General features: G+C 41.4%; 1 protein-coding gene and 1 pseudogene across 3 annotated transcripts; one reads left to right on the top strand and one right to left on the bottom strand.

Annotated features, from left to right (window-relative positions):
• Positions 1–31,722: 31,722 nt before the first annotated feature.
• LOC148864670 (condensin-2 complex subunit H2-like) lies at positions 31,723–40,625 on the top strand (annotated as a pseudogene). Its single transcript, XR_016108931.1, has 11 exons — positions 31,723–32,286; positions 32,392–32,491; positions 34,235–34,341; positions 34,415–34,557; positions 34,646–35,097; positions 35,225–35,378; positions 36,274–36,429; positions 36,489–36,614; positions 39,095–39,196; positions 39,289–39,447; positions 39,952–40,625. The product of XR_016108931.1 is annotated as a condensin-2 complex subunit H2-like (transcript).
• Positions 40,626–54,627: 14,002 nt separating this feature from the next.
• On the bottom strand, positions 54,628–69,402 carry LOC148864669 (protein TOPLESS-RELATED PROTEIN 2-like). 2 transcript variants are annotated; one of them, XM_088980215.1, is made up of 25 exons: positions 68,253–69,402; positions 67,921–68,100; positions 67,714–67,827; positions 67,462–67,620; positions 66,850–67,027; positions 66,637–66,763; positions 66,422–66,531; positions 66,103–66,241; positions 65,860–65,969; positions 65,504–65,573; positions 65,318–65,391; positions 65,139–65,234; positions 64,961–65,056; positions 64,589–64,716; positions 62,463–62,697; positions 62,193–62,360; positions 61,978–62,085; positions 61,750–61,896; positions 60,587–60,697; positions 60,317–60,499; positions 59,998–60,126; positions 59,477–59,572; positions 59,052–59,237; positions 55,504–55,673; positions 54,628–55,105 (listed from the first exon to the last, which is right to left on the bottom strand). In XM_088980215.1, exons 1-25 carry the CDS (start codon positions 68,330–68,332, stop codon positions 54,895–54,897), a joined length of 3,405 nt encoding a protein of 1,134 aa, XP_088836341.1. In that variant the 5' UTR covers positions 68,333–69,402; the 3' UTR covers positions 54,628–54,894. The 2 variants fall into 2 exon arrangements, with proteins under 2 accessions (XP_088836341.1, XP_088836342.1); XM_088980216.1 differs by having other exon boundaries at positions 54,628–55,102.
• Positions 69,403–72,089: the final 2,687 nt, after the last annotated feature.

Genomic DNA, 72,089 nt, shown 5'->3' with positions numbered 1-72,089 from the left:
TGAATCGCCAAATATCTTTGCTTTCAAATAAGATTGATTATTGAAAAACGAACTTCATACTTAAAGAGCCAATTCCCCTGTATCATTTCAAATGATGTAGTATCATAAAGGAGGGAATTATTGAGAAATAAAATTGTATTTAATCTCTTAAATTAAATAACAAATCTATACATAAAAAATCAAATAATATATTAACCTAAATTTAGAACATAAAAAATGGATGTCGAATTTGTTAGAATATGATGGAGCGCAATCCGGTCGGTCTTAGCTGTCAACAATTTTGCCTCTAACTAGAGCGACGGGGAGCCTGAAACGGAGAAGATGAGGGAACTCTAGGGGGAATCCGGTGAAATAACTCCAAAGCTCAAGTTAGTATTCTCTCAAAGGCAAGGTAAAGACCAGATGGCACAAAGTTCACATACCTTGTTGTTGGGGGTAGGGGGCCTTTTACAACCACTTCGCGCACTCACTCCGAGGCCTCTGTCAGGCCAGGTATGATTATCTCTATTTCTGCTTGTTCGGGTGTCATCCTTTCTGCTGGGACAGAACCGCCATTGCTCCTTGTCGGAGCCATCTCTGTAACTGGAGATGGCGGTGTCAGGTGGCCGTTTGAAGTGCGGCTGTCAAGCGTCAGATCCCAAGTCAGTCAGGTGCGCTGCCCCTGGGTACGAACTTCCTTGGTGTCGGGCGTGGTACAGTTTGGCGTCCTAGAGGCAAAGTCTTGGAGTGGTGAGTGAGGTGGTCTTGAGTTCGGAGGTATGTCTTGTACTGCCATAGTGCAGGCCAGCTTGGTGAGGTGTGTCCCGAACAGATGTAAGGCAGGCCAGTTCGGTGAGGTGTGTCCCGAACTGCTGTAAGGCAGGCCAGCTCGGTGAGGTGTGTCCCAAACTGCTATAAGTCAGGCCAGTTCGGCGAGGTGTGTCCCGAACTGCTGTAAGGCAGGCCAGTTCGGTGAGGTGTGTCCCAAACTGCTATAAGCCAGGCCAGTTCGACGAGGTGTGTCCCGAACTGCTATAAGGCAGGCCAGTTCGGGTTACTATCCCTTGAGTGGCTTGGGGCCTAAGGGAGAGTTCGGGCTCCTAGTAGGGAGTTCGAATTGCTGGTAGGGGAGTTCGGTCCGATGCTGGTTCCTACCCTTAGTGCTCGCGCCTTAGGCGTGCTTTTGTGCCGATCTGCCGTCTTTGCCATGTGTCGCGTAACCGGGCCAAATCTTCCTTCATCAATTGCCCCCCACTCCTCGCGCCAAGGGTCTTGCCCTGGCACGGGGAGTTCGTGAGGTGGTAGGTGGATTTGCCCCGTTCTTCGAATCTTGATAACACGAGGTGCTTTGTCAGGGTTCTTCAGTTTTCTGGAGTGTCCAAAAAGGCGGGAGACATGCCTACCTGCTTACAAATGTTGACAGAAGTGGCATCGCGCGTTTATTTTTAAATTTCAAAAAATCGCACCGTTGGGAACATGACAGTGGGTCTTTTGATTTTGAAAAAAGTGTGCCACTGCCGTTTTTGAGGAGACGTGCGCTGGCAGTTGCTAGTTGCAGAAAGACGTGCGCTGGCAATTGTCAGTTACAGAAAGACGTGCACCGATGTTTCATCAATTTCAGAAAGACGTGCATCAATCACGTCTCGGTCTCAGGGGACATGCGGTCAGCGCGAACGCGGGCCGTCGGATTGGCTCTGATCTACACTGTTGGTTCTCGGTTACTGTGGCTATAAATAGTAGGGAACCCCAGTCGATTTGTCACTTCTGTGATTTGCTTCTTGAGCTCGCATCCAACTTTTCAGCTCGCGTCTAGGCCTTTTAGTTCGCGTCTAGGCTTGTTATTTCACCTTCAAGGTTTTTGGCTTGTTCCAGTTTCCGGAGCCTTCAAATCTTTCTTCCGGTGAGTACTTTCCCAAATCCACCTTTTCTCCTCGATGTTTAGCTTTGATAGCTCAGACGATTCTTCAAGTAGGACTGATGTAGGTTCTACGTATCGAGTCGTATCCCCCGATTGCCTTAGTGATCCTGAGGTGGAACTTGAGGATGACCTCGAACCCGTAGGCCGAGCCACTTCGGGCAGTTTGACGTCTACCTCTCGTCGAGGTCGGATGCTAAATAGGTTTGGTTCTTCGACCATGATGCCCGAGGGGATCCAATCTCTACTTATCTCTTACAATCTGCCTGGGGGTACACCTATTTCATTCCTTCGGTAGCTTTCCTTGGGAACACGGTCCTGATGAGGTCGTGATTTTTCGGGAGCAGCTCGCTGCGGGGCTGTGATTTCCTTTCCACCCCCTTCTCGTCGAGGTCATAAACCACTTCGGCATTACCGTTAGCCAGCTTCATCCGAACTCTATTCGGAACTTGGTGGGGACAGTCTCCCTTTTTTGCGAACAGAACTTCCCTTTAGACTTGGAGATATTCTCCTCCATTTTAATGATCAAGAAACAAGCGGGTTCTCTTCTCGGGGGTAGGCGGGCGTATTACCTGTCTCCCCACCTGGGTTTTAAGCTTCTGCACGAACTTCTCAATAAGGTCCCGACGTGGAAGTGGGACTACTTCGGGGTGCGAAGTGCATAGGGGTGGCCTTTTCAGACTGGGTGGGGGGAGGCCTCTCCTGACTCTGGTGTCACTCTCGATAAAGAGACAGTGAAAGGCCTCCGGCAATGGGCATGGCAAGGGTTAAAATGCAATCAGTACCTAACGGATGCCAAGCTTATTGCGACCGGCCTGAGTTCGGGTAGGTTCCTTGCTCAGAGGTTTCTTGTTCGCTTTGTTCCTTCGTTTTTCAGATGCTGAACTCTTTTTTGCAGGTGTGATGGACTCAGAGAGGACTCGTGGGGGCATCTGTTCCAAGGCATGAAGAGGAGGAAGCGGGTCGCCAAGCGAACTCGTACCGAACTACCCCAAGATGAGGAGCCTCAAGTTCCAAGCCACACGTCGGAGGATTTGCCCAGGGAGCCCGAGGTGGCTCCTCCTCCGATGCAGGAAGCGGCAGGGGCCCCTTACGCCGAGACCACTCACATGGATGCTCCCGCCTACTCTAGTGCTCCTGCTTACTCTGGGTCCGCTCATACACGAGCTGGGCCCTCAGGCTCGGGAGCTCAAGGGGAGTTCAGGAGCATGTTGTCGCCGAACTAAGCTCTTCAGAAGAGTAGGGAGGCCACTTTCCCCGAGGAGATTGCGGCATGGACCGATCTTCCCTTGAACCAAGTCGCCTGTCGTGCCGTAACTCATGTTATGGTGGTGAGTCAGATTTCGTCTACCCTCTTTGTTTTCTATCCTTCTTGCTGTTGTTGCTCACTTGTTTCTTTTGGTAGGTGAACTCTTCCATTCACGCCTTAGCGGCCCAGGTGGAGAGGAGCTCGAGACAGGCGCGAGCTGCCAAAGAGGCTTTTCGTGCCGCTGAGGCGAATACCCGAGCTGCTGAGGCGGTTGCTTATGCTGCCAAAGAGGTTGCTCGCGTTGCTATGGCCAGGCAGGCGATGTCTCAGCAGGATGCTGAGGCCATGGGGGTAGTCGTGAAGCATATGGCGGACCTGAGGCTAGACCTGTAGCATCAGGTGAAATATCTTTCGAAGGACATCAGGGAGAAAATGTAGATCTTTTCTCAAGGTATTGAAGATGCCAAGAAGAAGGCCGTTGAGGACTACATCGCATCGCCGCGTTTTGACGACCTGATGGTGGATTCTTACAGAAGGGGATTCAAACTGAGCCGGTGGATGATCTGGAACATGTACCCCGACCTCAATATTAGTGCCATATCCACTTCGCGTATAACTCAAGAGATGACCAGCGCTGTTGATGGCGAGCCGGATTCCGAGGGTGAGGCAGGGCCTTCGGGAGTCGTTGAAGTGCCTTTTGATGGGGAAGAAGTAGCGTCGGGCTTGTAAATTTTTTTTTTATATACTCTTCCTTTTCTTGTAATGAAATAGACAATCTTTTCGGTCAAGTGTTGTTCTTTTTTCTGAACTGATAATTTGCTGAATTGATAATATGCCCGATCTATTTCTTGCCCGGGTTATTGCACTCGCACGACCTGTTTCAGTGTTTAATACTTAGTCGTTGCTTCGCTTGTCTTTTGACTGATATTTTGTCAAACTGATAATATGCCCGATCTGTTTCTTGCCCGCTTATGCCGATGTTCCTCTTGTTAGCTCGGCATCCTGGCCCTTAGGCTCTTGTAGAGATTTCGTCCACTTCACTTGGCGGTCTATAGGTAGTATCACCTTAAGTTAACGATGTTTCACACTCAGGGTACTTGTTTGCCTTCTAAGGATTCGAGCTCGTATGCCCCCCAGAGCGCTCTCTTTACTCTATAAGGCCCTTCCCAATTTGGTCCAAGTTGGCCCACGCCGAGTTCGGGCACCATAATCTTACGGAGAACCAGGTCACCGACTCAGAAGCTTTGCTGCTTTACTCTGGCGTTGTAGTACCGAGCTACCTACTGCTAGTAGGCCGCTGTCCGGATGTGCGCGAGGTCTCTTACCTCGTCCAGTAGGTCAAGGTTGGTACGTAACTCGTCTTTGTTCGTTTGATCGTCAAATGTTTCTAGTCGCAGTGTAGGTACTTCGATTTCCGCTAGGATTACTGCTTCAGTGCCGTAGGTGAGGTTGAAGGGGGTCTCTCCCGTGGCGGTTTTTTCTATAGTTCGGTGAGCCCATAAAACACTTGGTAGCTCTTCCGCCCATAACCCCTTAGCTCGGTCTAGACGTGCTTTCAGTCCATGCAGGATGGTTCTGTTCATTACTTCTGTCTGATCGTTTGCCAGCGGGTGCGCGACCGATGTGAAGCTCTGTCGAATCCCCATACTCTGGCACCATTCTTGGAACTTGATATCCTCGAACTGCTTGCTGTTTTCGGAGATCAGTACCCGAGGTAACCCGAAGCGGCATACTATGTTCTTCTAAAAGAAATTCTGTATGTTTCGGGCCGTAACTGTTGCCAGAGGTTCGGCTTCTATCCACTTTGTGAAATAATCTACTGCCACCACTAGGAACTTTCTCCCACCTGTTGCTGGCGGGAATGGCCCCAGGAGGTCGATGCCCCATTGTGCAAAGGGTCATGGGCTGGCGAGGTATTTGAGGTTGGGAGCAGGCTGATGGTGAATGTTGGCATGCTTCTGACACTTGTCGTATTTTCTAACGAGTTCGACGGCTTCTACCTACATCATTGGCTAGTAATATCCTTGTCGAAGTGCTTTTTGGGCGAGGGCTCTGCCCCCCAGGTGTCCGCCGCAGAGACCTTCATGAGTGTCACGGAGTACAAGCTCGGCTTCGGCAGGTCGCAGGCAGCGCAAGTAGGGGAGCGTGTAGAACCATCGGTACAACTGTTCGTCTATTATCACGTATTTGGCTGCCTGGCGCTGCACCCTCTTGGCTGCATTGCAGTCCGCAGGGAGGGTTCCATCTAGCAAGAAGCTTGTGAGTGGGTCAATCCAGCTCGGCTCTGCTTCGAGGATGGGAGCAACCTCCTCTGCCCCACTGAGAATGCTAGGCCGAGGTAAGTCCTCTATGTACACAGTTCTCATGGTGTTGTGACTCGTGCTGGCTAACCGGGACAGAGCGTCGGCCTCAGTGTTCTCTGACCTTGAGATTTGCGATGAAATGTGACTGGAAGTTGAGCAGGGCCTCTTTTACTTTCGCTAAGTATGCAATCATGGAGAGCTCGCGCGCTTCGTACTCGCCCATAACCTGGTTAACCACGAGCTAGGAATCGCTGCAGACGACTATGTGCTTTGCTCTTACCTTTTGTGTTAGGTTCAGCTTGGCTATCAGTGCTTTGTACTCTACCTCATTCTTGGATGCTGCGAACTCAAAGCGTAGTGCGTATTCCAATTTTGTGCCACCTGGGCCGCATAAGACTATTCCAGCCCCGCTGCCCTGCTGGTTCGAGGAACCATCTACGTGAAGGATCCAAGGCTCCTCATCCCAGTTCGCGCTTGGCCTGACCAGGAGAGATGTTACATTGGCTGCCACTTCACGGGGTTCAGACTCTATTGGCTTGGGAGCTTTGGGTTCACCCGAACTGGGGATCTCGGGCTCAACCTGCTCAGGGGATTCGAGGATGAATGTGCACTTGCCGATAAAATCCGCCAAGGCCTGGGCCTTAATGGCAGTCTGTGGTTTGTACTAGAGGTCGTACTCATTGAGCTCAATGGCCCACTTCGTCAGCCGACCGGAAACCTCGGGCTTGAGCAAGACTTGTCTCAGTGGTTTGCCAGTCAAGACGATGACGGTGTGAGCCTGGAAATACGGGTGGAGTTTTCGAGCTGAAATTACCAGTGTGTATGCTATTTTTTCTATCTGCGGGTATCTCGTCTCTGCTCCCTGCAAAAGTTTACTAACATAATAGACGGGCCACTGGACCCGATCTACTTCCTTTATTAGTACCGAACTGACCACCTCGTCACTCGCCGAGAGGTATAGTTCTAAGACCTCGCCCTCCTCGGGTCTGGCTAAGGTTGGCACAGTGGCGAGGTAGGTTTTTAGCTCGACGAATGCGAGCTGACAATCTCGGGTTCATTCGAACCCTTTGCCTTTGATTGCCTTAAAGAAAGGTAGGCAGCGGTCTACCGATTTGGACATGAAGCGGCTCAGAGCGGTTATGCAGCCGTTTAGCCTCTAAACCTCTTTTACTTTTCGGGGTGGTCTCATATAGGATGACATTTATCTTGTCCGGGTTGGCCTCAATACCGCACCGGTTGAGAATGTACCCTAGGAACTTACCCGAGGTGACACCGAAGACACACTTGTTTGGGTTCAGTCTCATTCTATATTGACGCAGAATTTGGAAGACAGAATTTAAGTCTTTTATTAATTCTTGTGAGAACTACGTTTTGACGACCATATCATCTACATAACATTCTATTTCCATGCAAATTAAGGGCCGAAAAAGCTTATTTACAAGTCTTTGGAAGGTCGCCCCAGCATTCTTTAGTCTGAAGGGCATGACCTTGTAACAGTACAGGCCGAACTTGGTTATGAAGCTGGTTTTTTCCTCGTCGGACTGGTCCATCTTGATTTGGTTGTAGCCCGAGTAGGCGTCCAGGAAGCTTAGCAGCTCATGTCCCGAGGTCGCGTCCACTAAGCGGTCAATTCAGGGTAGGGGAAGCAGTCTTTTAGGCAAGCTCGATTCAGGTTTGTGTAGCCGACGCACATGCGCCACTTGCCGTTCACTTTTTTCACCAGCACTGGGTTGGCTACCCAGCTCGGGTAATGAACTTCCCTTATGAAGTCCACTACGAGGAGCTTTTCGGCTTCTTCGTCAACCGCCCTCCAGCGCTTCGGGGCTAAGTTGCGTTTCTTTTGTCTAATGGGTCTGACTACAGGGTCAGTGTTGAGTTTGTGAGTTATAAGGCCAGAGTCAATACTGGGCATATCCGCCGCAAACCACGAAAAAATATCTAAATTTTGAAGTAAGAAACTCACCAGTTCAGTTCGTAGAGGCTCCTTGATGGAAGCACCGATCTGTAGCGTTCGCGCCGGATCTGTAGCCGAGGTCAGGACCGCGACTATTTCCTCAGTGGGCGAAGCTCGTTCCTCGCCCTGCTCTGCAGGCCTTTCCAATTCGAGGTTGTCCACTGCCTTGGTTTTTCCCTTTAGGGCGGCAACATAGCATTTGCGGGACTCAAGCTAGTCGCCCCGCGCTACCCCACACCGAAGTCTGTGGGGAACTTCATTGCCAGATAGTAGGTGGAGACCACTGCCCGCAGAATATGCATAATCGGCTGCCCTATTATGGCATTGTATGGGGAGAGGGTCGCAACCACCAAGAAATCGTGGCTGAGTCTTACCGTGCAAGGCCATGTGTCGACTTCCACAAGTACTGTTATCTTCCCCAGGGGCCTAACTTCTTCTCCGCTGAAGCCCACCAGAGGGGTGTGCGCGGGTTTCAACTCGCTCCTCTACACCTGTAGTTGGTCGAACACTGATTTGAAGAGGATGTTCGCCGAACTGCCTGAGTCCACAAGTACGCGCTGGACTTCGAAGTCGTTGATCCTTAGTTTTATGACGAGCGCGTCATCGTGGGGATAGTGAACACCTCACGCGTCGTCTTCTATGAAAAAGATTGGTTCTTCCGTCTTCGGCTTCTTTGGAGGGTTCTGCTCCTCTCGGGCCGCCTCACAAACTGACGTCCATGCTGCTGCTGAAGTGCAACCTGCTACCACCGAACCGCCCACTATCACTTGGATGGTTCCCCGAACTGGTCTCTCTTCTGGGGGAGGTCGCTGCAAGGCTTCGGCCGATCTGCTGCTGGACTCGGGGGCATCCTTTCCCTGTTCCCCTTGCCGACCTGCTTTATTATTATTGTCATTATGTACAAAATTTCTCAAGTATCATCAAGGACGCCCCCTACATAAAGTGGCCACCTCGCCTAAAGAGTAATCCAAACGAGAGAAATAAAAATCTATAGCTTGACTTTGCCTCTCGGGCCTGGCTTCTTCTGTCGCCTGGGCTGGAAGGCTTGCCTTCTCTTTTTCTTTTCTCAACCCCGTCTTCGGTTCTTTGGGTAATTTCTTCCTCTGTTCTCATGAACTTGTCTGCGAGCTTGAGGAAATCAGCCATGGTTGCCGGCTGGCTGGCCACCATGTGCCATTTGAATTCTTTGTGTGTTACCCCTCTTTTGGCCGCTGCGAGCTGTACTGCAGGGTCTAATCGCGGTATCTACAAGCATGCTTCGTTAAACCGCTTGATGTAGCTCTGGATGGATTCTCCTTCCCTCTGGATTACCCCGAAGATACTTTCCTCGGTTCGGGGGCACCGCTTGCTGGTAACAAAGTGTGCAGTGAAGATCTGCACGAACTGGGCCCAACTTCTTATTGACTTGGAAGCTAGGTTTCAGTACCAGGTGCGGGCCACCCCCCTGAATGTGGTGGTAAAGGCCACGCACATGCACGTCTCGCTGGCCCTAGCGAGGTGCATTTGTGATTGGAATGCGTCGACATGGTCGTTGGGGTCAAAGGATTCATCATACTTGTCCAGAGACGGAAGTTTGAAGTCTCTGGGCATGGGGACTGCCAGAAGTTCTGATGAAAGGGGGAAAGGAAATGAGAGAATTGGGACAGTTTTTACCTCATCCGAGCTCTTCTCTTCCTTTCCTCTGAGCTCGGGTAGGACACGGGTAGCAGTTCGGTGACTTCGCCGGTGCCTTCTTTGAGCTGGCCTGGGGCTGGCACTACTGGCCTCCGTGTTGCCGAGCTCGATGGACCCGGAACTTTGGTCTACTGCTATGGCACTGAACTGGTTCTCCGTGAGTGGGAACTCTAGCTTGGAGCGCCGAGGTGACTTCGTGGGCGAGGTTCCTGACCCGCCTGCGAGCTGCGAGGCGGGGGTAATTTTTCTCTGCTTTCGGCTTGGGGATGAGGCCTGGCTATTAGGGGGGTTTTGGGGTTGGGAAACTTCTCCTCGGCGAGGTCGTCCGCCTTGAGGGGAGGCCTTAACCGGCTTCGAAATAGGGTACCGGGGGGGAAGCAATGACTGGTTTAGGGGTAGCTGAGGGAACTGCTGCTGATAATGGTGTTGGGAGAGGTGGTGTAGTACCTGGTGTTGCTGGAGTTGGTGCTGCTGGAATTGTTGCATTTGGGCTTGCATTGCCCGCATGCATTGCATTAGGTCATCCAGCTGGTTCTGGCGGGTCGCCAGTGGGACAGTAGTTGGTTCAGCGAAGTTTATTTCAATAGGGAGTGGAAGAGGGGTGTTCAACGAAGGAGGGTTCAGGGGCGCCACTGCTTGTGGCACATTCAAACTGGGGATCTCATCCACTGAAAGAGGGATGGTGAACTGCCCAATGCACACCACGGGAACTTGGAGTTGCTCTCCGGTGGTGGTCATTTCTGTTCCAGGTCCGACATTGTTGGAGGAGGCCATGGGTGTTGGAGTTTTTGAAAGAAGGGTAGGTAAGAGAGGTAAGAGAGATTTAGAGGGGGGCTTTTAGAAACGTTCCCACAGACGGCGCCAATCGATGGAGCGCAATCTGGCCGGTCTGAGCTGTCAACAATTTCGCCTTTGACTGGAGCGACGGGGAGCCTGAAACGGAGAAGATGAGGGAACTCCGGGGGGAACCGAGTGAGATAACTCCGAAGCTCAAGTTAGTATTCTCTCAAAGGCAAAGTAAATACCATATGGCACAAAGTTCACATACCTTGTTGTTGGGGGTAGGGGGGCCTTTTATAACCACTTCGCGCACTCACTCCGAGGCCTCTGTCAGGTCGGGTATGATTATCTCTGTTTCTGCCTGTTCGGGTGTCATCCTTTCTGCTGGGACAGAACCGCCACTGCTCCTTGTCGGAGCTGTCTCTGTAACTAGAGATGGCGGTGTCAGGTGGCGGTGGCAGGTGGCCATTTGAAGTGCGGCCGTCAAGTGTTAGATCCCAAGTCAGTCAAGTGCGCTACCCCTGGGTACGAACTTCCTTGGTGTCGGGCGTGGTACGGTTTGGCATCCTAGAGGCGAAGTCTTGGAGTGGTGAGTGAGGTGGTCTTGAGTTCGGAGGTATGTCCTGTACTGCCATAGTGCAGGCCAGCTCGGTGAGGTGTGTCCCGAACGGATGTAAGGCAGGCCAGTTCGGTGAGGTGTGTCCCGAACTGCTGTAAGGTAGGCCAGTTCGGTGAGGTGTGCCCCGAACTGCTATAAGTCAGGCCAGTTCGGCGATGTGTGTTCCGAACTGCTGTAAGGCAAGCCAGTTCGGTGAGGTGTGTCCCGAACTGCTATAAGTCAGGCCAGTTCGGCGAGGTGTGTCCCGAACTGCTATAAGTCAAGCCAGTTCGGGTTACTATCCCTTGAGTGGCTTGGGACCTAAGGGAGAGTTCAGGCTCCTAGTAGGGAGTTTGAACTACTGGTAGGGGAGTTCGGTCCGCTACTAGTTCCTACCCTTAGTGCTCACGCCTTAGGCGTGCTTTTGTGTTGATTTGTCGTATTTGCCACGTGTCATGTAACTATGAGTTCAGACCAAATCTTCCTTCATCAGAATACATAAAACAAGAAAAATATCACAATACTAGCCCTGTACCTAGTATGTGGGGTCATTCTCTATTAGATATAATTATCAAATAAAATAGAAAAAAAAATGACATATACGGTGAATTTCCCCATAACGGTGATATTCACTATTAATAATTTATATTAATAACTAACAATTAATATTCAATAAAATTAGTAAAATTTCATACATATGGGTGAATTTTCCTATATTTTTTTCTTGAAGCCATTTTTCCCTTCCTTGGTACGGGGCTGCTTGAATAAGAATCATTTGCTAGCTGTACATTTCTATTTATCTTCAATTTAAAAAGCTTGAAATAGTTCAGCTGCCAATCTGTCATTAGGTCATAGGTCCCTATAATTCAGAGTGTGTGCAGAGAATGTTGCGACTTTACATCACCCCCAAAACTTAATGTAGATGTAAGGGAGATATCGCCAAGGATCGGTTTGGAAGGAATACAAATACAAATATGTACAGTATAAAATAATATAAAATATAAGATTTTGTGCTCTATATATTCGTATTTGCACTCCTTTCAAATGGAGCCCAATGTGCAACTGGATTGTATTTGCACAAAATTTGTGATTGCAATCAATGTAACAGCAGTGGCCAAAGATTAATATATAAAAACTGCTTTTTATTTGAAAATTTAAATAGGATTCGGTCCTGTGCTCACACGTTAGCACGATCTATTGCAGCCTTAAATATCTCCTTGTGAAAAAAAAAATACAAATATGGAGATATTCGGTATAGGTCTCAACATGGTATTGTGAGCACTGAAATTGATCTCTTTTATTTATTTATTTATTATTATTTTTTTTGTAGTTGAAAACTCAATATTCATATTCATAGGGACATTTTAATGTAGTACTTCGGATCAGGTAAGCACAACGTTGTAAGCACGTTTATGAGCACTTGAATTTTTTTTTTTGACAGCTGTCCCTTAAAATACTTTCATCCCACCCTTGAAAAAGATTAAAACATACTTTTAGCAATTGTCAAAATACTTATCAAGTGTTCATTTAACATGTTTACTTATGTTGTGTCTACTCGATCAAGTGTTTCAATAGTTAGTTTTATTTGAATTTCAAATATAAATATAATTATTAGACAAATAGTAAAACTCAAATAAAATAATATTACTATAAAAAACAAAAAAAAGAGTAAAAACCAAAATGATACATATGTGTGATTGCCCCATAACGAGGTCACATACTAGATAAAATACAGTAAGTCTCTTAAATCAAATAAAATCTATCAAAACAACAAATGAAAAACCTAACCTAAATTTTTAATATAAAGGATTTTAAAAATATTGAAAGTTTAAAATAGTTGCCTCGTACTGAGTACATCAGTCATGCCTAATATATATATATATATTAAAAGGAAGGTCTTCAGGCTACAACCCCCCACCATTTAGACACGTGGCATTTTCTGAGAAGTTGTTAAATCCCATAACCCACTACCACCATTCAGACAACTGGCATTCTCATTTTCTGGAAAGATAGACACATGACAATTTCTGAGAAATTCCTATTAAAGCCCACAACCCACTATCATGCTACATCCCCCCACCATTCAGACATGTGGCATTCTCATTTCTCTAGAAAGCTACGTGACATTTTCTAAGAAGTTGTTGCTAAAGCTCACATCTCATTACCACCAGTCTACGAGTCTTGCCCATTTGACATGACTCACAGGCTAATGAACTAGAATTTTGACTAGAATAAGGTAAACCAAACTGAGAAATAAATTGTTGAATAATACGAAGTGTTGCATGACCAAGACATTGATGCCAACCTGGAAGAGAAGTTCATTCACCCACAAGAGCAGATGGTGCAACTGTTGAAGCCTGTGCAATGGTAGCTGTGGATGGAAAGCAATTAAACCCTCCTCTACTGACTCTTTGAAGCAGGATGTTCCTCGTATAATCCTTTACAAAGCAACAATCTCGGTTAAACTCAAAAAATATATCATTATCCTTTATAAATATTGGTAATTTATGTCTAATAATGGTAATTTCTTTTAATTTATATTTAATAATTTTTATAATTATTTTACAATTGTTATTATTACATTATTTGACAATTTCAGGTATAATAGTTATCAAACTAAAAAAAAAAATCAAATAGCAATATTTTTAACTTACAATATGTAACAATCTTCAAAACACAAAATCTATAAATGTAAACCAAAGCAATTCAAGGTCCAAAGTATCAACACATATCGGCCTGTATCAGCCAATACGTATCGTGTTGGTGGCTTTTCAATATGCCCCTACAGGGGTTGTATCAGGTCAGCCATTGGTTCAGAGGGTAGCCAAGTCTTAAAGTGGCCCCTTTGAACCGATTTCAAAAAAAAAAGTAAAAGATAAAAAAAACACTGACACAGGGCATATCGACCCTGTCAATATTTATAACCTTGAAGCAATTCATTAAGCTAAATGCAAATAGCATTTTTGACTAATATTATGTAACAATCTTCAAAGCACAAAGCCCAAAAATTTAAACCAAAGAAATTCAATAAACAAAAAGACAAACATTATTTTTGCTAATTTTTGTTAACATTATTTATTAAATATTTAATTATTAACAACACTTATCAATAATAGTAAGTAATTATAATATTTTATTAAATAATCAGTAATGATAATTTTAACAATATTATTTAGTTATTTTTAATATAATTGTAATTATTAAATTTATGAATAGGATTTATTAACTATATCCATTAAATTAATAATTACCAAAATTAAATTAAATTAACTGTATTTATCAGTAATAGTCAGTAATTATAATATTTTGTTAAATAATCAATAACAATACTTTTAATAACATTTTTAATTATTTTTATTATAACAATAATTACTAAATGTATTAATAATATTTATTAATAACAATATACTTAAAGTAAAAATAAAGTAAATATATATTTATTAACAATAAGTATTAATTATTATCACTAATTATGTATTTATTAAATTACTGTAATAATCAATAATTATTAAAACTGAGTTACTAAATTTATTAACAGTATTTATTAATAACAATATTTATAATAATAGTAATTATTAATTATAGTCACTAATTATATATTTATTAAATTATTGTAACAATCAGTAATTATTAAAACCAGGTTAAATAAATAGATAATTGTATTATAATCGACAAAAGGGGAGGCCACCCCCTTCGTGTATATTAGGGTTGTACATGGGTCGGGTTGGGTCGGTTTACTGGGGTTTTCCCAACCGACCCGACCTGGTCGGGTTACCTGAGGTGGAAACCGAAACTGACCCACTGATAGGCAAAATCGACCTAGTCGGTCTGGGTCGGGTTGGGTCGGTTTCGGTTTTGCTCCTATAGTCAAACCTTATTTCTGAAACTTGTCTCACCTTTGGTCAAGTGTCAACCTTACTAACCCCTATTACACTCAAAAAGCTTTTGTATTCAATAAGACAAAAGACAAAACGGTTTTATAGAAGACAAAAGTTATCAATATTCAATATTCAATAAGACAAAAGTTAGAAGACAAAAGACAAAAGTTATCAATATTCAATAAGACAATAAAATAGAAAGTCAAACTGTTTTATAGAAAGAAGGCTGAAACATTTATATTTTAAGAAACTTTCTAAATTCTAATCTAGGTAAAAGAGGACACCTAATTCTAATTGTAATTGCCTAATGGGTTGCCTATTTAGTGTAAAAGACTATAGAAACTAGGATAGATATAATTTAATTAAGTAGGAACTAGAAGATAGGACTGTTCTAGTTCTAGTAGAAGACTAGTTAAGTAGGAAACTAGGAACTATCGAACGAGTAGAAGACTTGTTAAGTAGGAAGACTAGTTCGGTTCGGTTTCGATTTTTACACAAGAAAACCGAAACTGACCCGATATTTTGGTTTATAAATTTGCCCAACCCGAAACCGACCAGTGCTGATGAAAACCCGATCGACTCGGGTTGGGTCAGTCCGGGTTGGTCAGTATGGTCGGGTTGGGCCTTCTTATGAATAGCCCTAGTGTTATATATATATATATATATATATATATATATATATATATATATAAAAGAAGGGTGAAACATTTATATTTAAAGAAACTTTCCAAATTCTAATCTAGGTAAAAGAGGACACCTAATTCTAATTGTAATTGCCTAATGGGTTGCCTATTTGGTGTAAAAGACTATAGAAACTAGAATAGATATAATTTAGTTAAGTAGGAACTAGAAGATAGGATTGTTCTAGTTCTACTAGAAGACTAGTTAAGTAGGAAACTAGGAACTACCGAACTAGTAGAAGACTAGTTAAGTAGGAAGACTAGTTCGGTTCAGTTTCGGGTTGGTTTCAGTTTTTACACAAGAAAACCAAAACCGACCCGATATTTCGGTTTATAAATTTGCCCAACCCGAAACTGACCGGTGCTGATGAAAACTCGACCGACTCGGGTTGGGTCGGTCTAGGTTGGTCGGTTTGGTCAGGTTGGGCCTTCTTTTGAACAGCTCTAGTATATATATATATATATATATATATATATATATATCTTACATGTAAACTTAAAATTAATATTTTATATATTAGTATAGCTGGTTTGAATGTTTGTATTATTAGAAAGAATATATTAATTTTTTTTTATATTCAGTGCTATGCACCATTAATAACTTCCCCTGACCCCCTTTTCCCCAAAATGCTGGTTGAGGGATTTGGTTCCATGTTAACGCTGGAATAAACCAGTTAACACACCAGCGAGCCAGCTTTTGATTGGTAAAAAAATATATTAATTCAAGTTTCATAAAATTTATCTTCCACATTTTTTTCATGATCAAAATCATTTTCAGTTCATTTTATTAATAGTATATAATCTCAATTAGATTTGAGTTAAAGTAAATCGGATAAATAAGATTCAATTCAAATCTAAATATAAATGAATCAAATTTACATCTACCTAATAGCAGTATTTATGGTTAGATACCTGACCTCATTTATCTCTCAATCCGCCTCAAAGTCTCTCCTCAATCGCTCAAGGACTTATAATTGAAGCCTTGGGGCTTACAATTTGTGTTGATGATTCTATTATCTCGGGGTTTCTATGGGATATTCACCCTGTTCATGAGGAGCTAGCATTGTTTGTGAATTTACCCGTGTTGGTCTAAGCATATCTGAACAGTACGTTCCATGCACTAACTATTCAGTCCTGCCGTGCCCCATTTACTGGGCTGACATTATCTTGCACCAAGCGGTACTTAACAGCTATCTCATCCCATTTGTAGGGAGATGGATTTTATGTGCTACAAGTTGGGTTAGGGTTATGTTATATATAGGGGTGCAATGAATTGAATCATGATTCGATCCAATCCTAATTCCCCTTATTTTATTGGATTCTGATATTTTCATTTTGGATTTTTTTATTTGATTCAAATCACCTCTATCCAATTTGAAAGTATCCAATCTGATTTTTTTTGTAATTTTTTATATAAAATATATATATGATAAAAATACTTAAAAAATACTTTTATTTTATTTTATTTAAACTGATATATTTTCTCTTTCTTTTAATAATTTATTAATTTTTTCATAGTTTATTGGATCAGATTTGAATATACCTTAATTTAAAATTTATCCGATTTGTTTGCATCCCTAGTGTTATGTCAATGGAACCACTAGCCACGGATGATCATTCCTAGCCTAGCCCTAGAGCCCAGCTTGGCCCAAGCTAGATGATGATATTTGTTATATCTATAATATGTTTTAACCTAAAATTATTATAATATATATTATATTAAATATGACATATATAAACATATGGCAATTTTTGTGTTAATGGAAGGGTATGATATTGGAAGAACTTTGACCAATTAGAACATTCCATGAACTTTGTTGAATACCTGCTGCTTGATTACTACTTTTATGATAGATTGATAGTTAGACAACGAGGTGATTAGTTATCGGTTTTTAGGTATCATGTCTTTTGGGTTATATATAAAAGTATAAAATATTTTAAATACTCAAGATTCATAGGCTGGGGCTGATTCACTTCTGTGTAGCCCCAGGTTTGAGGCCTAGTTCGGACAGACATAGAGCTAGGTTAAGTCCCTTATAGGCTCCTATACAATGTGTTTAGAGCCTAAGCTTCTGTTTGATTTGTGGGATGATTTGGGTGGGATGGAAAATGATGGAATGGGATGGGATGAGAAAGTGTGAAGTTTTTGATTTTCTATCGTTTGGTTTATGGGAAAATTATTGAGAAAAAACATATTGAAGCATGTCACATAAATCAGAGTTTAAAATATAACTATTTAGCTCCTAAAATCAATTGTCCCTCTAAAAAGTTTCAAACTCTCATTGAATCCATCATTTTTCACATAGCAACGAACCATTGCTATCTAGGGGCGAGAAAGAAAAATTGAAAAACAAAGCAAAACTGAACCAGTCCGTTTGATTTCAATTCAGTATTTTTTTTTTTAAATGAAGGTACCAGTTCAGTTTCTATATATTTTATGTATATTTATATATTATATATGTTTTATATTTTCTATATATTATAAATTAATAAATATGCATTATATATATTTCTAGTTTTTATTATATATTTATGTTTTTTTATAATATTGTAAATTTAAAAAAATGAAAAACCAACAGTTAACCAATCAGCTTCAATTTGGTTTTGGTTACTGGTTTTTCAAAAACCGGTTATATTGGCTGGGTTTCAAAATTAGGCCACCAAACTATGAGCACCCCTAATGCAATCCATGAAATGGCATTTGTGAGAAGGCACTTTAACCCACTTTGTCCTACACTACAATGATTCATGATTTTTTTTTTCTTCCTATAGTGATTTCAAGTGCCCATAGGTTGAGTTTGCTGTTGAGTCACAATCTAATCCGTTCCCAAGATACAAGAGAGCCTTGGGCGAGAATCGGCAACCAACAAAGTTGAAGAATCTTTGGAGAAACCTTCTGATTCATGCTCCTTAAATAGTTTATGAAGAGGTATGAAGAAAATGTAGGTGCTGGTTCAGAGAAGGCACCTTTGAATTATGCCTCTTGATCACACCCGATCGAATCGTGACTATTGATCTCATCAATAGTGATCAACGGTCAGCATCGCACCAAAACCAAAGCCACCCTTCACAAGTCACGCAAAGTGCAAGCAAAGTCCGTTTCTAAAGTGCCTCATTAAGCCACACACACACGCGCACACGCGTTGCATGGTACCAAACCCCCATACTCTCCTCTACTATTTTTAAGAAGTGTAAATCAACTCCTATTAAAATACTAAAAATATAGCTTCTAATTTTCCAATGTAGGACAAGTTCAAAACTAGGTTTTGTAAGAGAAAAGTTAATTTTTCAATCAAATGTACAGGTGCAATTTCTCATGTAATTGACCAATCAAACCCATTGGATTTAATCTCTTATAAGATTAAAATCCAACAGTTTTCGACATGAAATTTGATCGAACTTATGATGGGTGATTGCAGTTTTACAAATTTAAAGGTGGGCTTGAACGCTACTGACTTGCCAATGTTGGGATTTGTTAATTGATTTATGAGCTTTGAAACAACATTGTATCTATTACGTTTGAAGGGCATCCGTTTGTTTTATAGTTGGATAAGTTCTAAAAATAATTAATTATCAGAATGAGTTGAATGCATTTGGAAATAATTTCTGAAAATCACCATTCCAATAGAATGAATGATAATGGTGTTTGGAAACATTTGATGAAAATCATTGTATTAGAACAACAGTAATATCCATGTAGTCGATGGGGGAGAGAACACAAAATAAGAGATGGAGAGATAGAAAGAAGAGAAGAGCTTTTTTTTTTTGTAAAAATAAAAGAAACAGGTTATACCTATTAATCGAAGTAAAATGGTAGAAGGAAACCAAACGTTGGAGAGAAAGAGCATTGGTCAGCTGATATTACATACCACGAAAGAGGGCAGCCATTGTCGGAAACCATGGCAGCCAGACCCACGGTGATTGCACCATATATCTATTTAGGTTTTGGAGCTCAAAAAAAAAAAAAACAATTGAAAACGTTACAAGAAGACAACCGTCTACCTGAAAAAGTCACGGAAAGCTTGGAGGTTGCTATGACAAACAACAAACTCTTTTAATAGGCAAGCCCGATACCCTTTCCATTGGGGTTGCAGTGTTCTTATGCTATCCCGTATTTCAGTTTTTGAGAAAGTGAATCCCCCTATTTTCTTGTCCATTTTTGTGTGTTTCACAAAACAAACATGTAAAATAGGGATTAAAGTATTAGTACCGGATATCATATTGAATAATATGAATTCAGATAATGATATATCTTGAAAACATATGGATATAAATGAAAAACATGAAAGCACTTGGATATGGTTAGGAAAATGAATATTAATTCCATAAGTATATTACTAATAATAGGTTCAATGTCAATATAGCTACAAATAATGTATAAATACATAATTTGATTCATGTTCCCTTCGTATGTTTGATTCATGTTCCCTTGATATGTTTCTGTGTAACACCCTTAAACTGGACACTTAATGAGACTCGTGTTAGTTTAGAATGTTCACAGCCAGTGGGTCAGTCTGAGGAGACCTATCCTGACAATGTTGACACTATGGTGCCACCAAGTCAGTTGGGGTGGCTTGTCTCAGCTACCAAGGTGAGACCCTAGGCACATATAGTGCAGGATTAATTGGATCTTTGAACTAGACCAGATTTCTAATATTGCCCTGGACCTTGGAGATTGATGGGCAAAACTGTAAAGCTACACCCGACCCCTAGACTCGATTATGATGCTACATTAGGTGTCAGATTGGGTTGTCTTTGATATACCAATCAGTGAGATCCTTAGCGGGGGTCAACACCTGGGTATGTTGGGACAGTCTGAGAATTCATTTGAGTGGGTGATCATAGTGACAGGATCAGCCCCTTTGTTGGACAAAGGTAATGATCGGGGATGCACTCTCACTGATGGAAACCAAGACTGCCGGCAATCGATTTCAACCGTTGAGATTTGTTTTGCAAAATATATTTTATATGAGATATAAAAGTATATATATTATGGTTTCGAAATGATTTGCAATAGGTTTTGATTCCCGAGATCCGTAAAAGCAGAGAGTGCAACACTGTTCCTTGCAGCCGAGGAAGATGTCCTCTCTTGTCAGGCAGTGTATTATCATTATGAGCTGAGAGGTTAAGTGTAAGACCATTGAGAATAATACCTAATGGGATAATCTTGCATCTACCCACAGTCCCTGGGTGTTACAAGGTGGCTTGGCCCAGGGACCACTTAGGGTAAGTGTTGGGCCCATAGAGCCCATAAAATGGGTTTCAGGGGTGCACTGTCCATAACAGTGTTCGGCCAGGCCTTGTAACAAAGGCTGGGCTGAACCCATGTGGCTGATGTGTAGATCAATGTTTGGGTCCCACGCCATACAAGGAATCCCAACTGGGCAACAGTTTGGAAGGCTAAGTGAGTACATAACCTTAAATGGGCCTTAAGCCCATTTCGAACAGGGTTGTTTGATCAGTCAATTAAAAGGGGCGAATTCTGAGATGGATCAGCTGATAGGATTGGGCCTAGACTCTATCCACTTAGAGAGTTCAAGATATAAATAAAATTTAGATCTGAAAGCCTCCTAATTAGATTAGGAGATGGCTTATCTGATCTGTAGATAAGATAAGGGTTATCCCTTATCACTTAAAGGGATTTCTAATCCAAATATGATTTGAATCACCAATTCTTAATGGGATTAGGAGCTGATCCCTTTAAGGTTATAAAAGGAGGAGGGGGCGGCAGCTTTTAGAGATAAAACCCAAAAACTCTTATCTTCAGAGCTGAAATCACAAGAAGTGAGAGTTCTGCACCCTGCGAATACTCCCTTGCCGCCTCCTTTCTGCAACCGCCACCTCCAGTAGTTCGACCTCTTACTCTCTACAGGAGTAATCAAGATTTGATCTTGATACCAGTCTTTTGGGAAAAAGATTGATTGGAACTGTATTCACAAGCCATCATGTTGATTCTTGCGAAGGGCCAATTTCTTTTGGAAGAACATTTCTGATTCTGCTCCATCCTACACTACACCATCTTTAGTGGGAGCAAGTTTTGGATCATTCCTTGGGCGTGAACACCTCCATTGGGAGATACTGTTTCTCTGTATCAGGTACATCCTCCCTCTTACTCCTTTTGGTTCAAATCTGGTTTGGTTAATGGTTCAAGATTGATCATTGAAAAATATGTTTTTTTAAAATAGAGAATTCAATTCCCTGCAAAGATGGGAGAAATTTTTGAAATTCGCCCAGTCCATTTCACAAGATTTGGGTCCATGTGATAGATATCCTATCCCCTACATTGGTATCAGAGCCATGGTTCAAATCTTGAACCAATTTGTTTCATATTTGAACCTGCGCAAATGGGCAGAAAGCATTCTACCCGATTTGCACAGATATGGGTTTTGGGAAACTTGTTCTCAAAATTAATGGGCAAATAATCTGAAATTAATTTTATATAAATCCGATTATTATTTAGAACTATTCTTTATAATTTTCTTGATTTATGGGCCGTTCGTACAAGAGGAGATCGATTTCTTGGTTTGCACAGTGAACCTGCAAGATTTGTAGTTTCTTGATTTATTTATTACATTTGGTCTGTAAATAATTTTTTTTTTATTTTTAGACTCAATGTATTAAGCATTCGATCTGCTGTAATTATAATAAAAATTAGGTTTTCTATTTCTATTTATTTTGGATCGAAGATGGCAGCGCATGGAAGGAGATTTCGCAGATGGGACATTCGCTACTTGCGATTTGTAGTTTGTGAAACTGCAATTTGTGATCTAACATCTGTTTTGCGGGATGGATTGTGCGAACAACCCTATTTGACTAATTCTTGGTTTTGTTTTATCAGTTCTTTAATTTCAGATTATTTTCTTGAATTAAAGATTTAATTAAAGATCAAACCCTAGACCCATTCGAACCAAGATTAGTTCAAACTTTTTGGACCAAATCTAGGGTTTAATCAAGGCTGAAAGTCAGCCCTAATTTTCTCACTAATGGGCATGATGATTGATATTTAATTAAATGGTTAATTCAACCCAACCTGTAAAGGCTCAGTTTTAAATAGTTAAAACTACCAAAAGCCCACTTCAAAGGATAAAGCTATATGGGCCGAATTGGGTAACCTTAATTCAGCCCATATACCTAGATAATATTAATGGTTAATATTATGGATTTAAAACGGGCTTCCAATGGGCCTTACAGATGATTAATTGATTGGATCAATTTATCCATGCATGAGATGTATGGATGTGTGATGTGCAACGTACATAGGCCATAAGTGCTTGGCCCATGCTCAATCGGCAGTGGCTCTTGCGCACACCATGGCTGAATGCACATCATTGCCATGGTGTCCCTTTTGGTCATTGGATGACCTCCCTCAGTGGTGGGCCCCACACCTCATTAAGAGGTTATGTGCAAAACCCTAGCCGATTAAGTGCTTGGCCCATGCTCAATCGGCAATGGCTCTTGCGCACACCATGGCTGAATTCACATCATTGACATGGTGTCCCTTTTGGTCATTGGATGACCTCCCTCGGTGGTGGGCCCCACACCTCATTAAGAGGTTACGTGCGAAACCCTAGCCGATTAAGGCCCACCGAAATCTGACTATGAAATTCGGTGGGAGCCACTTTGGTTTAACCTAAATCAAACTAGGGCGTAATAAATGTTCCCTCCAGCTGATATGAGTGCATGTGATAGGGAGATTCATATGATGGACTCTCTAAAGGCCTTCCATCATTAGCATAAGGATGGGTCCTTCAGTAATGAGGAAACACACCAAAAAATGGGCTATCCATTTGCTGTTGGGCTTGTCTGAGTGTTTCATAAGATGATAGGGGCGTCATAGACCGATGTGGGAGGGGCTTCACCAGAAAATGGGAACCCTCTCACGGTACCTTGGCGTTCACGAATATGATGAGTAAACACTCACTAGATAGAAAGGTTTACCTGAAAATGGCTCTGAACCTTGTCTGATAGAGGCCAAAGGGAAAACTCATATGATGAGTGGATATGATCCTTCATAGAAAGGTGGTGGGGTTATGCAGCTGAAACAGTTGGCTCCATGCACCCTATGTGATTTCCCACATTTCCAAAGACAACCCGTAGTCTCCGTCATTGAGAAATGAGGGAAATCTCATAGATGAATAAATGGAAATGGACCGTAGATTAAAATCCATATCTATGTAATGAACATGAATCAAATTAGGTTGTGGACTGATGTTTGCTCTTTTATCAGAAAATGGCAAATGGATCGTTTGCAAAGCTTCTTGATGACAACAAGCTAAAGGGCCCAAACTATGCCGATTGGTACAAGAACCTTATGTTGGTCCTAACTTCTGAAAAACTAGACAAAGTGGCAAAGAATCCTGTCCCAGAGCGTCCGAGCGATAGGGCTTCTAAGGCTCAAAGGAGAGACTATCAGGAATGGGAGGAGAAAAACTCCCTTGCCTGGTGTTACATCATTGCCTCCTTGGACAACCCAATACAGAGGCAGTTCGATTAGATCAAACTAGCCAAGGACATACTGAATAGTCTCAAGACGGTGTATGAAGAGTAGAATCGTTCTACTTGACAAAAGGTCTTGAAACAGTTCATGACCACACAAATGACCAAGGGCCGATAAATTCATGACCATTGTTTTTGGATGATGGGATACATCAACGAACTGGAGGCTCTTGGATCCGGGCTGGACCTTGCGACCTAGATAGATGCTATCCTTAATTCTTTGCCTCATTCATTTAATCCGTTCATTATAAACTATAATATGAACAAGTTGAATGTCAGCTTGCAAGAGCTCAGCAATATGTTGCAAAGAGTTGAAGAACTGATTAGAAAGGATGAGCCTGTAGTTATGCTTGTTGAAGCTAGCAAGACAGGCAAGAGAAAGAGGAAGGCAAAGAAGCCTTAGAAGAAAGCCACTAAGGGTAAGAAGCAGAAGAAAGACAAAGCATCGGATGCCTGTCACTTCTGCAAGAAGACCGGCCATTGGAAAAAGAACTGTCCTGCCTACCTACAGTCCAAGAAAGGTAATTTTGAAACTTACGTTATAGAAACCAATCTGTTGGTAGCTTCTGCATCCTAGTGTATTGACTCCGGGGCTTCAACTCATGCGTGTAACTCACTGCAGGGGTTCAAGGTAAGCAGAAGGCTGAGTGAAGGAGAAGTCACACTCTACTTGGGGACTACTATAACTATTGCAGCTGTAGCCATAGGAACCGTGGAATTACTGTTTAGAGAATGAACAATTGTACTGAAAGATTGTCTTTATGTACAAAATTTAAGGAGAAAATTGATTTCTGTCTCAAAACTGTGCACAGATGGTTATTCTGTCTTCTTTAGTAATACGATTACTATTAAAAGAAATAATAGATTCATTGCATACGGGGAACTGGAGAATGGTCTCTATGTTCTACATTCTTCTCTAGAAACTAACATAACCGAAACTACGTCGACTGAAATCCCCAAGAAGAAAGCCTGTGATAAGTTAATCCCATATGTCTGTGGCATTATCGACTTGGCCACATCAGTGTTGACCGAATCACAAGGTTGGTAAAGGATGGTCCTTTGGATTTTCTAAATGTAGAAGATCTTCCCACCTGTGAGCCTTGCCTACAAGGCAAGATGACGAAACGACCATTTAACGGTAAGCCTGAAAGATGTATAGGAACATTTGACGTAATACATACTGATGTATGTGGTCCCCTGAGTGTTAGGACACGGAATCAATACGTGTATTTCATCACATTCACAGATGATTTTTCACGATATGATTACGTGTACCTAATGAGACACAAGTCTGAATTCTTTGAAAAGTTCAAAGAGTTTAGACAAGAGGTCGAGAAACAGTTAGGGAGAGAAATTAAAGCCCTTCGATCAGATCGAGGTGGCGAGTATCTCTCTAACGAATTTAGGGACTACTTAAAGGACAATGGGATAGTATCACAATTAGCTTCTCCTGCTACACCACAACTTAACGGTGTTTCAGAGAGGAGGAATAGGACCTTATTGAATATGGTTTGGTCGCTTCTCATACACTCAGAGTTACCCACATCCTTTTGGGGTTACGCATTAGAGACTGCGATTTACGTGTTGAATCGGGTTTCAACCAAATCGGTTCCGAATACTCCATATGAACTTTGGACCGGAAAGAAACCAAGTGTCAGACACTTGAAGATTTGGGGTTGTCCAGCACACGTTAAAAGAATGAGTGCAGACAAGTTGGAATCCAAGACCAGTCGTTGCCTATTTGTAGGCTACCCAAAAGGCTTTGTAGGTTACCTATTCTATGACCCAAGTGAGCAGAAAGTGTTCTGCAGTCGAAATGCACAATTTTTGGAAACTGATTTCATCCTAGACACCCATGGTCAGGAAGTTGTTCTTGATGATGAGAGTTCAGGAGTAGTGGGAGATGTCCTGCAAGTTCCAGGTAGTGACCAACCTAGAAGATTCACTCGGGTATCCAGGCCACCAGTCTGTTATGGTTATGTTGGATATAGATTCCCAGAAGTGGGTGGAGGCCATGAGAGCAGAGATGGACTCAATGGAGACCAATGGAGTCTGGACTTTAGTAGATCCACCCTTCGGGGTAAAAGCAATCAGTTGCGGATGGATTTACAAGAGGACGAAGGGCCCCGATGGAAGGGTTGAGACCTTCAAAGCTCGTTTGGTGGCGAAAGGGTACACTCAAAAAGAGGGCATCGATTATGAGGAAACCTTTTCTCCTATGGCCATGCTTAAATCCATTAGGATCCTGCTAGCTATAGTAGCATACCATGATTATGAGATTTGGTAAATGGATGTCAAAACTGCATTCCTGAATGGAGATCCTACTGAAGATATCTATATGCAGTAGCCGCAAGGCTTCATTGTTGTAGGTCAGGAAAACATGGTATGTAAACTTAATAGATCCATTTATGGACTAAAGCAAACTTCTATAAGTTGAAACATTTGTTTTGACTCTGCTGTCAAATCGTTTGACTTCGAGCAGAATCCAGATGAACCCTGTGTCTACAGAAAGTAAAGTGGAGATTAGGCTACCTTCTTGGTTCTGTATGTAGATGGCATTCTACTCATTGGGAATGATGTAGGAATGTTAACTATGGTGAAAGTATGGCTTTCATAGCAATTCTCCATAAAAGATCTTGGAGAAGCCTCCTATATACTAGGTCTTCGACTCTATAGAGATAGATCGAAGCGGATAATAGGATTATCCCAATCTGCCTACATTGACAAAATAGTCAAAAGATACAACATGGAAAACTCTAAGAAAGGAAATGTTCCTTTCAGGCACAGAGTCACTCTCTCCAAGAAGATGTCTCCTAAGACTTCTGAGGAGATTGATGGCATGAAAAATGTTCCCTATGCCTCTGTCGTAGGAAGCATCATATATGTCATGCTATGCACTCATCCTGACATTGCTCAGACAATGAATGTAGTAAGCAGATTCCAGGCCAACCCAGGGCAGGAGTACTGGACTGCTGTGAAAAACATACTTAAGTACCTTCGAAGGATAAAAGAGTTTTGTCTAGTATTCGATGGTAGCTCACTACAGATCCAAGGGTATACAGATGCCGATTTTTAGTCGGATCCAAATGATAGAAAGTCTACATCTGGATATGTTTTCACAATAGGATCGTGTGTTGTTTGCTAAAAAAGCAGCAAACAGGGGTCCACTTCAAACTCCATGACCGGGCTGAGTACATTGCCGCAAGTGAGTCTGCCAAAGACGTGTGGATGAAAAAGTTCATTCATGAGTTAGGAGTAGTTTCGTCCAGTACATCACCCATCCCATTGTTGTGTAGCAACAATGGAGCCATTGCTCAGGCTAAGGAGCCACGAACCCACTCGAAGTTGAAGCACATCGAGAGGAAGTACCACGTACTCTGGGAGATTGTAGGTAGAGGGGACGTCCTGATTCAAAAGGTAGCGTCAGCGAAAAATGTAGTAGACCCATTGACGAAGCCACTATCACAGAAAGTGTTTGAGAAACACGTGGAAAGCATGGGACTCCGGTTTGTACCTGATTGGACCTAAGTGCAAGTGGGAGCTGTTAGACAGTTTTGTATGCCCTTAGCTTCAATCAAGATGATGTACTTTATGAGTTTATTGTAAATGAATAAAAGTGCATATTTGATTCATGTTCCCTTGGTATGTTTTTGTGTAATACCCTTAAACTGGACACTTAATGAGACTCGTGTTAGTTTAGAATGTTCACAGCCAGTGGGTCTGTCTGGGGAGACCTATCGTGACAAGGTTGACACTGTGGTGCCACTAAGTCAGTTGGGGTGGCCTGTCTCAGCTGCCAGGGTGAGACCCTAGGCACATATAGTGCAGGATTAATTGGATCTTTGAACTAGACCAGATTTCCAATATTGCCCTAGACCTTGGAGATTGATGGGCAAAACTGTAAAGTTACACCCGACCCCTAGACTCGATTATGATATTGCACTAGATGTCGGATTGGGTTGTCTTTGACATACCAATCAGTGAGATCCTTAGCGGGGGTCAACACCTAGGTATGTTGGGACAGTCTGAGAATTCATCTGAGTGGGTGATCATAGTGACAGGATCAGCCTCTTTATTGGACAAAGGTAATGATCGGGGATGCACTCTCACTGATGGAAACCAAGACCGTTGGCAGCCGATTTCCATCGTTGAGATTTGTTTTGCAAAATATATTTTATATGAGATATAAAAGTATATATGTTATGGTTTCGAAATGATTTGCAAAAGGTTTTGATTCCCGAGATCCGTATAAGCAGAGAGTGCAACACTGTTCCTTGCAGCCGAGGAAGAGGTCCTCTCTTGTCAGGCAGTGTGTGATCATTATGGGCTGAGAGGTTAAGTGCAAGACCATTGAGGATAATACCTGATGGACTAATCTTGCATCTGCTCACAGTCCTTGAGTGTTACAAGGTGGCTTGGCCCAGGGATCACTTAGGGTAAGTGTTGAGCCCATAGAGCCCATAAAATGGGTTTCGGGGGTGCACTATCCATAACAGCCTTGTAACAAAGGCTGGGTTGAACCCATGTGGTTGATGTGTAGATCAATGTTTGGGTCCCACGCCATACAAGGAAGCCCAACTGAGCAGCAGTTTGGAAGGCTAAGTGAGTACATAACCTTAAATGGGCCTTAAGCCCATTTCGAACAGGGTTGTTTGATCAGTCAATTAAAAGGGGCGAATTCTGAGATGGATCAGCTGATAGGATTGGGCCTAGACTCTATCCACTTAGAGAGTTCAAGATATAAATAAGATTTAGATCTGAAAGCCTCCTAATTAGATTAGGAGATGGCTTATCTGATCTGTAGATAAGATAAGGGTTATCCCTTATCACTTAAAGGGATTTCTAATCCAAATATGATTTGAATCACCAATTCTTAATGGGATTAGGAGCTGATCCCTTTAAGGTTATAAAAGGAGGAAGGGGCAGCAGCCTTTAGAGATAAAACCCAAAAACTCTTGTCTTCAGAGCTAAAATCACAAGAAGAGAGAATTCTGCACCCTACGAATACTCCTTTTCCGCCTCCTTCCTGCAGCCGCCACCTCCAGTAGTTTGACCTCCTACTCTCTATAGGAGTAATCAATATTTAATCTTGATACCAGTCTTTTGGGGAAAAGATTGATTAGAGTTGTATTCACAAGTCATCATGTTGATTTTGCGAAGGGTCAAGTTCTTTTGGAAGAACATTGTTGATTCTGCCTAATCCTACATTGTGCCATCTTCAGTGGGAGCAGATTTTGGATCATTTCTTGGACGTGAACACCTCCATTGGGAGATACTGTTTATCTGTATTAGGTACATCCTCCCTCTTACTCCTTTTGGTTCAGATCTGGTTTGGTTAATGGTTCAAGATTGATCATTGAAAAATATGTTTTTCTAAAATAGGGAATTCAATTCCCTGCAAAGATGGGAGAAATTTTTGAAATTTGCTCAGTCCATTCCACAAGATTTGGGTGTCTATGTGATGGATATCCTATCCCCTACAAAACATTGACAAAAAAATTAATTGTTTCAAATCCTTGCCTCTTTTATTCAAAAAAGTTGGGGTCACCAGAATGCCCACTCAAACGTGACCCCAACTTTCTTGAATGGATTTGGGACTGTTAATTTTTTGTCAATGTTTAGATGATTGATAAAAAAAATTATGTTAGACAGTGTATGCCCTTAGCTCCAATTAGATTGATGTACTTATTGCCATTTATTGTAAATGAATAAAGTGTATAATTGATTCATGTTATTATGATGTGTTTCTATGTAATACATTTAAACTGGACACTAATGAGACTCGTGTTAGTTTAGAATCTTCACAAATGTTGGATAGATCTAGGGAGATTTATCTTACCAATGTTGATATTGATATAACGCTAAGTTGGTTGAGGTGGCTTGTCTCAGTTGTTAGGGTGAGACCTGTGAGGTACATGCAATGTAGATTTTCTTGAAACCTTGAACCAGACCAAATTCCAGTGTTGCCCTGGACCTTGGAGACAGATGGGAAAAACTAGAACATTACACTTGACCCCTATACTTGATTATGGTATTGCACTAAGTGTCGGATTGGACTGTCTTTAATATGTCAATCAGTGAGATCCTTAGTGGGGATCAAAACTTGGGTATGTTGGGACAATCCAAGAATTCACCTGAATGGGGGATCATAGTGACAAGATCAACTCCTTTATCGGACAAAGTGAATGATCGAGAAAATACACTCTCTCTTATGGAACCTAAACTGTCAACAGTGGATTTCAAATGTATTTGAAATTTGGTTTTGCAAAATATATTTATATAGAGATATACTTATTTATTATGTTTTTGTAAATTGTTTGCAAAATGTTTTAATTCCCGGGATCCATGTGAGGAGAGAGTGCAATATTGTACCTTGCAACCGAGGGAGAGGTCCTCTCTTGTCGGGCAGTGTTTGATCATTAAGGGTCGAGATGTTAAGTGAAAGACCATTGAGGGTTATACTTGATGGTCTAATCTTGCATCTACCCATTGTCCTTGTGCATTCATAAGATGGTTGGACCCAATGACCATTTAGTGTAAATGTTGGGCCCATTAAGAGCCCATGGTGATGGACTCAGGGGTTCACTGTGTCCTACAGTGAATTCAGCCAAGCCTTGTAACTAAGGCTGGGTCGAACCCATGTGGCTGATGTGTAGATCAATGATAGGGTCCCATGCCATACAAAGAGAGCCAAGCTAACCAGCATTGAAAGAAAATGAGCCTAAAAGCTTAATGGGCCTAAAGCCCATTTCGAACTGGGTTAATTGGATTAATTAAATAGAGGCGAATCTGAGTATGGATCAACAAATAAGGATAAGAGGATAACTCTTATCCACTTAAAGATTTCAGATCCAAATAGAGATTTGTATAAGAGAACTTCTAATTTGATTAGTAGAGGTTGATCTTGATTTGTAGATAAGATAAGGGATTATCCTTATCACTTAAAGAGTTTATATCCAAATAAACATTTGGATCAAGAAACTCCTAATCAGATTAAGAGATTATCTCTTTAAGGGCTATACATAAAGAACAAGGCGGACCTAAAAAGACAACATAGTTTGATTGTTTCTACCTCCAGTTATTTCTCACCGCTCTTGTCGCCCCACCCTGTTTGATCTCCATCTCTTGGAAATTATCAAGATTTGAACTTGATATTATCTCTTGTTGGAAAAGACAATTATGAAGCTGTACTCACTACCCCATTCGATTCTTGCTAAAAAAAATGAGGTTCTTGGTGAAGAACTACTTGTTGATCATGCATCATCCTAAACTGTGTCATCTTCAATGGAGGGAGGATTTCGTACTCTCTTTGGGAGGAGTTTTTTGCGTGGATTCTGTATCAAGTATACTTCTCCCTAATTTTGGTTTTAGATTTGGTCCGATTTTGTTACAAGAACGATCCTTGAAAATGCAGTTTTCTAAATTGGGAATACAATTCACGAATGGGAGTAAGAAAATTTTGAAATTTCGCCTAGCCACCCTGCATAGTTCGACCATCCATATGATGGAACTCCCATCCCTTCAAATTAAATAATACTTAAAGGGCATTTGTGCCTTTTTCAAATGCCATTTAACGGTTAGTTAACAACTAGTAGGTACTGGATTGTCACGTTTTAAAATTTTGGATACTGAATTGTTACATTTTAAAGTTTGGGAACCAAAGTGACACTAGACCCAAAGTATAGGGTATTAATCAGGAATTTTTCTTAAATTATATATACTATATATATAATATTTAATATATAATAAACATAAATATTTATTTTTTATTTATTATGATTGGATATATTGGGTCAGACCCAATTGTCTCAAGAATCGATCCATTCAAATCCGGGTCCAAAAATTACAGACCCTATCGGGTCCAGGTCCTCAACAATTCATGTTGGGTCGGTTATAATTCAGCTGGTTCAAACCAAGACCGGTCCCGTTGAATTATGTACCCATTCTAATACCTCTTTTCTTTTTTTCCCTTTGTGAATAAATTCTGCTTATCCTTTAGCATCCACTTACACATTCAAATATCTCTCACACATGTATTCTTAAATTCATGGCAAGATATACAATGTGCGGTTCGATTCCCATGCCATGGTGTATACAGAGTTTTTTGCTTGCACGGAAAGTAGGGTCGGATCGGATCAGGATAAACCAAACCCGATTTACCCGAAAAATTTACGTGCAAAGATCAGAAATGGAATTAGCGCATTGCGTGCAATCTCAAGGTCAGTGCAGTGGTTGGACTGACTGTTGGACTTGGACTGTCGGAAAAGCGCGAAAACGGTCACCAAACTTTAGTGAACTCTCCCTCCCTCCTTCCCTCACTGTGTATCATCTTTTATCTCCCTCTTTCATTGGCTATATCCACTGTTTTTAACTGTTTACCAAAATCATGATCGGTCTTCGGAATGAGGACCAAAGCTCAAAGGACGAGTCTTTTCCTCTTCCCTGAACCATTTCTCTGCACTATTTTAGGGCTTCTTTGAACTTGCATTCTTTTATTTAGTTTTTTGACTTTTACTCCACATTCGAGATCTAGTGTTTCAAATGGCGGCGAGATAGCACGGAATGGAGCTTTTTTTATGGTTTATTGAAGATGAACGGCGACAGAGAACAGGTCAGTGAAGGCAGCAGTGGCAAATTCCATATTTTGCAGCCACTTCGGGACCTTGAATCCAATTGGGCTGTTGACCTCGCCAAGAACCTCGACGAGTATCTCTTGAAGATTTGCGCCGGTGAGATCGATGGAGAAGACGATGTCCATCTCTCTGTGAATTTCGCTGAAGGTTCGTTCCAGCACTAATTTCTCCTTCATATTCAATTTTTTAATCATTTTTGGTTATATGTTCTGACTTCTATGGAAGGTTTGTTTATTTTTATGCAATGTGCAGCTGCTCTTCTGCTTCAAGGCTCCATTCAAGTGTACAGCCGGAAGGTGGAATATCTTTATTCTTTGGTTTTGCACTCCCTTGAGTTCGTTTCTCAGAAGAGGTTTGAGTTTAAACTACTATTCTCCCCACGCTGTTCCTTTTGGTAACTAGTATGATTTCTAATTATTTTGTCAGCTCAATTTATACTAGGCAGAGGCCTCCGATTAAAATTAATACACTCGAACAATCTGAATTATAGACTTGATGTCCATGATTTGAAGTGATTGTTAATTTTCCTGAATAAATAGCCTAGCAGCCCATTCAGCTCATCTGAGTCTTTAACTAGTTGCATGGCCAAATGTGAAATGTGCGAGTTTTGGTAAACACAAGTTGGTTGAGTTTGCATAGCGTGGAAGCTGGAAACTTTTGCATTGGGAATGTTCATAAATCTGAACAATCAATAGAACTTGGTGGTGGAACAACTAATAGGCAGATAAATCTAAGAACGCATGATAAAAATAGAAAAAGTTTGAGACAAATAACTCAAGTGAAACTGAAACATTAGCTGGCTAGACTGTATGATAGTTGATGTGGCACGATCCGGGCACTCCTAGCTGGCTGCTGGCTGGCTCTTAGCTGGCAACGGATGGCACCTGAGAGGAAGAAGATGAAGGATTCCCGGGGGATTTGCCCGGCGGGAATACTCCGAAGCTTAAGTTAGAACGCTGGGGGAGAAAGCAAAGAGTGTAAAGAGGCTAAGAGTGTAGGTCGCGTTGGATCACTAAGTTCTGAAGATTAGCTCGAGAGCCAGTAAATTTCAGATAGGATCTCAGATGTTCGAGAGAGAGCTTCCCTTTAACTAGGGAGCTCTTATATAGGCGTCCTTGTCAAATCGGGCATAACCGCCACTGGGCTTCTATCGCAGCTGTTACTTGCCAGGGCTACACAGGTGACTGTTGCAGGGTACTACCCAATTGGATGGGTGACACGTCTCGGGAGGATAGGCACGCCACCATCTGTCGAGAGACGTGGGTACAGTTTGCCGAATGGACAGGGACTGCGCCGTCAGTCAAGAGACATGGGGCAGTCTAACGGGTAGGGTCTTGTCAGATAGAAGCTTCCTTGAGAGCATCGCGTTGCTTAGTCGCGGGCTACCCTGTCACGTAGCGAGCTACTTCGTAGTGAGTTCCCAAGGGTACTTTGAGGTGACCCTCATCGGGATTGCCTTTGGGGCAGTCTTTCTGCCTAAGTGTTGGAGCAAGCTGGTTACCCTAGCTCGCGAGTTGGGATAGCGTTGGAGTATTCCCTTTCGGTAGCTCGAGGGACCTTGAGCTCACGCTGTAGCGAGCTGTCCTGCAGACTCGTTACTTAGTCGCAGTTAGGCTGCGGTGCTGAGTCAGGTCCACGTGTCATTGTCTCAAGGGGTTGGGTCAAATCATCCTCCATCAATAGTGTTGCTGAATATAGATTTCAGTAACATTATATTTGAAGAAGAAATAGTTGCATTAGATAAAAAGAAATAACAAACTAAGAAATAAGGGAAAATGACTATAGAGACGAGAGAAAAGGTACATTGGGTCAAGCTCCCTAGTGCAGCTGGAAGTCTCTAAACGGAGGAAAACTCAAGGAAAGTAGCCAATGGCATTGATATTGCTACAGAAGTCAAGGAGTGAAGCAATAAACACTAACCTCTATGTTTTGCAATGCATAAAGGTAGTGACATTAAACTTTTACTCACGTAGAAGGTAGTAAGGGCTTGGGTTGTGGCTCTAGAACAAGACCAACAAGCAAGAGAGAGGAAACGAATAAGATGCCGAAGCAAAACTCAATAATATTGTATTCAAATCAGGTCTCTTTGGAACAGGCAGGAAGATCAGCCAGAGAAGACTGGGGATCATGCTGAAGGAGGTGATTGCCATGAAGTTGTTGATGAGGAGAATGAACTGTTTCTGGGTCTAGATGATGTGCCTGGTAAGTTCATTTGTAGCAATCATTTCCCTTGCAGGGTTAAAGGTTCTTACCTGACATTTATTAATGTTGGCAGTGGAAGCTAAAAACTGTCTTGATGATGGGCTCTGTAAAGACCAAATTCTGGATCACTATGTGAAGCCCCCTGCAAATTTGATTGTGCTAGAAGGGGATTGTTTAGATACAACTGGTGATGCTGGGGAATTAGAATCATATCTGGTACAACTGTGGGTAATTTGTATGAGCTTAATTGTGCATTCTTTTCTTTCTTATTCAGCTCATTGCCTGGTTTGTATCATGGTTGCAGTTAGCCACCAACGATTTATATCAGGGTTTTCTTCTATTAGATCCCTGTGATGCTGTTGCAGTAAACGACTTTTTAAAGGGGGATAAGGCTTGTACAGGGCACAATGTTGCCCAAAGGAGCAGCTCTTTGAGGTCTAAGACACATAAAAGTTTCCAATCCCCAACAAGATTTTCTGGTGGAACTGCTCTGAAAACTTCTGTTGGACAAAGCCACGACGTTAATGCCAATCAATCTCCTATTGTTAGTTGCAACTTTGCTGATAATGATAATAATATTTGGTCAGATCCTCATGCCTGTAGTGTTCCTGAGAATAACCACCATGGAGATGAAATGGATGGAGGATATTCAAGACCTAGGAATGATTCAGATGACTCAGATGATGATGATCCATGGAAGCCTTTGAATCCCCATGAGCCTGGGAACTTGAAAGTAAAAGCTTTTAGAAAATGTAAGTGTAAAACTTTGATATTTTGCTTACGTATTATTTCCTGTTATTTATTTTATGTACCAACTACTGGTTCTGCATCTTGATTTTCATTTGCTTTGTTCCATTCAGTAATTGTTTTGAAAAAGCCTGAGAAAATTTCATCGACAAAGATGCCTATTAGCTGCACAATTTCCTTTAGCAAGACTCTGTGGCACTATAAGTCCAGAATTTTCAGAAATGTGGGAGGAAAAGCTCCATGCCTGTGAAAATCTACTGGACTCTCAATCTCCTCCACCTTATGAAAAGGTCTATTCGAAAGGATTTTATTACTTTATTATGGTAAAATAAGGAATTTATTGACTGAAAAAACAAGAAAAAGTATACAGAACATATATGATGCAGATGTAAAGAGATAGAGAAAAGAACTGCAGTATTTAAAGAAGTCACCCTGTTAGTCCAGCCGAGAGACCTATAGAATAAGCATATATGTAAAAACGCCTTCCAATTAAACCACTGAAGAAGACCAGAAAGGCAGAAACCCCTTCTATTCATTGTGTCCAGAGCAGCATGCAAATGAACTACTAAAATTTATACTCAAGCCAAAACCACCACCCAACAACCCATCATAGGAGAAAAGACCTCATGTCTCACCCATAGACGAACTATAGGCAACAAGACTCCCTTTTCATTTCCCCCTGCCATCTTTACCACTAACTTGTATATATTTTGGCAATTCCTTTCTTAGTCTTTCCTTTATCTCTTATTCTCTTTCTATGAAAGTGCTACAAGCTACACAACATCATGTTTTAGTTCAGAAGCTGCCTGGTCTCCTTGGATACATTTGAAGCAGGGACAGTGCCAGAATTCCTCACTTTGGGGGACCACTCCATTAGGATAGGTCTCACCACCATCACCCCCAATGTAATTTTAGAGGTTCACCCTGGCTCTGCCCCTGATTCTCAGCAAGGCTCTCACTTGCACTATCACTTTATCCCCATCCAACAGAGTTATTTCGCTTTATTCCAATTTTTAAAGAGAATTTTTCTCCCTCCAGAAAAAAAGGTAGCCCCAATGATTAGCCCCTTGGGTTGTTCATTTTGCCACTTTTCAGCAATTGCATGTCTGAGGAAGTTGCCTCATTGAAAGGATTTTATTGCTTATATACAACTTAAAGCTGTTATTTTATGTTGTTTGGTTGCAGCTACGACAATCACTTGTTCCTGGAGGACACGGAAGTTGCAATATGTTTAGTAATGCTGAGAATGAAGATGAGGATATTGACCATGCAAACTTCCCTGGTTTTGGGCAAACTGATGGTAACATGCCCGATAGTAATTTCATGGACACAGAACCTCCAGTCCCTGTGAAGATTAGTTGTTTTTTCACATAGCAGTGAAATTGTACTTAAATTTTTAGCTGTTTACTTATTATCTGATCTTTTTGCAGCATGGTGATGATGCTTGTTTTTATGGCAAGGATACTTTTCAGCAGGAGAATTCAAACTCTCATGCAAATTTGGAAGATCTTTGCCGTTTACACCTGGTAAACATAGGCCTTTTTTTTTTCTTTTATAAGTAATCAGATTTTATTAGAGAATGGAGAGAAAAAGTTACAACTGTTTACGGAGAGGCACAAGCTTCAACCTCTCCCAACAGACTAAAAAGAAAACAAATTACAATTTGGCCCAATACAATTATTCCCTATTTGCCCCTTGCTTGGCTAAGCTGTCAGCCATAGCATTAGCTGATCTCCCCACTCATTGTATCCTAGAGGACCGGAGAATAAGAGAGCTACATTACCACTTTCATTCCTTATTACAATGGTAATTTCCCTTTTATTTACTGAAAAGAAACATGTTGACAACTACATAAACTGCTATCTTTTTGGTTTTGGTAGGCAAATCTTTTTTAGCTAATTTGCTTTTCTTTATTATAAAATGTCTATTTTATACTAGATGCAGTTCTTGTTATTTAATATTTATATATTAGTGATACTCCTATGATGCACTTAGGGGGTTTTCACGGTCTGGTTCAGTGCGGTTTGGAGAAGATCTCAGACCAAACCAGTAAATTACAGTTGGAGAAATTCTCAGGCTGAACCAAACCGTTTTGGCATGGAAGCAGGAAGCCAAACCAGACCAAACCATTTTATTATGGTGTAGTGTGAATTCTAATATGGTTTGGGGATTTTGGATCATTCTATGATTCTATTGGGCTTAACCCAATTAGAAAGCCCAAATAGCATCCCTAAAAATTAGAACTTAAAGCTTTTATGTTATTATTTTATTATAAAATAAAAGAAATTATTATATTTTTATAATTTTATACATTCTATTTAGATATATTATATTATATTATATATATAATATTTATAAAATTAATATTGTATATATACATTTATATTATATTATATATAATTTCAGTTTATAGTTTACTGTTTGGTTTGGTTTATAAAATCCAATAAACCAAACTGAAACCATAAACTGCAATTTAGCAAAATATCGAACCGAACCAAACCATTTTTAGGTGCAAACTGAGCCAAACCACAAATTCGGTTTGGTTTGGTTCAGTTTTGTGGTTTGGACCATACAATGCATTGTCATTTCCTGATATACTACTGCTCATAAAATGCCCTAGTGTTAGTGGTTTAGTTGCACTGGTAGACAAGGTGGAAGGGTTTAGTCTGGTACTGTGATAAATTGGAAGATCATAACATGGTCCATATCATCTCAGGGCTGCTTGACATGAACTTGGCTGAACCATTGGACCAAACTCCAGTCCAGTAAGAAATTTTAGGCCCAACTGATGTAGGACTGATGTGATCCAAGGCTACACTGGTAGCAGATTTAAGGGAAACTGAAAAGATAAATGGTGATGGTTACAGATGGTAAGGGGTTAGGTTCAAGTTGGGGTTGAGGGGCTAGATGTAGGTCTAGACTCTAAACAAGGGAAATGAGGGTTTGTCTAGGGTTATTATATGGATAGATGAAGTGGTCAGAAAGATAGCTTAGTGCTGAGATTCCTGTGATATGCAGATTTTTTTTTTTATAAATGAGTAAAATTTTATTAAACCAGCAAATAAGAGTTACATGCAACCCATGGAAAGGCACGGGACACTTTATTTTGGGCTGTGATATGCAGAAATTTCTAGAGAAAAAAAAAAAACAGTAAAAATCAATATCTCAAGATTGGAATGAAATTTCTTCAAATGTTTTAGAGGGAGGTTTCTGTAAGTGAAACAAAGAAGGGGATTGGATTTGAAAGGGTTCTGAGAAGATATGGCACAAAAGGACAAGAGTTATAAAAATTAAAAACTTTTGAGAATTAGGGTTTTTAGTGAGATTTCTTTAAAAGGTTTCAGTGGGATGAAAAAGATTTTTAAATATGGGGGATGGCTGAATCAGATCTGGTTTTAACCAAGTTTTGGTATGCAAGATTTAGAGAGACAAGTTTCTCACTCTAGAAAGGTATGCGGATGTTGAGAACTTAATTTAATGGAAAGGAGACTTACCTGGGGCCAAACTTAGTCCTTTAATTGATGTGAATGATGATTCCCAATTACCTTTTCCCAAGTCTTTGATGCCTAGGAATCACTTCTAGGGCCTTGAGAATCAGTGAATCCCTCACCACAAGTCACACAAGCAGAAATAAGCTCTAGAATTTATTATCCACATTTGCAACTTTATATACATATATAGACTGTCTAGAGTCAGCCAAACTATTTTCTAAACTAGGAAAACTCAAAATTACACTTCTACCACTCATAAACTGACTGAAAGAAAACTTAATGAGTCACAAGCTCCTTAACCAACAACTAAAAATTTAGACATGACTAAATTATGACTAGACAAACACTACTATTGGGCCGCACCCCACAGTAGAATAGTTAAAACGATGAAACTACTGGACAGGTTGTATCCAGATCTTGTCTTCTTCCTTAACTCATTTTGCTACTATTATTCAGTGTTCATGTATCTTTTGGATGTCCACATGGTATATAACCATTTTTCTTCTTCTGTACAGGATGCTCTCCTTTCTAGTATAGCTGAAACTGAGAAGCAGACTGAATTGGCTTCTAGGGTTTCCACATGGAAACAGCGAATTGAGCACACATTGGAGGGGCAAGTAATTTCTAATTTTTTTTGTTGCTTTATTTGTCATTTTATTTGAGTTTCTCAAGTTTCTACTAGCCTTAACTGGTTGAACTTCTTTAACAGGATTCCCACCCTCCATTTGATATCCATGAATATGGTGGTCAAGTTTTGGATAAACTTTCCATCAAAGCAGATAGTGGAGGTTGTATGTCCTTTGCAGACATTGTTGCAGGCCAAGAAAAGCATGATGTTGCTAGGACTTTCTCAGCACTCCTACAACTGGTGATTCCCTTGTTATTCGTTAATGTTTGGAAGTAGGTACTCTGAATATTTTGATTCCCAGTTGGTTGCAATAGAGGCATCAGTTAGGGTATAAGGGAGTTTTGTGGCCTGGTGTTTGCATCTATTCTTGGACTTTGTGATCTTTATATTCTGTATTTAGTTGCCACATATTTAGAAGTTACTCTTGAGTTAACTCTAGGGTTTTGGTAACTATTGTGCCGAAGCCTTGTGGTGCATGTATGGAGGGAGGTTGGGACCAAACAATTCAACATTCTCAACTAGGACATCTCTAGCCAATTCAGTTAGAAGGTGTTGGTCAGGTTGTTGGGTGGCTAGTGGCCACTTGGTGTTGAAAACCTAGATTTGAACTGGATGGATTTGTACCTCCATGATCCCTCTTACATTTAAAAACCTGATGTGGACACCTTAAATTTCCTTAAAAGATTTACATTTCATTCTATAAATGTTCCATTTATCTATTCCAGCCATAATTTTTCTTTTCAGGTGAACAATGGAAATGTTGGTCTTGATAGAGGTAACCTAAGGAGTGAATCTGTATGTTATTCATCTGTAAATCCCTTTTATGTGCGGCTCCTTAGCCATGACAAGAGACAAGAGGCGCAGCTCCGCTCATCAAAAAAGAGAGCAAAATCTCCTTTGAGGAAAAGATGCACCAAAGTGAAGGTAACAAGCTAGTTGAAGAACCCTCAAAAATTAGTTCATTGGGTTTTGCCTCAGCTGTAAAATCTTCACAACCAAATAGGAAGTTGTCTGTAAGCTTGGAGTGTGATGGAATTAGCTGCACTCTTGAGGCAAGAGAAGACGTAGGCCTTGGTTGATAGAACCGGTTGGCTTACAATCTGTAACTTCAGTAGCAGGTAAAGCTGTTTCTTTCTGGGGTCCTGAAATTTCAACCACTTGCATTGAGTGGATCAGAATCATCAGATCAGTGAACTGGTGGCCCACCCTGTATGTTACTAATTACTGTAGATTGGCAGCTTGTATATGTATTTATATTGATTATTAATTTATTATGATGATCTAGATATAGGTAGAAATGCAGATTGTATTGTAGGCTTGGCAACATGTATCGTATCAATGCTCATTTGTTGTAATAATATCAATGTATTTTAAACTTCACCTCCAAGATTTTACTTGGGAAGCAATATTCACTATCACTTGGGCATGGTGCATCATTGTTGTAACCTATTTTCAGTACTGATTTATGATATTAATATTTCAATGACTATAGTACTTAAAAAGTCGTCCCAACAACTTAAAAATAATTCAATTATTAAGTGCTTTTAACAAACGCAGCCTAACGTGAGATAAAATTCCAGTGTAGAGATTAGTGATGGTTAGGGCATTACTATATCTGGCTGAAGAGTGCAGATCTTTGTTTCTATCCCTCTTTCCATCAAGGTTTAAAAAGTGAATTGGATAGACAATTTTAGGTTATGTATCATAATACATTTTGCAAATACATGAATACAGTTGAACAATTAGGATAGACATAGATACATTAAGTAATTCACAAAAAAAAAAAATCTAGAAATGCATAAAACTAAATTTGAGGTTGAAATTACTGTGACCAAGGATCAAACAGATGAAATTCACATGCTTTAGTGCTTTATATGAAGTAATAAATTGCAACCAATATGCGGGACAATGTAGATAAATATATTATAGAATAACTTCACCAATGCCTCAACTCTTAATCTAATAAAAGTTTAAAATAAGACACCTTAAATATGATGATAAAGTATTAAAATAACCTTATTATAGACTTGATTCATTGTCCATGTTCGACTGGATTAAATTACTTTGATTTTAATCAATTTTATTTATGTAAGATCTAAAATTATTTTCCAGATAAGAACTCTTCCAAAAATTTTCAAAATGAACAAAAAATGTTTGAAGGTCAAAAGTGACCTAACAACAAGGTTTAAAGCATTACTCTATTGTGCAATACTGCAATGTGCATCATACTGTAAAGTGGTACAAACCTGCATCCACTAATATACAACCAATATCATACTCTATTGTGCCTTGCACTAACCCCATGAGAGGACTCTTTCAATAGCGTGGTCAAACAAGTGGCATACTATCTTCTCGAGAAAGAGCATTAGAGTGGTTATTTTCACTCTCAATGTAAGTCCCCTTCTTAAAACATATGTTTATCCATTCTCAAAAAAAAGTAAAAATAGTTATCTCTAATCTCCAAAACAAAACATCAAATTAAAAAATGTCTCTACCTATGAAAAAAAAATCCACTTAAATATGTAAGATCCATACTAATCTTTTCAATTTCATTTTTTAATTCAAATAAAGAATTATTATAAACACTTTTAAGGTTGTCAATAGGCCAGGTCCAACCCGATGGACCCAAACTGATTGAATCGGTTTTGATTCCAGGATCTGGTACCAATAGGTCGATTTGGTTCTTGATATATAGTCCGGTTATTATAAGTTCGAATTCGATTTTACCCAGTCCCGAACCAACTCAGACCTAATTGTCCATCAGATCACACCCAATTAAATGTATAATATTTTCAGAAAGTTTATTATAATCGGGTCTACAGGATCAGGCCCAATTGTCCCAAGATCCCATTGGGTCTGGTTTGGTTCCAGCTCCTCAATATTTCTTGTCGGATTGGTTCCGGTTGTACCCAGACCTGATCCGTTGACAAACCCTACATGGTACGGGTCTCATGCTTTTAGATGAAATAAGTTATGAATTACAAACTCATTTAACTTTTAAAATGAAATAAAAAAAAAAAACTACGATTAAATATACTGGATAAATAATGAATCTCAAATAAAATGGGTTATTGTTTATTGATGGAAGGTGATTTAACCCGACATCCTGACTAGGCGACACATGGACATGACTCAACATAAGTGACAGCTCAGCATGACAGCCTGGGTACAACTCTGCGTAATGAGCTCACTGAAACCTAGTCTAACAGCTCGCCACCAAGCAGCTCGCTACAAGGCATCTCACCACCAGGCAGCTCGCTACCAGGCAACTTGCTACAAAGTAGTTCGCTATTGAGCGATCCAGGGGTTTCAGGAAGCTTCATATCTGACAAGACCATGCCCGTCAAACTGCTCCCACGTCCCTTGTCTGACGGCGTAGCACCTGCCAATCCAGAGGACTGCGCCCACGTCTCTCAACAGACAGCATCGTGCATGCCAGCTCCAAAAACGTTTCTCGACTGACAGGGTCATACCCTATGATGGTTACCTGTGCCCACCTGCTCAACCCTGGCAAATAACGGCTGCGGCAGAGAATCAAAGGCGGTTACACCCGATTTGACAGAGCATTAATATATAAGGGCTCCGACCCCCAAGGAAAATGGGTAATCGAAAATTGTGCATCTTCACTCTTAGCATTTATTTCTTGCAACTCTCTCAGTTCTCCGTCGAGTTCTAACTTAAGCATCGGAGTGTTCCCACCGGGCAAGGTTCCCGGGAATCCTTCACGTTCTTTTGTGCAGATACCTCGTCTAGAGCCAGCTAGGAGCATAGCCCCTGCCAAGTAGGAGTGACCAGATCGCACACCATCATTTGGTGCCATCTGTAGGAACACTTCGAAAAGCCTTCTTCCACCAAGTTTTGCAACCTCAATATCTATGGCTTCCTCCAGCAACGTCGGACGCAACTCAGGTGCGAACACTTCCCCTGAACCTCAGCTACCTATAGTGTGCATCGGATAGTTCACCCTTCCTCTCTCTGTGGATGGGGTCCCGATGCTGAATGTGCCTCAGATCGCGACACCGGTGAACTCTCCGCTCCCCTCCACAGTAGGCACCACTTTCACTGAGCCTTCTCTTCCCCTACTAGCTGGACTAAACCAGCTCGAAGATTTGATGCATTGCATGCGAGCCATACAAGCTCAAGTGCAGCAAGTCCAACAACTTCAGTTGTACTAGCAGCAAGCTCTACACCATGTATACTAGCAGCAGTATCAGCAGTAGGTCCCCCTATTGCCTCTGAACTAGTCGTCGATTCCACCACGGCACCCGGCCCCACAACAGACTAAGCCTCGCCGCCGAAATGAACGCCCCTCTCACCAGGGAGAGACCTCCCAGGCCCAGAATCCTCCAAGGAGCCAGTCTCATCCTGCGATAGGAGGGAGAATCCAGTCACACCTAGCTCTCTACGCGCGGTTAGGTCGGGAAACTCTCAGCCTCCCAGACCCGCATCACCTCAGCTTTCCGAGTTCGTGGCCCCTCTCCTTGAGAACCAATTCGAAGTCCTGGCTGTGGACTCCAGGCAAGGACCGGTCCACAGTCATCATCAGTAGTCCAAGCCACTCCTTGCAAGAACCGTTCCTGACAACACAGAAGCGAGTAGCACCAATGCAGAGCTTGTCGAACTACGACACATCACCTGCCTGAACTCAAAGAGAAAGAAGAGGTAAGCTTGGACAAAGTGAAAACCACTCTGCTCCTCTCCGTACCATCCCCTCTGTCTCCTGAACTCTTGGTCGTCCCAATGCCCAAGGACTTCAAATTACCTCCCCTGGACAAGTATGACGGATCGTTTGACCCGAATGATCACGTGGATGCCTTCTAGTCGCAGATGCACCTAGCAAGGGCAAGTGATTCTTGCATGTGTGTGGCCTTCTCTACCACTTTCAAAGGAGTAGCCCGCACGTGGTACAGGAACCTCGCACCCGGGACAATAAAAAGTTGGGCGCAGTTCGTGCAGGTCTTCACCTCCCACTTCATCACCAACAAAAGATGCCCTAGAACCCAAGAAAGTCTCCTCGGCATAGTCCAGAGGGAAGGAGAGTCCATCCACAGCTACATCAAGTGGTTTAATGATGCTTGTCTACAGATACCTGACTTAGACCCTGCAGTGCGCCTCACAGCAGCCAATAGAGGCATAACACACAAGGAGTTTAAGTGGCATGTAGTTGTCAACTGGCCTAAGACTATAACCGAGTTCCTCAAACTCGCGGACCAGTTCATAGGAACGGAGGAGGAGATTAACTAGAAGAATGAAAGTTTGCTTGAAAAGAGGAAAAGAGAAGTTGAGTTCTCGATTCATGGGGACAGCAAGAAAAAGACAGACCCAACTCGAGGAGGAAGGACATGTTAGTCTTTCCGACCTCCTCCAGCGAAAAGGACTGACTACACACCTCTAAATGCAAAGCGGGTTGAGATTCTCATGGCGGTCAAGAACGCCCCGTATGTGAAGTGGCCACCTCGGTTGAGAGGGGACTCGAGTGTTAGAAATAAAAATTTGTATTGTAATTTTCATAAAGATCACGGTCATAGTACCGAAAGTTGTAAGAACCTCCGCGACAAGATAGAAGAGCAAGTCAGTAGGGCGAGCAAGGCAGGGATGCCCCGAATCTAGCAGCAGGAAAGGCGAGCAGCCACATAGGCCACCTCCCGAAGAGAGTCCAGGTCCGGGGACCATACATATGATCACCGGAGGATCGTTTGTTGTGGGCTGCACATTGGCCGCAGCTCGGACCTCAGCTCGTGAGATCAGAAGGGAAGAGCAGAACCCCCCAAAGCGGCCAAGAACAGAGGAACCGATCTTCTTCACCGAGGACGACGCATGCAAAGTCCACTACCCTCACGATGACGCGCTTGTCGTGAAGATAAGGATCAATGATTTCGAGGTGTGGCGCGCCCTCGTCGACTCCGGCAACTTGGCAGACATCCTCTTCAAAGCTGCGTTCGATAAGCTTTAGCTCCAAGAGAGCGACCTCAAGCCTGCAAGTACTCCCTTGGTGGGCTTCAGCAGAGAGGAAGTTAGGCCCTTGGGGAGGACCATTGTACCTGTGGAGGTCAGCACCTGGCCCCCATAACCCATGCTCTACGTGCAGTGGTCTCCACCTATTATTTGGCGATGAAGTTCCCCACGGACTTTAGAGTTGGGGTAGCGCGAGGCAATCAGCTCGAGTCTCACAAGTGCTACATTGCCGCTCTCAAAGGAAAAGCCAAGGTGGCAGACGACCTCGAGCTGGAGCGACCTACGGAGCATTGCGAAGTGCGAGCTGCACCTACGAAAGAGACTATTTCCGTGCCAACTTCGACAGAGGACCCAACTCGGACACTTCAGATCGGCGCTTTAGTCGAGGAACCTCTGCGATCTCAACCGGTAAGTTTCTTGCTTAGAAATTTAGATGTTTTTTCATGGTTCGTGGCAGAGATGCCTGCCATAGACTCTAGCACCATAACTCACAAACTAAACATCGATCATGTCGTTAGGCCCGTTAAACAAAAGAAACGCAACCTAGCCCCAGAGCGTTGGAGAGGAGTTGGCGAGGAGGTCAAGAAGCTCCTCGCAGCCAATTTTTTTAGGGAAGTCCATTACCCGAGCTGGGTGGCCAACCCTGTTCTAGTAAAAAAGGCTAACGGTAAATGGCGCATGTGCGTCGACTATACCGACATGAATTGGGCTTGCCCGAATAACTACTTCCCACTTCCCAGGATCGACCGTTTGGTGGACGCGACCTCAGGGCATGAGTTGCTGAGCTTCTTGGACGCCTATTCGGGCTACAATCATATCATAATGGACCCTGCCGATGAAGAAAAAACAGCCTTTATAACCGAGCGCAGCCTATACTACTACAAGGTCATGCCCTTTGGACTGAAAAAAGTCGGGGCAACATTCCAAAGACTTGTAAACAAATTGTTTGAGCCGTTGATCGGCAAGAAAGTAGAATGCTATGTAGACGACATGGTCGTCAAAACTCAGTTTTCAAGTGATTTAATAAAGGACTTACATTCTGTCTTTGAAATCTTGCATAAATTTAACATGAAATTAAACCAAACAAGTGCATTTTCGGTGTCACCTCGAGTAAATTCCTAGGTTACATCATCAACCAACGTGGCATTGAGGCTAACCCTAAAAAAATTAGGGCAATCTTAGATATGAGACCACCCCGAAAGTTGAAGGAGGTTCAGAGGTTGAACGGTCGCATAGCCACTCTGAGTCGCTTCATGTCCAAATCGGCAGATCGCTGCCTGCCTTTCTTCAAGGCAATTAAAAGCAAAGACTTTGAATGGACCGAAGACTGCCAGTTCGCTTTCGACGAGCTCAAAAAGTACCTCATCCACATCCCAACCTTGACCCGACCTGAGGTCAGAGATACTTTGGAGCTATACCTCTCCGCGAGTGACGAGATAGCCAGCTCAGTACTACTAAAAGAGGTAGATCGGGTCCAACGACCTATCTACTATGTTAGCAAAGTGTTGCAGGGGGCAGAAACGAGGTACCCAGAGATTGAAAAGTTGGCGTATGCTCTAGTTGTTGCAACTTGGAAGCTTCGTCCGTACTTCCAAGCTCATACTATCGTTGTTCTCACCAATAAGCCTCTAAGGCAAGTCTTGCTCAACCCGAGGTGTCTGGTAGGTTGACGAAGTGGGCCATCGAGCAAAGCGAGTACGACATCTAGTACAAGCCATGAACTGCTATCAAGGCTCAAGCCTTGGCTGACTTTGTCGTAGAATGTAGTTTCAACACCGAAGTCCCCAGGCCGGACGAGCCTGAGCACCACAAGGGAACAACCAGCACGACTTCTCTCCTAGTTAACCCGAACTGGGATGAGGAGCCCTGGATCCTTCACGTGGACAGCTCATCAAATCAGTAGGGTAGCAGAGCTGGAATCGTTCTGTATGGGCCAAGCGGTGCGAAACTAGAGTACGTGCTACGCTTTGAGTTCGCTGCGTCCAACAATGAAGCAGAGTACGGTGCGTTAATAGCCGAGTTGGCTCTAGCAAATGAAGTGAAAGCCAAGCACATCGTCATCTGTAGTGACTCCCAGCTCATGGTCAACCAAGTCACAAGTGAATATGAAGCTCGCGAGCCAACCATGGTCGCCTACTTAGCCAAAGTAAGAGAGGCTCTGCTCAACTTTCTATCCTACTTCATCAAGCAAATCCCGAGATCTGAGAACACTGAGGCCGACGCCCTGTCCCGACTAGCCAACACAAGTGATAAAACCATGAGAGTTGTGTACATAGAGAACTTGCCTCGGCCTAGCATTCTCGAGGGGGCAGAGGAGGTCGGTCCTGTCGTACAAGTAGAGCCAAGCTGGATTGATCCGCTCACAAGCTTCCTACTCCATAGGACCCTCCCTGCAGATCATAATGCTGAAAAAAGGGTAGAGCGTCAGGCAACCAAATACATCATAATAAACGAATAGTTGTACCGAAGATCATACACTCTCCCTTACCTGTGTTGCTTGCGACCTTCCGAGGCCGAGCACGTGCTCCGCGACAATCATGAGGGCCTGTGCGGTGGACACTTGGGGGGCAGGGCTCTCGCCCAGAAAGCGCTACGACAGGGATACTACTGACCAACGATGAAGGCATATGCGATCGAGTTTGTCAGAAAGTGCGACAAATGTCAGAAGCACGCCAACATCCACCACTAGCTCATTGCCGACCTAAACACCAGCCCGTGGCCTTTCACACAATGGTGGATCGATATACTCGGACCATTTCCACCAACCACAGGACAGAGGAGGTTCTTAGTGGTAGCAGTTGATTATTTCACTAAGTGGGCGAAGGCTGAACCCCTCACAACGATCACACCGCGGAATGTGCAGAACTTCTTCTAGAAGAATATAGTTTATCGTTTCAAACTACCCCGAGTACTGATCTCTGACAATGGCAAGCAGTTCGAGGACACTAAATTCCAGAACTAGTGCAAGGATATGGGAATACAACAGAATTTTACCTCGATGGCACATCATCAAGCAAATGATCAAGCGGAGGTCACAAATAGAGCCATTCTCTATGGACTGAAAGCGCGCCTAGACCGAGCTAAGGGATTGTGGGTAGATGAGTTGCCCAGTGTATTATGGGCTTATCGAACCACGGTGAAGACCGCAACAGGCAAAACACCCTTCAACGTCACATACGGCATTGAGGCTGTCATCCCAGCCGAGGATGTCCCCATGCTACGTTTGGAAGTGTACGATGACGAGACAAACGGGGATGAGCTACGCACCAACCTCGACCTACTTGACGAAGTACGGGACCTCACATACATTAGGACTGCGGCCTGCCAGCAGTGTAGCTTGGTACTATAACGTCAAGGTCAAGAGGCAGAACCTCCGCATCAAAGACCTGGTCCTTCATAAAGTCATGGTACCTGAGCCCGATGTTGGTAAGTTCGAGTCAAATTGGGAAGGACACTACCGAGTAAAGCAGGTGCTCGGGGAAGGAACGTATGAGCTCGAAACCCTAGAAGGGAAGTAGGTCCCTCAAGCAAGGAATATTGTCAACCTAAGGCAATATTACCTGTAAATGCCGAGCTAAGGACCTCGGCGCCTAATCACCTCTTCGGCATGGACAAACTCTAGGAGAGTGGACTATTAAGTCGCTCCCCCAGCTTAAGGGCCAAAACGCCGAGCTGAGGACCTCGACGCCCAGTTGCCTCTTCAACATGGGCGAACTCCGGGATAATAGACTATAAGTCGCTCCCCCAGCCTAAGGGCCAAAAAGCTGAGCTAAAGACCTCGACACCCAGTCGCCTCTTCAGCATGGGCGAACTCTGGGAGAATGGACCAAGGGCTAAAACATCGAGGTAACGAAAGACCTTGGCGCTCTAAGTAGCTTGCGTAATTCGAGATGATTCTTCAGTTACCCTTGCTTGTTGCCAGCTCAATAGCTCGGCAACTCAGGTAACCTATCTACGTGACTTAGATAAAAAAAGAAGTCATTCTAAGCAAAAACAAACATTTCATACCAAGGTTCTTAAAAAAAAGAACAACCCCAGCCCGAGAGAGTACTTCAAGAAAGAAAAGAAGAGAAAACCGGGCTCAGCCACCCGGGAACATGCATTCCAATGTCTAGAAGAAAGAAAAAGAACAACCCCAGCCCTAGGGGTCCACCACCTCCACATCCTCGTTAGTCTCCTCCAGGGAGTTAGGCTCCTCCTCCTCTACTGCATCCACCACCTCCGAGCCAATGTCCTTCATTGTAATGCCATCAAGACTTAGATCAGAGAACTTTTTTCGGACCAGGTATCGGCAAAGCTTGAACCCCGAGCGGTAGGACTTCGTGCCATAGTCGACTTGGAGGTCTTGAAACTCCGTGGACCCTTTGAAGAGGTCCACCGCCTTGACTTGCTCTTCCTCCACAGCAGCATCGAAGGCTTGAGTCCGTTCATGAAGCGTGGCCTCCAAACTTTGAATCTGCTGACGAAGCCGCTCCCTTTCCTCGGCCACCCTCAAGGACTCCTCCCTATAACGGGCTCTCTCCTCGGTCAACCGGGAGATCCGAGCTTCCTGATCCTGGACCGGCAGCCCCTGGGCCTCGCTTCCCTTCTGAGCCTAGAGGACCTCACCCCAAGCCCGATCGAGCTCGCGTTGGAGCCTCTGCACCTCCCTCCTCTGGTGGTGGGCGTCCTGGGAGTGAACAGCCATCTAATAGGCCATGGCGTGGAGGGCGGAGTTCACCTGCCAATGGAAAACCGGGGTAAGTAAAAAAAAAAAAACAAAAAACAAAAAGAGAAGGGGGAAAAGCAGGCACTTACCACCATGCAGTGGGACGAGGCCAGCCCCAAGAGCCGCCTAGGGTGAATTCCGAACCATGCCGCGATCTCCTCGTGGAAGATCGACTCCCGACTCTTCCGCGAGGCCAGCAGGAAGTTGGTGATGCTCTCATCTCGCCCCTCGGTAGGGAACACTGGGAAGGCGGACTACTCGAACGGCTCAACCGGAGGGTACTACCCTGGAGGTGGGACCTCTCCTTCTTCTCTGCCTTCCGCGGCTACCCCCTCGTATGACGTGGGTGGAACCTCCGGCGGCGGAACAAAAGATGGGTCTGCGGCTTCGAAATCGACAGCCCTAGAAGTAGACACCCGGTCCAGGCGGGACCTCTTTGCCCTGCGCCTCTAGGAGCTCGACAAGAGATGATGCGCATCCACACCTGACATTTTGGCTGCAAGAAATACAAGGCATTAGCCTAGCAAAAAAAAAAAAAAAAGAGAAAGACCTAAAGGTAACCTACCGGATCTCAGACCGGCCTGCACGAGGTTGTCCTCAGCCAAGTAATCCGAACAGAAGAAGCCGACCTCCGCCCAGGACTGCAGCATTTCCTGAACCTTTAGGTCGAAGCTAATGCCCGGATCCTGAATGGCGGCCCTCTAGTGAGTCAGAAAGGGCCACCCCTCAGGGTTGTGAACTATAAAATAACCCCACTTCTAGGCCAGAATCCTATTAGGCAACTCGTGCAAAAGCTTCAAGCCAGGACGGGGGGAAAAGTAATAAGAGTGCCTATCTGGAAAGGCTTCGGGGGAGGCATTCTTGATCGACAAAATGGAAGCAAAAGTGTCGAGGGATAGAGGAAGACAGTACTCAAAAAACAAAGAGATAGTCCCCACCAAATTCCGAACAGAGTTCGGGTGCAATTGGTCTATGGTGGCGTTGAAGTGGGTGAGGACCTCCACTAATAAAGATGTAGAGGGAGTCGAAGACCAGCCACGAGCTGCTCCTCAAAGATCACGATCTCATCATAATCATGCTCCCAGGGATAGTTGCCAGTTGAGAGGCTATAGGTGAGCTCCCTGGGGAGATCGTACTGGAAGACTAGGGCCCGAAGTCTCTCCATTGACATGGAGGAAGGGCCGAAGCTATCTAGCTCCCGACTCCGGGAAGTGGAAGCCAAGTTACCAGAGGCTTCCAGAACCTCGGAAGCCTGCCCCTCGGGGAACCCCCAAGCTCCCCCCGAGCTCGAGGGAACCTCGTCCTAATTACCATCCTGAGAAAAAACACTGTCGTACGAATACCCAGACATTGTTTGGCAAGGGAGAGGACTGATCAAAAAGAGTAAACTGAAAGAAGCAACAGGAGAGCTCGAGCAATCAAGGCGAAGGCGCGACCTTAAAATCGAAAGCAAGGCAAGTTGGCGTAAAAACAAATGAGGCTATGGGCCCTCCTATTTATAGCCACTGTGCCAGAAAACCAATGGTCTCGATTAAGGTGAATTTAACGACTCATAATAAAACCGGTTGCACGTCCTCCGAGACCGAAGGCAATTTAGCGCATTTTTTGGAGCCCGCAGAATCTATAAGTCGTGTGACATCAGCACGTATACCTCACGTGGTCAGTCAAGGTAGTTTGAATTACGGATCAAATCCACTTGTCACTTCGTAAACTCCCCGCGCTAGAGCAAGACCCTTAGCCCGAGGAGTGGGGGGCAATTGATAAAGGGTGATTTAACTTGACCTCCTGACTAGGCGACACGTGGATATGACTCAACGTAAGTGACAGCTCAACATGACAGCCTGCCTACAACTCGGCGTAATGAGCTCGCTAAAACCTAGCCTAACAGCTCACCACCAAGCAGCTCGCTACAAGGCATCTCAACACCAGGGAGCTCGCTACCAAGCAACTCGCTACAAGTAGTTCGCTATTGAGTGATCTGAGGGTTTCGGGAAGCTTCTTATCTGACAAGACCGTGCCCGTTAGACTACTCCCACGTCCTTTATCTGACGGCGCAGCACCTGCCAATCCAGAGGACTATGCCCACATCTCTCAATAGGCAGCGTCGTGCCTACCAGCTCCAAAAATGTCTCTCGACTGACAGGGTCGTACCCTGTGACGATTACCTGTGCCCACCTACTCAACCCTGGCAAATAACGGCTATAGTCAGAGGCGGTTACACCCAACTTGACAAAACATTAATATATAAGGGATCCGACCCCCAAGGAAAAGCGGTAATCGAAAATTGCGCATCTTCACTCTTAGCATTTATTTCTTGCAACTCTCTCAATTCTCTATCGAGTTCTAACTTAAGCATTGGAGTGTTCCCGTCGGGCGAACTCTTCGGGAATCCTTCACGTTCTTATGTGCAGATACCTCGTTCAGTGCCAGGTAGGAGCATAGCCCCTGCCAGATAGGAGTGACCAGATCGCACACCGTCATTTATAAATAAAAATTGATTTAATTTCTTAAATAAAACTAAACTGTGTATATACAAAAAAATAAATAAATAACCTAATATTAACCGACAATGGAATCAAACAAAGGTCGGAATAGTGACCCCGTACCAAGTACGGAATGGTTATTATCCCACTACCATAAAACATGGAAAGAAGATAAAAGAAACAAAAGACGAATGTAATAATATTAAACCCTCTATACATTTACAATATGTACTTATCGTATATTTAGCTGAGACTCCCCTTTTATTGTGGTTGCAAGCTTGCAATATATACTCAAGGGTTCTAAGTTGTCTCACCACCCTGTCAAAAGACTTTTCTCATCGATTGGTACGTGGAAACATACACAGGTATAGAAAAAGGGAACTCATACAACTGAGGACACGTAATGTTTGACACGATTTTATTTCATCTCGATGTCATGACCCCCCATCCTTTCCATTGAGGTTGTAAAAGTTCGAAATATCGATACACCCTATCAGATAGTATTAATTTTTTTTTGTTATTATTATTTTAAATCCAAATCAAAAGGGCCGATTTTAATTCTGTTCATCCAAAATCCTGATACACTCACAGAAAGCTCCGGACAATGATACATGTCAGTTTATACAGGCTGATACGCATCAATATTTTGAACATTGTAACATTGTAGGGTTGAGGCTTGGAACATTGTGCTAAGCATGAAGTAAAAGCGAAGACGAAACTAATAAAAATGAAATTCAACTAATCCCACTAATCTCTTGCCTCTTTCGCCAGAGGTTTGTAGGGTTATTGGGACTTGGCGCATTCTTATCGGATGTTTAAAATGATACATATCTTTATACCTAAAAGCCCCTTTGGGAGCAGTCCGGATTTCCTACTAACTCCCCTCTCTACTAACCCATTAAAATTATTCCAGCTGTCACTAAGTCCTATCTAGCTTAACGATTGACTAATCCCTTAATTAATCCCCCCGTTAGATATTTTTTTAAAGAAATATCTATTTTTATGCATTAATTAAATATTTCTAAAAATAAAAATATAATAATTTTGGGTGGTCTGTAACTCTTTTTCCGATGCATGAATTTGATTTATTAGGCTTAGAGAATTAATTTGTATATAATTAAAGAAAAAATGGGAAATTTGTATATAATTAAAATAGATATTTTTATTTCTATTTCTTTTCTAAGCCTAATGAAGCAAATTCATGCATGGAAAGAGTACAGATAGGGGTGAGCAAAAAAAACAAAAAAAAACGACTGAAATTAAACCAAAAAATCAGTTAATCGGTTTGGTGTAATTAAAAAACCAAAGGTACTGATTCAGTTTCGGTTAACCAATTTAAAAAACCAACGATTAACCAAGACCATCATACATGTTTTTCTATATATTTATATATATTATACATATTTTATATATTATAAATTAATAAATACACATTATATATATGTACAATTTTTTATTATATATTTATATATATTTTTATAATAAATATTATAAAGTTAAAAAAACGAAAAACCAAAGAACCAAACCAGTCAACCAATTAATCGACTGATTTCGGTTCGATTCTGGTTACCAGTTTTCTAGAAACTGGTACTACCGATTCGATTCACAAAAAAGACCCATGGCTAGAATAAGCACCCCTAGTTATAGACCACCCAAAATTATTAAATTTTTATTTTTAGAAATATTTAATTAATGCATAAATATACATATTTCTTTAAAATAATATCTAACGGAGGGATTAATTAACCTGATTGGGCTGCATTGACTACGCCGCTTCTGAATACCTATAATCAACGTTCAAAGTATTGACACTGGCTGATACGCCCTGACGTACATTTTTTAATTTTACTTATTCTTTTTAAATGGGTTCAGAGGGGCCGGTTTAACCCCAATTACCCTCTAAACCAGTGGCTGACCCGATACAATGGGCCAGTTTAAAACACGACTACTCTCCGAACCAGTGGCTGACCCGATACAACCCCTGTAGGGGCGTATCGGGAAGCCACCAGCACGATACGTATCGAATCCATACTTTGAACCTTGCCTATAATAACTTCAGCAGAAAGTCCACTATTTTCGGCTATCCAGATTTTTACCAAAACATTCTGGGTTCCATGCATCATGCAATACCTAAAGCAGCTGTCTGAAAGCCCTCCCAAACGGGCAATGAGTCAATGACTGGGACTGATGGGGACAGATGAGAACAGGGGAGTAAATGGTTCTCCAACTATCCTATTCCCATGTTAAATTAGATTGAGAAGAAAGCCAAACAGCTGAAGTGGAGATTTCTACGCGTTTGATTTCTACCCGACGATGTACACTTCTTTTTTCAATAGAATTTTACCTAAATAAAATAAAAATCAAAGAAAGGAAACATTTACAAATGAAGATGAGACGGATCATATGGACAACAAAAGCACGACGGGAGATTTAAAAAAAAAAAAAAAAGGTTGAGCCCTGCTGCACATCATAGAAGCATCATGTTCTCTCTGTAAACCTTGTTTTGGGTGTTGGTGGTGAGGCTGAGACTTGAAGCTACCATTACCTGGGATTTGCTTCAGATGGCTGGTTACTTAAAGGATTTGACTGGATAGAAGATAGAGTTCCATTATCTTGAGGGGCCGAACCACCCCACTTAGGCTCTGCATCAGATGGCTCTACCACATGGACTGCACCATCGCTCATGCCAAGGGCAATTTGATTGGGCTCAGACGGATGAGCTGCTACCACCAGTGGGTAGACAATGCTGCTGCTGCAGGATCCAAGTCAGTGCCAAAGGGTTAAAGTAAGCTTCAGAAATTCCAAAAGTTCATTTAATAATCATCTATAATAGAATCTTAACATGTAATGAATGGAAAAGAAAGAGCTTTCCAACTCTTCTGGGCAGTTTGTCAGAAAAAAAAAAATGTGAAGCAACCCACCATGCCAGCCTACCCGATGGAATTATTAGCGGGAACAAGGTATACATAACAATAAAACCATAGGGGACAATAATTCCATCCAATTCCCCCAAACATTTATTGTAGGTTTAGCAGGAATTAGGTACATATGTACATGGCTATGAGCAGGAATTAGGTGCATTGACGGAAGCAATCATTCAAATACTTCAAAGGTGCACTAATGCATAGATATCATTACACCACTGCATACCTGGCAGAGGGAGGCATATAAGCAGAGGGTGCTATTCGACACCGAAGCCTCAAACTGTCTGCATCAAATACTCCAACAGCACCATCACAAAATCCTGCATATACCAGTTGACCATCACACGAGTATATTGCACTTGAGATGGGAGCAGCAAGCGCATCTCTTGGTGACCACTGCAAGATGTTGAAGATAAAAGTATACATAACCAACCATAGTTACTGAAATCATAACGCCATAACAGCAAGTTTAAGCCAAGTCAACAGAATTATTGAAAAATCCTATTGATTTATGAATTGCAACGAGCCAGTTTGCAACTTGGTATAGATTTATAACATGCGACACTTTAAAAGCATGGAAAATTTAGAACAAAAGAAGCCCTAATATTTTTGTCTCTAACTACATTACTTATACAGCGACATATATTGAAAATTCCTATGGCTCTCTAAATTGAACACAAAACAGCACCCAAGAGGACTTCAAAACTATAGTCGAATATCAAGTAAACGTTTAGGGTTTTAGCTTTAAAACTAAGTAAATTAAAACATGCTTTTGGCATTAGTTAACTAGTACTGGTTGACCTAAAAGGAGGAAAAGAAAACCTCATTAGGTTTTACAAAATGGAAACAAGTAAATAAAAGTAACTTCTTTTATCAATACAAAAATAACAAACTTCAGAAGACTACCTTAACAATTCAGACTCGTTCAAAGACTACAAATTGTTAACAACGAACTCATGGTTTAAAAAACAGTGGAAAAGCCAAAAACTTACAACCTAATATTCATCCACTGGTTAGCAAGAAAATGACATATTAGCTAGTCACTTGAGTTTTTATTGGACCTCTTGACAGGCAAGTAGTTGAAGATTTTCTATTATAAAATAATTTAATTTTCCTCCAATCTTTCCTTTCTAGTTAAGATGCAGGTATGTCATATGACATTGGATAGTCTAGACAAATTGAACACAGTCCAGGGCTACAAACTGCCCTTCAAACACAAAAAAGGGCAAGAAAACCTAGGACTTTTACCACTCAGCGTGATGGAAATCTTCCCTTGCATGTTTGCTACAATGAATTTCAAATTTTCTCTACTTTTCACCATTAAGTCTTTACTAGAACCACAGCCAAGATATGAAAACCTAATTTCAATGATGATTCAGATGCAATGCAGCAAAGCCGTTGCACCAGAACGTTAAGTTCATCACGTTCCATATCCATAAAAATTTGAACCATCAGCATTTTTCCCAAAACATGAAATAGGGCTGTTCACAAATAAATCCAAACCGACCAAACTGACCAATCCAGCCCGACCCAACCCGATTTGGATGGTTTTTCTTTTTATTTTTTTATTTTTTTGTAAAAGGTAAGGTACTTTATTAAATCAAAGAACAACACAATAGAGCCTAGGCCATTAGAGGCTGCCTAGGGCCATCTCAGATTACAATCTCATCCAAGACTGAGAACTAAACAACAACCGCATATTCTGATTTTTAAAATCCTCTGTTGCTGACATCCAAGACAATAATTTGCCCACAGCTTTCTGCACCATTTCCTCTGGTGTTTTAGCTTTACCTTGGAAAATTTCGGTTTTCTTTCAGTCCAAATAGTCCAAGGAACATCTGCCGGAATAGTGTTCCAAACCAAGTTACCTTTCTTGCCGAGGCCCTCAATTTTCCAGCAATACAGCAGTTCCTTCACTGAATTTGGCATTACCCAATTGACTTCCGAGGCCTTAAGGAAATGCCCCCAGATATAAGTCGAAACTGGGCAATGAATAGACAGGTGTTCAATAGATTCTGCTGAACCACCACACAAGCCACATGAAATATCCAGAATCTGAATGCCATGTCTCATCAGATTCACTCTGGTCAGACACTTGTCTAAAACCATTGTCCAAATCAGAAAATTTACTTTAGAGGGGCTAGCTGAGTTCCAGATTTGCCTAGCCAGAAAGTTCACTTGACCTGAACTGACCAAATTAAGGAACATGAACTTAACAGTGAAAAAACCATTGGCTTCCCATTTCCAATTCCAAGCATCCTCTGTATTTGAGTCAATCCTCTGATTTTAAGCAAACCCAACAGAGTCGCATACTCTTCAACTTCCCAATCAAAGAGACTCCTCCTACAAAGCGGATTCCAAATAATAGAATTACCTGAAACATTAAAGTTCTCGGCAACAGAGGAATCCTGATTAACAGAAATTTGATACAAGAGAGGGAAGGCTTCTTTCAAGCACACTTCAGAGCACCAAGAATCTTTCCAAAATTTAATCCTTTCCCCATTTCCCACCTTAAATCAAATTCCTTCCTCAAATAAAGGAAAGACCTTCAAGATACCTGCCCATATGGAACTTAGCCCTTTTGTAGAAGGGCACTTGGAGCTCCAATAACCCCAATCCACCCCATTTTTTTCCACAATAAGATTTCTCCACCATGCATTTCTTTAATTAGCAAATCTCCATAGCTATTTGCTAAGAAGGGCAGAATTGAACTTCTTCAATTTTCCTGTTCCCAGATCACCAACTTCCTTAGGAAGACACACTTGTTCCCAATTTACAATGTGGATCTTCTTTTCCTCCTCCCATCCCCTCCATAAGAATTTCCTCTGGAATTGCTCCAATCTATTTGCAACTTTGATTGGAATAGGGAAAAGGGAGAGGAAATAAGTAGGAAGATTAGAGAGAGTGTTCTTGATCAATGTTACTCTACCCCCAAAAGAAAGATATTTAGCTTTCCAAAATGCCAGTTTCCTCTCCATTCTCTCAATAACTGGAACCCAAGTCTCAGAGGAAGTACACTTTACCCCAAGAGGAAGCCCCAAGTACTTGACCGGGAGATAAGCAATCTGACAAGCCATCACATCTGCACAATCTTTTAAGTTTGTAACATGACCCATAGGGATGATCTAAGACTTACTCAAGTTGACCTTGAGACCAGACACCACCTCAAACCAACTCAGAATTCCAAACACCACCTCCAACTGACTTGGGGAAGCATCAACAAAACATAAGGTATCGTCTGCAAACTGAAGGATATTAACTTTTTCCTTTCCAAACAAGATTGCAAAGCCATCCCAAAGCCCACTCTCTGCAGCCTTCTTGCTAAAAAGAGTTTCAATTTTCACACATGAAAACCGAAACCAAGCCAAGTTATCTATAAATATATTCTCACTGAAATAATATATATATATATATATATATATATATTTAAAGCTGAAATATATATATTTTGGAAATGTATATATTTAAACCAAAACCAACCCAAACCGACCTAAACCGATCAGGCCGGTTTTGCTTAATAGAGGGTCGGTTTCGGTTAAATCTTTAGGTAACCCGACCAGGTAGGGTCGGTTGAAAAAAAAAACTAGTAAACCGACCCAACCCGACCCATGAACAGCCCTAACATGAAGCATAGAACTTGCTCTTTTTTCTATTTTTATATCCATATGCTATAAACATGAAGCATTGAGGATAGATAAGGAAAACAAATATATAAAATCAGTAAAATATTCACTTATTTGAATTAGTAATAATAAATTGAGATAAACAACTTACTGAGCACAGGCACTCAAGTTTGCTGTCATACACAACAACTTGGCTCTCATGGACCACTAATAAATGAACCTGATCATTATGGAATTGGACCTTGGTTTCTCCAACCAGTGGGGTGGAGCGGCCAGGGGGTATTTGTATGAATCGTGCTTTTCTCTTTTCCCATCCATCAATGCTCCACATGCAAAGCTGTATATTCAACCCGTAACAGAAAAGTTATTCACAACTAATAATAATTAAGGAACTACATGAATCATTTACATTGTTTCTAAAGAGAAGCAAGACAACAGCTCCTAAATGGTCCTGTGTTCATCTATATATAAATTACATAAATATAAATCCTAATTACCAATCACAGTGTCACCGGAGTACACATTCTCATGGTAATGGTTTTTTCCAAGCACAATGTGCAGTTTATCAATCAATACCTGTGCATCAGCCCCTGATGATACCAATACGTTCAAAGTCTGGGAAAATGCAAGGCCAGTTATTCGTTTCTGATGCCCCTTCAGTTTGGTTTTAACCTGAAAAATCAATTAAAAGTTAGAAACACTTCAGAACAATACATGATAGGGAAATTTATCCAATTTGTACGATATACCACATTGCCCACTCCAAAGTAAAAAGAAAAAAAGAAGAGACATCCAGCAATGCAACTGACATAGACATCACTTTTAAATAAAAGTGCATTTGCTGTCCAATATCCATTTGCATTTTACTCAAACAGATGAGCAGAAAACGATATCCAAAAATTTCAGATATAGGCAAGGTAGCACAAAACATTTTGGCTACTAAATGAGTAAAACTATGTAAGACCTCCAAAGTGATTATCACACTAATTCTTATAAACTCCCAGAGATCAACATAAAAGTCTCCATAATTCATTAATATAAAAAAGCGCAACATTAGGCAACCACCCATGCTGCAAGTGAACAGGATAAATCATTACCTCATCAATCCGCACATTGTATATTTGTATAGTTGAATCTTCCATCCCTATGGCAATGATATTGTTGTCCTGAGGGTGGAATGCCAAGAAGGTGGCTGCAGGAGGTGGTGGCATGAAAGTTGTCATGACCTGATATGGCCAAAAAAAAGTTTGAAGTGATTACCTTGAATCTCTTAGACAGCATACTATTGCATGACCATTAAGTGCACCAGAAAGTTAATAGACAAACTCCAAGAATGTCAAACTCGTGAGGCATGACAAAAGTGATAACTGAAAAAAAAAAAAGAAAAAAAGAAAAAAAGAAAAAGAGATGTCACACCTTAAATGTCATCATGTTGAACAAGGAGACCTTTCCACCAGATGCAGACATAACATAAGAATCATTTTTTGATAATGCAATGCATGCAGCTGATTCCTCAGCTGAGTTGGTATCGCTTGTGTCATTAGTCATGAGAGTTCCATTTGTGGGCTGCCACAATTGTGGTGCAACAGATGCAGTGGACTGAAAACGAAAACAAATATACAAATAAGGAACGCAAAACAAATGTTCAAAAAAAGGATACCATAACTAAATTCAAATAAAGCAAACCTTGCCAGATGGATTCCGATCAGTACGCTGCCATTTCCACAACTTATGTACCGCATTGGATGCAAGGGCCAATACAGCCAGCCCTGAATTTGTGTATATTAGACGCACAATCTGCAATTCAAGAAGCATGTACCTCAGATACTAGATCCACCTCATGAAGATAGGGAAATGAAAAAATGCAAATAAAACCATCCATACAGATCCTCAACCTAAGACCTACTCCCAACAATTCAGAGAGGTCTACCACATTCTGGAGAATAATGAACCACTCTGAGATTAAGCAACAGCAGAAAACTAAATAGTAATAAATCTGAAAACAGAAAAGCATAGGAATGAAAGAATGCTTATATCAGGATTGTCCCAACACCCCATATGGTGGCTCATAAAATAGCCAAGGTACAGATACACACCATTTCTGAAAGCTGAGATTTCTTGTGCTTTTTTTTATATAATTGAATAAATTTTATTAGATACCAAAGGTAAGAAGTACAAGCATCCCAAGGAGAGGCATGAGATACTACCTCTCCAGAATATTCAGATACAGCGTTCCCTACTTACTAGAATAAGTTACAAAGATGCCCAAAAAAGACCTTCCCTGGATACGGGATACCCCTTGCTTGAACAAAGAATCAGCCAGAGTGTTTGCCGACCTGCTTACCCATTTAACATCCACTCTCATTCTTCTAGTCATCCACTTAACTTTTTTGGGGAGATCTCCATATCCCCATATGGCAGTGTTCGGTTTAACAGCCACCCTACAACCACCTGAGAATCTCCTTCAATTAGAAGATGTTCCACCCCAAGCTGGTTAGCAACCTGAATCTCTTGAACAGCAGCTAGTAACTCAGCTTTGTTGTGCTTTGACCAGTAAAGATCACAAACTACTGTTATAATTTAACATGGATGGCTTTAACATCTTCAACATTAAAGAAAAAAAAAGAGCTTGGAGCAAAATAACAATTCATAGTTCTGCTAACCTCTTATCTTTTTTTTTATCAATAAACCTCTTATCCATTTTACTAGCACTATCTTCTTAAGAGGCAGTCAATTTGCTTAAATGAGGTGCACGATAATATAATATGAAATCTAAAAAAAGTAGAAATGAGCAGCTATTCAAAAAGAACTCTATTTAAGGCATACATAGTTTGTTGTCTAAAACATACCTTTCCAGTTGCCATGGGATCAGGCAACCGCAGAGCTTTTAATTGAGCTGAGTCAATGATATCAGGCAGCTTCCAGCTTTTAATCTTGTCAACATCCTCTGGGATTCTTGGCTTAATGTCAGTTATCCTGCTACTGTCCATGGGTGCCTACAATCGAAAGCATCCTGAATAATTTTAAAAGTCTATTTTGATAAGAACTTCAAGTAACTTGAAAGAAGGATAACTTACAAGACTGCTAATAGATACTGCAGGTGGTAATATTCTATCAGAACGTTCCAAGGTCACTAATGGGGCAGAAACATTGGCTACAGGACCCAATGGATTAGCAATTGGAGGCTGCCAAGGGAAAGGGCAGTAGTAAGTATAGAAACATCATATGCATGATGAAGAAGCATACCTATTAATTAATATGAAAATAAATAGAAGAGAAAAAAATAAGTTACCTTTGTATTGATAGGCTCAGAAGGACCTCGAGATCCCTCAAATGTCCTGTTTTCCAGCATTCTTATCAAACGCTGCCCATCAGTGTTTACTAGGATCTTGATACCGCTGTCACTTGTTGTGACTGCTAATAATGACCCTTCCTTGTTGAACCTCAATCTAGGACTTGCCTGCAAGAAGAACCATAACAGTAAGAAAAAAAGCCACAGTTTCTAGAGTTTGCACAATGAAGTGCTTGTATCAAAAGAAGTTAGCAAGGTATTAATATTAACAGGTAATCCGCCATCAGCATCAGTAGTTGTGAACAAGTTGGTATTGTCCATATCCCAGAACTTGATCTGAAATTCATCACCAGCAGCCAAGAAGCGGTTCCTTGTTGTGTCGAACTGAACAACTCCTAAGGATCGCTTCCTGAAACCAGAATATGTTCTCTTGATTGCTCCTTCACTTTCATTCCACTCAACCAGGTGAGAATCACCTTCTTTACTTGTTCCACAAGAGAACAACCTGAAAAAACATAGACAGTAACAATGTAAACACCAAAACTTAACATCAGAACTAGAAAGGGCCAAGCAAATACATATTTTGGTCCTTGAGAAAGAATGGTTTCTAACCAAAAACAGTGACTTGAAAGAATTGAGAGTACAAAGGGCTCCTAGAGATCAAAGCACAGACAAGAAAAAGTTGATGCACTAGTTTTGTGAAAATAAGAAAAAAACATAATATACAAGAATTTAAAAATCTAAATTCTGAAAGTAAGGGCCTTTTTTTATGAATGAAACAAGGACCTTAACCCCATATTGGCCCTTGTTATCTAGGTTCTTGGGAGGGGTGGACTTGATACAGACCTAACATTTGATTTTTTTTCCTTTTTTTTTTCTTTTTTGCATGAAGTGGCAACTTACAGTCTTATTGACAGCCCAATATTTTACCATTACACTAAGAAATGACCCCTAAATGTCATCGGATATTTAAAAAATCCTTGTATCAGTTGGTTAGAGTATGTTACTTATTAAAAGGAAAATTGTAGCCTTCTACATGTAAGTCGTATTTAAACTCTAAATACCATAAGTACCACCTATGATATAATGAATAACCCACTCGACTCAAATTCAAGGTATCAAAATATAGCAATGAGCCAGGTGGGGCAAACCACAAAAAAATAATCCTCATCTATGATCCTATTCACAGTTTCACATTCAAGGCTAACAGAAAAAACTACTGGAAGTCACTAGCCAGTGCATGCAATGGTTCAGATCTAGAACAGAATCCAGATTGAAATGTTTTATGCCTTAGAAGATCCAAAGCAGGACCCACATCGAATCTAATTTAATAAAGCCTAACCCAGATCCAACCCTTAAAGCACAAATATTTTTATCTTAGTCAGATCCAAATATAAACCAAACATGTTTATTATTAGAGATTTACTCATTTCTCCCCAAATATTACTGAAACCTTAAGAGTTATACAAAAGAGTTATACATCCATTCCCAAATTCAACCCAGATTTGGATACAATCCACTGAAGCAAACCTAATATCTAACCCATTTTTGTATTCCAGTCATTTGCCAACCAAGCTCAACAATTATGGATGTGACACATGGTCATGGTCAGAGTTCAGGCTCACCAACTCCATTAGGTGTCTTACCACTAGCTACCTTTTGAAACCAGCTTAGCTAAGAATAAAGAAACTAACATGTACACTGACATGTAATAGTCACAACACATATGGGGTGTTTATCACAATTTTTGAAAACCCAAATACATATGTCTGCCACTTACTTTATGTCAAATATCTTGAGTTTATCTCTAGATAAATTCAATAAGTGTTAAACATATGGTAAGTTTTGATAATATTTTCTTGCTTTCCTTTCCTTTTGGAAGAATAACCGATAATTGCCCATGCCTCTAGGAACCTGAATATGCACACACTTAAGATAATGAAGGCATGTGCCTACAATGAGCATCAAACATAATAACCAACATGGCCATATTTAAGATAATGAAGCATGCCCAGTTATCATGCTTCTTAATCAAGCAAGAAAGAAAAAGGAAAAGCAACACATGGGTGAATGGAGTGGCTTTGTAACAGCAAACATACATAAGCCATAAAACTTGACAATCGACATGTAGAACAGATAGCTACAATCCACTAATCTTCTTTCCTAGGTGCATAAACGCCACCAATCACCACTTTATTTTGATATGAAAAAATTCCACCTTATTGATTAGAAAAGTTAAAAGAAAAGGAAAAGGGTATGCACTCGCTTTGTAACAATAAAAATAAAGAACCAGAAGCCATTACACTTGGTGTACGGAAAAAAAATATAACTGCTGACTGTTCCCTGTGCACAGAGTCCACTTATTACTGCTTTAGTCCAAGGTAAGCAAATTTAACCTTGTTCCATCTGCGCTATATGCCATTGTGGTGCACCAAAGTCCAGGAGCATCATAATCCACTCTAGATCCCAAGCAATCATATAGCCATGCTTTAATCTTCCCATCAATTGCAGTAGAAAAAATAAACTGCATATGAAGCCAAAACCCAAAATGAAATGAGTTCGTAAATTGGCAGTCAATGAAAAGGCAAGCCTTTTAAGCCATTTCAAGGGAAGCATTTTAAGATCACCCTATTTTCTTTTCTATTGATAACTAAAGAAGAATTTATTGATTTAAATGAAAAATGCCACTCACAAGAGAACCCTTTTACAATAACTTTGTTTTACACATTAATGAGATATTGGCCTATTAGAAAGCAAAGAAAAATTACCTGGATATTCTCTTTATAGTGAGGGCAAACAGAATATACAGGAGCTTCATGGCCTTCAAATATATATTGCCTCCGGCCAGCTACAGCATCCCAGACCTGTATTGCACAAAGTGTTACTATTGAAGACAACCATATTATCATTTTGGGTAAAACTGAATTTGTCTCTCAAGGTTGATACCTTAATTGTCTTGTCATCACCACATGTGACAATGCATAGTTGCTTGTTGGGATGAGCAAAAGCAATATCATTAACACCACCAATGTGAGCGTCGATCTATAATATAGAACAGGCAGTCAGCAATGTTCACATGCTCACGACTGTATTTTCTGGAGGGGGGAGGGGGATTGCATAATTACCTCTAAATGTTGTCTCAGTTCTCCAGTTGGGTTGTACATGTATATTTGCACAATATGCTTTGAAAATGCAACACCTAATTTGTCAAGTATAAATAAGAAAATAAGAAATGTGATCTAACACAGGGAAGAAGTCTCCTGAATAATAAAGGACTGCAAGTAACAGTGAAGGAAATTTTTTAGCTTTACCAAGTATGGATCCATCAGGGCCCCAAATACATCGATTGACAGATATTGTTGCATCTTTCATCAATGCAGTCTGGAAAATTTAACCACAAAAGGTAATGAATAAAAGTGAGTTTAGCAATTTCATTATTAAGCTCAACATTTTCAGCAATCTCATTATGTTGAATTTAAAAGAAAAAAATCAAAATAGGCCCTGAAACATAAAACAATGGTGAAACGGGATTCATGTAGCTTACCCCATATGGTTGGGACAAGATTTAGATGATAATGATGATTAAAAAAAAAAATTATATACGCTAAATGTTTTGTATAAAATTCAAAAAGAGTTCTAGCCCATATACTGTCACAATAATCAATACCTGCAAAGGCATCGAGCAAGCCGAAATATCCCAAACCTTGAAAGTTTTGTGTGCTAGCCTTTCTCGGGATCCAATTTCCCAGATTGAAATTTCACCCACATTTGTACCCACTGAAGACACAACGGAACAGAAACATGAAGCTCAGCAATTTACAACCACAAAAATGTGTGGGCTAAAGGACATTCTACAATTGGCAAGAGAAAAATTGTAATGGGAATAGCAAAGATCCAGTGAAGCGAGAACCTAGAAGAATAGTCTGTTGCTGCGGATGGAAGTCCATGCTCATTACATTGGATCCTTGGTTAAGTGTCCGCACAACAGTTCTAGGAAGGTCATCTTGAGAATAGATATTTGGAGGATGTGTGGCACCAGAAAATGAAACCTATAAGAACATATATAAAGCCTATATGTCATCTTGAGCATATGCAGTCGTGTACACATACAAGGAGATTATATTAATCACCCACACAGTGCTATTGATCATAGTTCATAACTTTCATTCTTTTTTGATGAATATCATAGTTCTCAACTTTTTGAGACATGCTATTTTGTTCCTCCACACCTCATCAGGTTGACCAGTGCGGATCCGCTTCATCAAATGTTCTGAATCAGCTGATTGATAATCAACTCCTGGAGCGCTAGTAGGAGTCCTCGGGTGCTTTAAGAAAGCAGCTGCAGGCATTAATATAATGTAAAGATCAATTTAACAGTCTTCATAATTCATCATAGATCTGAAGCAGTATCAATTGAAGCTAAAACCAGACAGAAAAAACTAACCCGCATTAGGGGCCTGTACAAGGCTAGGAGGGGCTGCTGCCACAGCAGCATGAGGTAAAGAAGGGTTGTTGCTTGACATCCACCCTGCAATTGCACTAGCGGATGGGGAAACAACTGGCTGGAATGGCTGCCAGAAAGAACAAGAGCTAAAGTGAACATCATAGAGTATTTGATAACAAGGGTTATGCACAAAGTCAGATACAGTTTACTTACACTATGGGCACCAATAGGAGGAAATGCCCCAGCTTTGGGAATGGGTCCCACAAGAGGGCTATTGGTAGGAGGTGGAGCCCGACCTCCATTATTATGAGCGCAGGTATGATCAGTGAAAAGTGTTTTGATATCAGGGTTTGGACGTGGATTCTTGCATAACTGATGCTGCCAATTCAGACTGAAAATACCACAATAAAGAGGAGCTCATATAAGTAGGAATTTAGTAAATTTGTTCCATAAGCATTGCAAATCATTAGTAAAAAAAGGGCAGATCATTGCATGAGGCTCCCGCCAATGCAGGGTCTGGAGAGGGTACACAGCCTTACCCCTGCACATACAGAGGCTGTTTCCAAGATTGAACCCTGGTCACCACCCAGGCCACAATGGAGCAACCCAACCATTGCAACAAGGCCCACCCTCAATATTGCAAAGCATTAGTCAATTAATCAATTACAACTACAAGTTAGTATTAATTTGATTGGAAGAAGCAGAACTGCATAAGATTAAATTGAGGGCAATAATTCAAACAGGAAGAAATATAACGGATGATGACTAAAAAACATGGATAGAATTAGGAACAAGTAATGTAAATGAGGGATGTGCCTCTATCACCTCTGATTTATCAAAGTCCTCAACCGTGAGGCTTTGAAGGGTGGAAATGTAAGTTTGTCTCTGAATAAAGGATTTGCTTCAATAAGCTTTTTAAGTTCCATAAGCATAATATTCCGTGCGGATTTTGTGTCACCATACTTGGAAAGCTGCTCATTCTGCCTGATGGCTCGAACATGGCAACAGGAAAAAAAATGCATTAGATTCAAATAATGGAAACCACTACAAATTCACAGAAAAATGAAAATTTTGCACCTAAAGTTCTCAAGAGTAAGCAGCTGGGTGATTTCCTTGAACAGTTCTTCATTGAAAGACGCAAAAACCTTAAGATCCTTGACAAGAATCTCAACCGCCTTGGCTCGGTCATGCCTGAGCAGTGGAACAAGAAAGAATTAAACTATAATTCCAAGGCCCCTAGAGATTCCATGAAAGAGCTATCAAATGACCAAAACAAGGACTAACCTATCAAGAGCTTCCAAATACTTCTGTTTCCTTATCTCAAAGAAAATTTTCATTGAATACCGATTATCTTCAACCTTTGTAAACCCACATAAATACCGTTCAACTTCATCCCATTCACCCGCCTGGACTTGATCTTCAAAGTGTTTCATATTGAAGAAAAACCCAGACTCTTGTTCCAACCTACAAAGAGTCACCCATAAAAAAATCAAAGAACAGTAAATGAACTAGAATAGACGCATTTTTTTCTATTTTGATAAACAGCTACATTCAGTTATTAACTTCTTAAAAACATCTAGATTTTTTTAAAATAATAAAGAAAACGGAAGGCTTACTTATGGACAGTTTCCTTGAACTTCTCCTCATCCAAGAACTGTAAGATTAAGAATACCAGTTCCCTACTCAAGGAAGACATGGTTCCCGGTATCCCTAACCGCTCCAGCGCAAAGATCTGATATCAAACCAAAAAGAAACAGAGGATGACAAATCCAAGTAACTAAATGACAAAGTCGTTATCCAACTCTCAGTTTTTCACAACCTTCGTCTTCCCCTATCTACTGCCTAAAACATGAATGAACTACACAAGCATAAGTACATGGCCGATGGACGTTGTCTCTACAACAATTTCATCAGAACGCTCTTACAACTTCACACCAATGAGATCTAAGCCGTAAATAACATAAAACCCTAAATCACTCTTCTGACGAAAGAAAGAGAAACTAACTCCAGTCCATCACTTTTTCTGGAAAAGAAAAATAATCATTTTTTAACATTTCCCAACGAATAAATACAAAGATCTGACCCGAACAACACACAACAGAAGACCAAGTCCAGTATAGCTTCCCCTATTCCTCCTGGACGTCGTTGTCTTCAAAACTTCCTTCTTTCTCCTCCCTCCTTCAATGAAAAGTCTCAACAAAACCCTAATTTCCAAGTCCAAACTCACAGTTCATCCATCCAACCAACCAACCAAATCCAAAGTAAATAGCAAACTTTTCCCAGAATTCGATTTTAGAAATCTACTTTTGCAGAAATGAGTATCTGTTCCAGTTTCTACTGATCCAACGAGTAAAGAAAGGGAAGCAAATAACTTATCCAATAAACTAAAAAAATAACCTAAAAAGGCACGACCACTTTCTTACTCAGTGTTCAGACTCCAGATAATACAGAATGAAGCAGAAACCATTTCTAGGGTTAGGGTTTTGGACAGATAGACGCTCTATCTCTTCTTCTACTCCTCCCTCTCCCTCTCTCTCTCCGGTCTCTGCGACTCTCTAACACCTCCGTATCTTTCTCTCTTTATCTTTGCATCGCTCTCACACTCTCTGTAGCCGCCGTGTTCAGTTCCTTCTCTCTCTCTGTGTCCGCTTTGAATGTCCCCAAAAAACCGCGATTAGGTTGCTGCGTCACTTCAGTTTCTTTTCATATTTTACAAATTTCCAAACCAACCCCTTCAGTTAATCAACCATCAAATTATGCAACTGCCTCATTTATATTCGGACTTTCTTCCCTTTCCCATTTTATCCTTAATACGACAATAGTTACCATTCTATCCTCTCCCATTTTACCCTAATTGATAGCGAATATACTTTTAAAATTCATCAAATAAATTGCAATAGACATAGTTTTAGTTAAAACAAAAATTAAAAAGAAATAAATAAGTAGAAATTATATTTCTAAAAAGAAAAGTAAATGATATTTTTTAGAAAGGGACAAGAAAGTACTTAAAGTCAGAACGCCGGACAAAGGAATATTCATTGTCGCTTTGTTAGACTCAGGGAAAGTGTTGGAGGACAGTGAGGTCATTTTAAAAGCAAGCGGACAAGACTGTCGCGACATTCAGGAAGAAAAATAGGGATGCTTGTGTCATTTAACGTACGATTTGATTCTCGAGAGCCACGTCATCCTTCCTCGTACACATTCACTTCTGCTTTTTTATTTTAAAATAATTTCCGTTTTTTTACAGCATATCTTAATCGACCAATCAACCTGTCATTTTCTAACGTAGTGCGCGGTAGCTGTCCAGTCAGAGTCTCGATAAGCACAGTGCTTTATCAAAGTTATCTATAAGAAGAGTCACTTATCTGACGTCGCTGTCTTGATTTTATTTTTCAATTTTCTAATAAAGAGGAATAAAACGGTATGGTCAGATCAGATTAGGTACAGAGCACAGAGCAGTGCCTGGAACCAGCCAGCTGGAGGTTCATTCTGAGTTGAGAGCAGTACACGTGTCAGTCAGATTTGGTCGGCACGCGAACAGGAAATGTAGCACGTGTGAGTTTTTGAACCACCTGAGCTGCGGGGCCGCCACGTCGCGGTTTATTTAAACTGAGAAAGTGAGTGATGGATTCCCTTTTATGTGAGTTCTCTTTTTGGGGCTTCGGGAAGCTTTCATTTTTTTTTATCTTTAATAATTTCTTTAATTTTAGTTATGTCCTTTTCTTTTCTCGTAATTGCAGAACATCACAGTCATCATTGTACTTCACCAAAAGGATTCGTGGATTAAAGTCGCTGTCTTGTAGACCCTACCTCCCAACCGTTGATGGAGGATTGGAACAACGAATGTACATCACTTGTTTGGAGTATGTAAATTATTCCAATCGGATGGGTAAATAGTCTACCCATCACCCAAGAGAGTGCGCTCGCATGAGATGCACGTTTTTCGTATGATGATTGATGCCAAATCGATGGTTTAAAGTGGTCTTTCCATGTGAGGGGTACCCTCACTGAACCCCTCACTGAAATAAAAGAATTTTTTGAAGGGATAATAGGGGCAACTTTTGGACAAGTAAAAGTAATATTAAAAAATAAAATAAAAAATAAGATAACTTTTGAAAAATAATATTAATAAAGGGTAGAATCATTGTTGATCTTCTTCCTCTTGTAGTCTATTCACTAGCGATGCTGTATCCGGCAACACCTCTGCTTGTCTCTGCCCACCTTTGCCTCCGCTTTTCAGGAATATTACTGAATGTGAGCGAAGGCAGAGGTGGCGGCGGTGGCATTGGTGGTTATTTCTCTACCCAATGCCACCAGCGCCACCAGTCTCTGCCTCCACCCACCTCTGATAACATTGCTGAAGGCAAAGGTAGAGGCGAGGTGGGCGAAAGTGGCGGCATTGGGCAGAGAAATAACCACCAACATCGCCACTGCCACCTTTGCCTCTACCCACCTCTGACAATATTACCGGAAGCGGAGGCAGAAATAGGTAAAGGCGTTGTCGGAGGTAGCAGCGGATGGCGGTGGAGACACTGATGAATAGTCAGCAAAATGAAGAAGATGAACAATAATTCTACTCTTTATTCATATTATTTTTCAAAAGTTATCTTATTTTTTATTTTTTTTAAATAGGGCTCAAAAGTTGCTATTATCCCTTTTTTTAAAAAAGGGTGTATGTTCATTAATTTTCTTGTTTATTGGGCTCAACTCTAGTTAAGGTATCTTTCATGCTTTGAATTTAGAGATTAAGTAGACATTGATGGTCAATAATTAATTGAGCCTTAATTTAAAATTAATTTTCTAGAACTCATTCACTGTGACCGTTCAATCAAAGGCCTTGCACTTTTTTTTATTTATTAATATAAATGAAAAAAAATGTTTGTATGGGGGAGGTGGTGGGGGAGGGGAAGCGGCATTGGGCTTACCAAACCAAGTTCTCTAGTCTCTACTGTTCATGGGAGAAAGACCCGGAGTAGATAGATGATTCCAATCTGATGGTTGACAGAGTACATGAACACAATTCTTGATTTAGATGGTCTCTCACAAAATGGGGATCTTTTCGATTGTCGGATCAGGATAAAAGTTAAAAAAGCATCTACAACCCACCAATTCAATTACTCAAGAATCAAGACGACCCCCCTCATGCCCCTATTAAATTGGGAAACCTACCCACACAAATAGGAGATGGCCCATTGTCAAATAGGAGATGCTGTGGATTGATTGGACATTTGCTTACTCTTTCCAGCCCACGAATAAAGACTTATCCAACCCAGTTGACAAGCCGATGCTAGAGAAAAATTTTCCCTGGAGTCAGGCTTCAACCCACCAACTATGCTACCACATGAAAGCTCTTCCCATGTCAGAGACCCAACTGGCCAACTCTAACCCACCAACTCGGCTGTGGTGTTTTGCTTTTTGGTGTTAAGTGTTATACGGCTGAGTCTATTCTGTTT

The sequence above is a fragment of the Nelumbo lutea genome, chromosome 3, assembly GCF_056320005.1.
Source record: "Nelumbo lutea isolate HS-2025 chromosome 3, American lotus-T2T, whole genome shotgun sequence".
Classification (NCBI taxonomy): domain Eukaryota; kingdom Viridiplantae; phylum Streptophyta; class Magnoliopsida; order Proteales; family Nelumbonaceae; genus Nelumbo; species Nelumbo lutea.
The sequence above is the reverse complement of the archived record's forward strand: the minus strand, read 5'-3'. Positions and strand labels throughout refer to the sequence as shown.

Excerpts from the sequence above, each read along its gene's own strand:
- LOC148864669 (XM_088980215.1), bottom strand. The coding sequence starts at position 68,332 with ATGTCTTCCTTGAGTAGGGAACTGGTATTCTTAATCTTACAGTTCTTG. Across the intron at positions 60,127-60,316 it reads TCAACATGATGACATTTAAG|GTCATGACAACTTTCATGCC; the intron begins GTGTGACATCTC and ends TGGCCATATCAG. Across the intron at positions 59,573-59,997 it reads ACAATGTGCGGATTGATGAG|GTTAAAACCAAACTGAAGGG; the intron begins GTAATGATTTAT and ends TTGATTTTTCAG.